This window comes from Cheilinus undulatus, linkage group 2, assembly GCF_018320785.1.
Source record: "Cheilinus undulatus linkage group 2, ASM1832078v1, whole genome shotgun sequence".
Lineage (NCBI taxonomy): Eukaryota > Metazoa > Chordata > Actinopteri > Labriformes > Labridae > Cheilinus > Cheilinus undulatus.
In genome coordinates, this window is record NC_054866.1 from 1,762,283 (window position 1) to 1,823,230 (window position 60,948).

Below are 60,948 nucleotides of genomic sequence, written 5' to 3' on the forward strand. Positions count from 1 at the left end.
TAAGCACTGTATAAAGTTAAGCAGGCAACAAGAAATCAAGTAAAATCAAATGAAAGTGAAATTTTGTGTCGTGGTGATAACAGGTAACCTGACACACCAGATGGATGTGTTTCACACATCCATCTGGGAAAGCTTCAATAGCAAACGTTTGAGAAAAGGCAGAGACTTTGAAAAAACACTGAGTGTGATTGGATGAACATTCTGTCTATCACATCTCTGTTGGCCAATCAGAGCAACAAAACACGTGACGTAGCCGCTGTTGAGCTGTGCGTGTGCAGCTACTGAGGAATAATGCTAAACATGGCGACTATAGACATGTAAGTACTCAACTTTTGTCGTGTTTGAAAGGAAAACAACTCACTGCTGTTCTTTGTTCTTTAAACGAAGAAATGTTGTCAAGTTCTGATAAAACTGGCAGCATCCACGCTAATCTCTTCCTCCATAACTGCACTGGCCTCTTGCTACTGCTTGTTTACGTCACGTCTCCGCTGCACCTGAAAGTACTGCCCCTTGATGCTGATTGGTCCTGTCACTTTCTAACTGGGCCCAAACAGTTCAGATGGGAGCTTTGCAAGATGGATTCACCAGTGAAAAAACAAGAAAACCGGCGTATCCATTTGCTATGCAAGGTTAGATAACAGTAGCAACAATAATTAAAGCTGCAAGCAGCATTGACGGGCCCTCGCAACCCGTTGCATGTCGAGATGTGTCACATCACAGATGTGTGGCAACCGTTGAGTGCCAGCAACACAGCACGCTGCACCCATGGGGTATATTGGGATTGCAACACTCACAATTGAACAAAGTGAACAAAAAATCGCCATGGCCACGTCTTTTAACGTAGACATTTGACCATTGTATATGTGTAAGACCAACTCCTTGGGAACTGCCTGAGCAAATTTCAGCATGATTTGACCAACCATGTTGGTATCATAAAGCAACATTCAGGCGTAGTGACTTTCTGTTGCCAGAGGGTGGCGCTAGACAATTTTTCAAAATTTCAAATATGAATATGTTCTGGGTGTGACTGTTATCAAGCACATGAAATGTGTCTCAGATACAAGAATGTATGCCAGAGTTATAGCTGTTTAATAATTGATGGCGAGACAAAAAAGCAACTTTTTTGTGTATCGCCCCATAGAGGCCACGCCCTCTGACGAAAAGTCACTGATTTTTGTACAGACATAAATCCACTTCTCTAGGCTGTTCTGACACAAATTTTAGTAAATATCTTCAAAGGACTTTAAACAGTGGCTTCTGCTATTAGCCTTGATACTCCCTATCAACAGTAGGTGGCGCTATGACAGAAAAAAATATAACCATATGAATGTGTGCAGAAAGGGACCGTCCATAAATCCAGGATGTCTGAGTCAGATTGGACAATGCACGGCTGAGTTATAAACAACTTCCTGTTTTTCAAAAAATATGCAAATTTGAGGGTTTGCCACGGCCACGCCTTTCAACTAATGAAAAAACCCCAAATAACTTTTCATCATCCATGTCTCATCTACCACTGTGCCAAAGTACAAGTCGATCAGATGAAATCCCTCAGAGGAGTTCATCCAGATATGACCCCTGGAAAAGGGCAAAAATACTCTAATTTTCGCTAATTCATTCAAAATGGCAGATTTCCTGTTGGAGATAGAGTGTAGGCCCAAGAGGCTTTTTTGTAGATCTGCCCAAGCTGAACCTGCACACAAAATTTGATGAATCTACGACAAAGTTTAAAGAGGGAGTTTCAACTTTGAAAACTGGTAGGGGGCGCTATTTTTGCAATTCTGAATTTTCTTGTTGGGGACCCAAAAAATATCAAAATTTTTGCAAGACCGGATGCACCTGCCAAGTTTCTTGCGTTTTTGAATATGTTAAGGGCCTCAGAGTCCATGTAATGACAGAAAATTACATGTCTTGAGCAAAAACAATTAGGTCCTCGCACCACTCGGTGTTCAGGACCTAAATTAAAAGTTGAGATCAGAATTTGGAATTTTGTTACTGATCAACTGATTTCCTCAGTTAAGTTTATTGAGTGTGGGGGTGGGGCGATGTGTGTGTGGGTGTGTGTGTGTGTGTGTAGGTGTGTAGGTAGGTGGGGGTGTGTCTGTGTGTGTGTGTGTAGGTAGGTGGGGGTGTGTCTGTGTCTGTGTGTGTAGGTGTGTGTGGGTGTGTGTCTGTGTGTGGGGGGGGGGGGTGTAGGAGCTTTAGCGTTATGCTTACCAACGCCCCTGTTCTTCTGTATTATAATAAAGATAATAAATAAATACTTAATAACTAAAAAAAATGTCTGTTATATTAGCAATTCAACTTTAGCAAAAACAGCTCTCACAAACTTACAAACACTAACTAACCACAAATATCTATATCTTTAGTTTAGCAAGTTCTGGAGGTTAGTTTAGAGGGTCCTTAGGTTCCGCCGATATCAGCCAACTCAAACCTTTGATCCGGTCGATGAAGGGCTGACAGGATCTGCAGAGTTGCCCGGTGGATCTCTCCAGGTGACAGGTGTCAGACACAGCAAGATTGATTTATGAAGTCTCATCATCTGTATTAAACATTCCTTAAAAGTTTGTTCATGCATCAGGTTGATCCTATCGACTTTTTATATCCTGTTGTCTTTATATAAAATAAATGAGGTTAAAGTGAGCTGAACGACCTGATCCCTGGTAAAAAGGAGTGGTCTACCATCTGAGTCATTTTCTATCAGGATTAAACCTCCTGAATAACCCGGCCCTGTGACGCTGAAGAGCCTGATAGGCAGTTTTCACCTGGATAAATTTGCATGTGTGGCAGTGACAAGGTTCCTATTTAACCCCAGTGTTATTCCAGCAGCTGCAGATCTTCATTCGGAGCTGAGGGAGGAGGAGAGAAACGGCGAGGATGGAGAAGGTTCTCCTGAGCATCATCTCTGCAGCAGGCAAGTCACCCTAACTCAGAGTGTTTTAAAGTTGGGCTCCTGACCCCTGGGGGGTCACCAGGGTGCCACTAGGGCGGTTGTTTAAAGTTGGAGGGAAGAGAGGGAAAATCAGAGAGAAATACACATTTCCAATGTTATTTGTGACAATAATAGTTGAATATATACGTCAGTTTTAGATGTTATTCATGGCTACATTTTTAAATGTAAATGTTATTTTTCCATGGCAGGCTTCAGTTTAAAAGAAAATATTGAATGTAATAATCATGAACAAAGGAAAGTTCTACCATATTTCCTCAAAAAGTTGGGACATCATTCTCTATAACCAGTGAACCTACTGACCTCTAGAATGCATAAGATACTGTAGGTGTTTGAGAATTGATCAAATGTCACTCTGTCCCAACGTTTTAGGAATAAGAATCAAGTCCAGAATGTGTGTATGTTTCCATAATGTCAAGTTTACTGGTTTGAACATAAATTATCTTGTCTTTGAGTTTTATTGAGTTGAAAGATTTAATACTCGTGTATCCTGTTCACATTTCTCACAGCGTCCCAACTTTTTTGGAGTCTGGGGGTTCTATGACGTTTGATTGCAGGAGTTTTCCTCACAGAGACGATGGCAGCCATACTTGAATTTCTCAGTGATGTCTGTGTCTGAATCTGATGATGGTGCTTCTCTCCTCTGCAGGACTGTGTGCCGTTCTCTGTCATGCTGAGCGTCGGTATCATTTTGTTTATGAGGAGAAGAACATGGCCGAGGCTCAGAGCTACTGCAGAGAGAAATACACAGACCTGGCCACCATAGACCACATGAACGACGTGAAGATCCTGAATGACATGGCAGATTTGAGCAGAATGGTCGACAAAGTGAGTCGTCTGTTCTCTGGTTCATAATTTCAACACCTTTTATATCAGAGTGTTTGAGCTTTCAGCCACTAAAACTAGTCTAAAACTATAAAGATTAAAAATGACTAAAATGTGACTAAAGCCTGAGAATATTTTCATCTTAAAGCAATCACTAAATTTAAAATAGTTTCCAAAATTAACACTGAGGAGTATGGCAGTTTGAAAAGTGTAGCCTGGCATTCCTACCGCTCAGTCTCAGCTTTATTTAAGATCAGATCAACTTTCATTGATCCTCTATTGAGGGAAATTTGGTTATACAACAGCTCAGCAGGAGAGGGAACAGTGAGACACGCCCCATTCAAATGAAGGATTTCTCTGGTTTGAAAACTGTTGGGAATATTAGAGGTTAGTTAGAATTTAACTAGAGTGATGTACAACTACTCAGAACATTTTCATGGTTTGGTAGATGACTCCAGTAAAGATTCTGAGGACTTTTTCTACCACTGAAACTTAAGAAACCATCAAATTTTGCTTTCAGCATGCCTGGATCGGTCTGTACGATGATGTGAACAGTTGGAGGTGGTCACTGACAAACACAAGTTTCTACAAACCTGGAGAGACTGAGTTTAGAAACTGGTACCCTGGAGAACCTAATAACTTAGAAAGCAAAGAGCACTGTGTGTACATGGAACAAACTGGACTGTGGAATGATATTTCATGTGAGGCCCCCTATCAGCCAGTCTGCAGTGACGTTACAGGTAAAAACACGAAACATCTGAGCTTTAACCAGTGAAGTTTCTCTACCTCTCAGCTTCTCGTTGGTTCAGTGATCATCATTTAAAGTCGTTTATTCCAGGCTGTGTTGCTGTGTTTCTGTTGTGTGCTAAACTAAAACTTTTTATTGAAATGTCTTTAATTATTTGATGTCAAACACCAAATTCAAGATTTAGGGGTGTGGTCACCATTACTTACCAGGGGATCCACTGGGGCACTGAAGGAGAGTCCACCACTGAGGACAGATGTCCTTGTTATGTTGATCTCTCTCTCTTTGGTCTATCTTCAGGGCCCAATGTGACATTTGTCCTCGCCCCCACCAGCATGTCATGGTCTGATGCTGTGATCTACTGCAGAGAACACCACACTGACCTGGCCAGTGTGAGGAACATGGAGGAGAACAAGAAGATAAAAGAGCAGATATCAGGACTAAATGTCTGGATTGGCCTCTCCAGGGAGACCTGGAAGTGGTTGGATGGAAGTAGATCCACATTTAGGTACTGGATTGTTGGTGAACCCAACAACCAGTCTGGGAATGAGACGTGCGTGGCAGCTGACTTTGGACAGTCTGGCAAATGGGGGGACTGGCCGTGCCACTACAAGAGAGCATTCATCTGCTACAGCGGTAAGATCAAATTCAGTTCAGGTGTAGCTAGCTGTTAGCTAGCTGCTACATCCATTGTTTCTGTTGGACTGTAGTTTGTTGCCATGGCTGTGTTTGTTCTGCCTCCTCCTTCAGTCAGCTTGCTTCCTGATTGGCTGTCATTCCATTTCTTGCAACAATCCACAGAGAGCATTCCCGACTGTCCTCGGTGTTCCCGCCACACAGCAGGATTTCTGATCATTAATACTGAACATGTAAAATGTTTTAGATCAGAGCGACTCTGATCATCTTCAGAGCAGATCAGGGAGGGTAAAACCACTCTACACACACCTCCCATCACAGGAAAGTCTAGATCCATCAGATGAGCGGTCCTTTGCTGATGCTGGTCAGAAAGAGGGAATCAGAACCAAAATTGGCACGATTATCTTGTAATGTGTTCCCCTGTTGACTCAGATCTGGGCATGTTTCACTAGGACGTCTGTAGAGATCCAGATGAATATCCATCACCAATGTTGATTTTGGGGTGTCAACGACTAAGGTTTTTCATAGTCGAATCTGATTCGTCAGATTTTGTCTTTAGTCGACTAATAGTCAAACAGCGTTTCCGCTTGACTTTTTTGTCCCAAGTCAAAATGACTGGCAGTCCTCAAGAATTCCGGCCATTTAGAACAACTACCGGACATTTGGCTTGACATTATTTTGTTACATTAACAGCAGCAAAACGCATAAATTTCTCTCTTATTTTTTTGTGTAAGTGGTTTAAAGTATCAAAATGAAAGCTGTGTGCTTTTCCTTACACACCCAGTCAGTTATACAATAGACGCCCACTTAAACTCATCAACAACAGTTAGCTTCACATCATCACCGTTAGCCTGTTAGCACTTTGGCTGCTGTCATAACTTTGCAGCTTACAACAGCCAAATACCATCCTCCAGCAACAACAACGAAATATCCAAACACATAACAAAAGTGCTCTCTTAACTGGAAACTGCGTTAGAACTCTACATTTCAAATGAAAAATGAGTCTTACCATCAGTTGCAAATATCAGTCCTCATGATGATATCACTGTAACCTCTCTGACGAGAGACAGAGCCTTCATTATCAGCTCCAAGCCGTCCATGCCGTTCTGCACGATGTGATTCTGTGTTGACTACAATCCAACTTTATCTGAGGATTGGTCATATGTAGTTTATTGAAGTCCACTACAACTCTGCCCGGCGTAGGCCTCTCTCTCTCTCTGCTGCTGCATTAGTGTTTACGAAGCTCAGCTGTACAGTTCCCTTTGTTTCAGCCTCTTCATTACTCGCAGTGATGACACAAAATCCCTCCATACCGCTGATGATATTAAACCTTTGGTTAACCAGGAAAACCTCACTTAGATTAAAATTCTGCTTTATGAGAAAGCTCTGGTCAAACTTTCCCACTTTCCCTGCATAGTCTCCAGCAATAGACCAATCCTACGGCTGATTTGTGGGCGCCGCCATTACTGCGGTGGAGCTGCGGTGTCCGCTACCACCTGCTGGGTGTGACAGCAGCAGATATGTTCGGAATAGAAACGTTACAGAAGCACAAGGGAACTGTAATCGGAGGGCTATGACTTCAATTATATTTTACATATTCAATATATTTTACCAATGTCTATTATCCATTTCAGAAAATACAGTAAAAAGGTGAATTTAGACCCAGAGTTCGCGCCAGACTCTCATAGCTGAGTGACCTCCATAATTCCACTCATATGCAATTAAAGGACTTAACCAGCATTTAAAGCAATAACCGACACAAACACAAACTCTGTGATCCAGTATGTGTGAAGACAAGAGCCACATATTTCTGTACAAAACCCGACCTGAGTCCAAACGAGTAAAAACTGAACCGAACCTTATCCCGAGCTGTACATCCTGTTATTACAGCCTGTCTAACACAGATTACACATGATCAGAACTTGAAAATGACTGAGAAAAGTCATCATTTCATTTAATTGCGTGTACGTCAAATAGAAAACATAATAAAGTGTGACCAGCTGCTCCTCACATATGCCGTGTTACGTTTGACACATTAAACAACACGTAGCTTAACGTTAGCTCTCAACCCTTAGCTCATTTGCCACAATTATTGGCTTACAACAGCCAAATATCCTCCACAGAAAACACCAACAAATCATTGTACCAAACCGCTAACCAGCAACAGAATAATGTTAGACACTGTGCTAAAACTGCATTTTAAATGAACTTTGTTGCTTACCTAATTGATGATATTGGTCCTCATAAGCTGATGAATTCAGCTGCAACTGCTCTCAGCTTAACACTTTAAAATCCAGCTATCCTTGTTCTTGGAATAGTTGAAGAAAAAACGTCCATCATTGATTGTTTAGTGCTGTCCTTGTCTTGTTTATCCTTTCAGCAGCTGAAGTTAAGTGTTCACTGGTGTTAGCCCAGAGTGGTTAGCCTATTAGCTCTGATCATGCTAACCAGCTTCATGTAAACAAGTCAGTGCTGTCCTCCACAGCCAAAAACATCTGTTCCTTCCTGCGTGACTCGAATCCATTTTACATACAGTCCCATATTTTTGAGAATTGGCCACAGGTAGATTTGCCTACTCTTGGGAGTTCAGCACAACGTTATCCCGGGTCTAACCCAGTCTCCTCACTCAGCTACTACTTCTCCATGTTTGTGTCGCTAGCTGTCTCCAATCCTCCTTATTTCTGCTTCATTATTCGCTGCATCCCTGGCTGATTCAAAATCCTTCCATACTGCCGATTATCCTGCATAGTTTTGTTAAAGTCATGGCAAAAGAAGAAACGTTCACTTTACAAGTCAACTTTTATTAGAATGCACGGCTTAACTGGCGAGAGTCCACCGCAGTAATGGCGGCTACTCAACTTCCGGTGTTTCTCTGGATTGGTCTATACTGAGTGTAGAGAGATAGATTTGCTTTGACGTCATCGTGCATACATAATTAGCCATGTGCTTGCCGTCTGAGGTGATAAACAACCCCAGCACCGCAAGACAGTGGGTGGAGTCTGATTCAGCTATGAGGTTCATAGTCGAATCAAACTCCTCCAAATCAAATCATCGAATCGCCGACTATTCCAGGTCACCCCTAGTTGATTTGTTAATGAACTTTCTTTTTAAAGTCCCACAAGTCTCCAAACAAGTGATCAAGGTGAGGATGGTGAAGCAGAGCTCCTCTCTGGATCTGAACCACCCTGCCGTGCTGGAGGACATCCTGAAGGAGGTAAACCTTTATTATTTTCATCATTAACCCTTTGACATCTTACAATTAAAAAAAGCATAAAATTTGAAGTGGTTTTGCATCAGACAAATCCATTTTTTTTGTTTGTTTTTGTTTTTTCACTTAAACTGGAATCAAAATGGTTAAATTCTATTCTGTTTACAATCAAGTTTGACCTGAATTGAAAAAATCTTGCAAAAAAGTTGAATATTTTTAAATGTATAATATTTTATTGCTATTTATTTATGCCCTCCATTTTTGGTCACGAACATCATGAGTGTAACAATTTATTAAATCTTAAAATCTAAGAAAATATTAATGTATAAAAAATAAAAGTTGTTGCTCATTATTAACATAATACAAGGTTGTGATGGTGCCTTAAAGACAATTCAGTTTATGAAAAATATTTCCTTTTTAAAACAAAAAACATCAGAGTTTTCCAGTTAAACTGACATTTTTGAAGATTATTATTAAATTAATGAACATTTGTCTTTAAAAATTGGTTTGATCCTGTTTAAATAATTAATGTAAAAAGGGGACTTTTTAAAAAATATCTAATATTTTTATTGCTATTTATGTGTGGTGTCCATTTTTGGTCCTGAACATCCCGAGTGTGAGAATTTCTTTTATACCATCTGAGAGTTGATTATCCTCTGCTGTAATTATTTATTTTACTTTTCATATTTGTTTTTTGTCTTATCATATTTTTCTTAATATCTTCTTTAATATTTTCTCTGATTATCTGTAGAGTACTAATGTATTCCATTTTCTCCTGCACATTTCTTTACTGACTTCCAAATTATCATTTACTGTTTGGATTATGTTTCTTGTTCTATTTTATTTTCTTTTTCTCTGTTCCTATGTGCAATAAAACAAGGCACAGACACGTCATCCTTCTTTATACCAGTCCATGCTCCTGATAAGGACCACGTTAGCGGTAGCTGGATGTAACTGACCACATGTTTGTGTCTCTCAGCTCAGACAGAATCTGAGGGATCAAGGGGTGACACAGGACGTCAGACTGAGCTGGAGGAAGCAGGCGGACGGAAAGGTGTTTCACAAAGAGAAGAAGAAGGAGAAGAAGAAGAGGAACAAAATAAGAATGACCAGAAAAACTGAGTTCTAGTCTCCTATGAGAGTTTTATGCTGACCACAGAACAGTTTTCCATTCTGCCTCGGTCCATTTTAAATGAGCTTTGGCATTGTTTCTGGATTCTGTGAGACTCTGCCTCTCTAAAATGCTCCTTTTATACCCAGTCATGTTCCTGATCTGTCACCAGTTAACCTAATTAGTTGTAAAATGCTCCTCCAGCTGTTTTTCATTAGTACCACTTACTTTTCCAGCCTTGTGTTGCCCTGTCCCAACTTTTTTGAGATGTGTTACATAGATTCTGTTTTTATTTACATTTTACACAGCGCCCCAGCCTTTTGGAATTGGGTCTGTTGTTTAAAGAGCTTCTTTCTTTGTATTTGAGTCAAATAGCATCAGGCTAATAAAGTCCCAATACAGTTTTTTTCAATTGCTAACACATTAAAATGACATGCATAGCAGTTATTTAAACTGACACAGAGAGCAAAACCTCTTCTCAAGTCTCCAAAACTCTAAATGGCACTTTTTAAATGCACTGAACATGGTTCTCTGCATAAGACACAACAATCTGACATAAAGTCACATGTTTGCCGTTTTGAAACACTGCCATTCAAAATGACACAACATGAGCTAACTGGCCAATATATGTGCCACCTGGCCAAACACCTCAATGGTTAATTGTTATCACTTCAATCAGGAAGTAAGCGCTATTAAAAGACCACAGGTGAGCACGTTTTTATTTACAACAACAATGGAAGACGTTGCAGAGAGAGGAAGAGGGCGAGTGAGAATGAGAAGGGGAGGAAGAGTGAGCGGTAGGGGTAGAGCTGGTGGAGCAGTTCATGGCCAAGAAGACAACAACTTTCAAATGAAATCAGAGCAGCCTTAGTTAATCATGTCATCAACCAATCAACTAATTATTTTTCTTGCCTCTTTTTTTTCTACAGATTTTTTCTGCACATTTTTACTGCAATTTATTTTTCAGTTTACTGTTTTTTTTTTGTGAGCATATTTTCCTCACTCCAACATATATATATATCTGTGGTGCATATGTTGCACTGACTTGTTCAGTGAAAAATAGAAAAATAAATGTTTCAACAGTGTGTGTATCTGCAAATACTTCTGTGCAAGTGAACAATCTGAAAAATTGTCTACAGTTTGAACTATTTTACTATTATGGCAAGCATACTAAAGATGAGAGTGCTTTTCATTATGCCCAACAGTGTAGTTGGTTAGACAAAAATCTGGTAATATGAATGAAGTGTGCCTTTGGTGCAAAAGTTTGATTTTGATAATGCTATATGTAGTTTTGGTTGCAGTGCTTCATTTTGCAGAATATATGAGGTATTTTGCAGTTTGGTTGTGTGGTTTTGTGAATTGTGTGAAGTATTTTGATAAAACCAGCCTAGTTTGCAAATTTGTTCAGAGATCCACAAATGTGTGCACTAATCTGCAAATATGTAGACCAATTTGTAATTGTTGACTTAGTTCATTTTGGTTCAGAATCTGCCTCTCAACTGGCTGTCATACACACGTGACATTTGCAACACTTGTACCGCGCATGATTTGTACTCAGATCCGTAAGCGTGGACTTTGATATGCATAAAGGCTGGGTATGTTGCCCTCAGCACAGGCTCACAGGCAAGGCTGCCTTTCTCATCACACAGGAGGCAGCAGTTAAGACTTAGTAATGACCCTATACAACGTCAGTGTGGAAGGAGAAATGTTATCGTATTATACTGTTATTGTAATTATTCATATTTCCATTGAAAGAGTGAAGAAAATAATGACTTCCTCATCTCCAAAATCGTATCACAGCAGTGGTTGCCATCTCTACAAGACAGGGGTTCATCGTGTTGTATTTAACAGAAATCCCCGTTATGATGCTGTATGAGCCGGGTGATGTTAGCAATAAGATCGCCCATCTCTAGTCCAAACCTTGCAATGTCCTGAAAATGTATTTCTTATTACCGGTTTGTTTTTTTGCTGGTAACTCTTATGCACTGCTCATGAATTTAATCACTCAGGCCAGGAAACATACAGGATTTGAAAATTTGCTTCAATGTGTGATCAAAACAACCAGCCTAATGAAATATTCATTTCAGTCCATTACAGTTCCCACTAAACAGTCGTTTTAATATTCTGATTATTTGCTCTGACATCATGCCGGTAGATCTGTCACCTGCCATTAAAACAGAAAATCTCTCCGCAGTCTCGTGAGCAAAGGAATCCCAACATAAAAATGTGATCGATGGCTAAAGTTCTGCTGTGGCCACCAGAAAAACTCTGAAATCAGAGACCTCAGAGTCACCTGGTTCTGCCCAGTGTGGTGCTGATCCTGCACCTGCAGCACAAACGGTGCCAGCAGTATGACTCTTTGTCCACTGGTGAAGACTCCCTCTACCGGTCACCTACTTCCGCCTGCGCGGATTCTGGCCTGATGCTGATTCACTGAAAGCATCACGCATAACAAACACTGTATTCAGCAGGAAAAATATTTAACTTGGAAATTTGCTTTGGTGTGTGATTACTCTTGATTTGAACAGAATTCCCTTATACAGGCCATTCACTTTCAACGGGAACCTCAGTCAGACAGCTCTAAAGCCATCACGGTCCAATGTGAGGGGGAACATAAGCCAATCGGACAGGGGTTGACCATGGGTGGAGGGAGCGAATCAAAGCGCTCCTCCTACTGCAAAGTGGTTCAGGCCCGCCAGAATCCAGACTTAAGAGTCGAGGAGAGCAACAGCTCTGTCGAGGATGTGACTCTAGTCACAGCTTACTTTCAAAATCTTACTGAACAAGTTTTTTTAAAATGTTTTTTGTTATGTAAGGTGGTGTAGTAGGACCCAAAATGCGGAAACGGAGGAGCAGTTTTTAACAGTTTTATTGTGCAGGTAAGTGAGCAAGGGAGGGGGGATTCCAAGAGTCCAGTTGAATGAGAGAGTGTGCTGGTGCTGGCTGCAGTGATCTGGGCTGGAGGCACTGGAAGAACAGGAGAGGCACGTTAGAGGTAAGTCCACAAAAAATCAAGCTCTGGAAATCACTAATATCAATCATCAATACAACACTGGAAACTTCTCTGGAGAATCTCGTGAGAGAAGAAGCCTGGAGCTGGAGTTTACCATGAGGTAAGGTAGGCAAGACTCAGGTGCTGTAGAGAGCTGCAGCTGATCTTAAATAGTGTCTTCAATGAGTGATTCGCTGCAGGTGTGATCTCTCCACAGCACCGGGGGGGAGGGGTGAATGCCTCAGGGAGAGCAGAGGAAAGTTAGCAGCCAGCACGAGACTCCGGAGACCAGAAGTTTACCAAAATAAGACAATGAATACAAATAAAACACCACAGTTTTTCTTCATACTGTTTAAATTCATGAGCAGTGCATAAGAGTTAACAGCAACAAACAAACAGGTAATAAGAAATACATTTTAAAGACACTGCAAGGTTTGGACTAGAGATGGGCGATACCAATGTTTTTTAATTTGATATGATACCAGTACTTTTTGATGTAATTTTATTGACACTGATACCGATCCTTTTGAAGAAAGAATAAAATATTTGACTCGCAAACTTTCAAAAGTTACATTTCAGGCAGTTAAAAAGGCATATGCAGGTCATTCAGAAATTCATTTAGGGAGAAATTTCAATTAAATTAAAATGTTTAAGCAGGTAAAAAAAAAAGTTAAACAAACTATAATCATAGCACAAACTTGTATATAGAATTAAAATATCCACAACATAACTAATTTCTTTTCTTTTTAAATTTAGATAGAAGGGCTATATTAGCCATCTATACCCACTAGTTTGAAACAAAAAATTTAAGAAATACAAGTCATCAAAGATTTTCATAGAAATATTATTTTATGTTATTTATTTATTATTTAATTATTTAATGTTTCTAAAATTTGGTCTTTATACATTTTATGGTATTGTCATGTGGTGTCAGTATTTTTTTATGTTTTCTTACAATTTTGAAATTTACTGGAGACCACATTTAATGAGAAAGACAGCCAGGTTCACATCACAGACTATAAAATGACTTCACATGCAAGCGTGTGGAGTTGCTGTAATCTGTTACTCATTAATGATTGGTCCTCAAAGTCACAGGTATGGCAGAATCGACATGTCTGATTGGCCCTTAACCCTCGGTCCCTTGTAATTTTTATCTACATCTGTCCTTGTTTGTCCTGAAAACGGACATGGAGAAAGGCGCATATAAAATAATAATTTTTCAACTTTTTTTTTTTTTTTTTTACTTTCACTGCTTCAAATCTCTTCAACAACTTCAACCCTGACCACTTAAAAAAAAAATTTAAAATTAAATGTTACATGCTTTTTATGCCAGTTATTGTACACCATGTCACTGCTATTTTTTTATGGTAAAAAAAACACAAAAAAACACCATAATTCCTATATAAAATGATCTAAAAAAAAAAAAAAAAATCTTTTTTTCAATAAATAGGGTCTGGGCCATGCCAATGATGAGTATTAAAATTAATTTTGATACATTGAAATTTTTTTTTGTAGTGCCGAATGCCACATTTTAGCTACATCCACCCTTGTTTGTCTGAAAACAGACATGCAGAAAGGTGTTAACAAAATACTAATTTTTCAACTTTTTTAAAAACTTTCACTGCTTCAGATCTCTTCAACAACTTCAACCCTGACTACTAAAAAAAATAAAAAAATAAAAAAATTTTTCAATGTTACACCCTTTTTATGCCACTTATTGTATACTATGCCTATGACTTGGATTCGTCCATGCTAAACAGATGAGTCCATCCTTGCGTAAAGTACGCTAGTTTTACCCTCTTTTTCTCACGCTTCCTCCTCTACCAAATCTAATACGAGTGAATGCATTTGTTCATATTAGGTCTATTCTATGTACACGCATAAAGAATCAGAGGATATATGTAGGATATGAACCACAAATGCGCATTTCCACCTCTAACCAAAATGTGACCACAAATATGCCAATTACGTGCAGATATAAATGTACCGCATCTTTGAGATATGATATATTCTTACCTATTGATCGAAAGGACCCGTGCATCCTCATGTTTGTAAATCCACTTGCTATGAAGTGAGGGCAAAGTTGAAATTGTCCAAATGTCCCTCTTTCTTTGTACCAGGCTGCAGAATCCACGGGTAACATATCCTGATGTAAACACTTCACACATGTCCGCTTGTAAACATACACGCAGATTTGCACCCGATCACACACGTAGGAGCACACAAACTTTTCCTTACACATCTAGCCCACTCTCAGACATCCATGTCTAGTGGCATGAATCGGTTCATTTAATTCTGATGATGTTTAGCGGGTGAAATAGCGCTCCGAACACTCTGAGCGCATGGAAGGAAAACCATGTCTGCACTGCTGAAAGGGTTAAAATGGTGCACTGCACTGTTTAATGGTGACTGCAAAAAAAATGGGTGCTATGAGTTGCTTTGGTGCCCTAGACACACAGTCAAAAAACGTGTTTTAAATGGAAGTCTATGTGTCCGATTTTGGACAAACAAGGCTGGATGTAGCTATTTCACGTCATCGGCATTCTATGGGTGACATGGTTTTCTTTTTTTTTTATATGAAGAAAAATAATAACTTTGGCCAAATTTGATGCCTCAATCTATAAAAATGTGACTATTAACTAAAAAAAAAAAACGATGCTAAAAATGATGAATGTCCTAAAACGGACATAGTAGGGACCGAGGGTGAAAGCCATGTGACACGGACGAGCAGGTAAGACATGTTTGATTGGTCCCCAAATTAACGTGGCACGTACTGGGAGTAAAACCAAAACAGTCTCAATATATTGATATTTTTGTATCGATACTCCCACCACTAGCTTGGACATGGACTTTCTGATTGGAAGACTGCAACACTGCCATCTGGCCACTTGATCAACACATCTGTCAACAGCATCGTAATGTAATTAAATGACAACACTGGTCAGTGCCATTTAGTGTATCCATGTAAAACTGACGGTCTTTCCCTTCCCCCCCGTTTATAAACATAGAAATGTTACAGACCAATCTATCAATCTTATTGCTAACATCACCTGGCTCATACAGCATCATAATGGGGATTTCTGTTAAATACAACACAATGAATCCCTGTCTTGTAGAGATGGCAATTCAACCACCGCTGTGATACGGAAGTCATTATTTTCTTCACTCTTTCAATGAAAATATGAATAACAACAACAGTATAATACGATAACTTTCCCCTTTCACACTGATGTTATACAGAGCCGTTACTACACACTGCCTCTCTTTTCCGTGTTTGTTACGCCTTCAATCCACAACGCCGTTCTGTATGAAAGCGACCGTTCCGCAATGGGGGGTCGATCTTGCCCCACCTCTGATCCGGATCGAGAGGTAGTATCAGAGCTGTAACAGACTTTTTCGCAACGAGTGTGAAAGGACGTCAAGGCATCCCATAACGTCGAGTGTGTGCTGCTGTCTCCATAAACGGAAGATTTGAAAACCAGCACGGTTTAATCTAGTGGCATTTCATTGTAGAAAACAACAGCAGGATAAAACAAAGAATAATGTGGATTAACTGGAGAGACTGCGAGGTTAGAGAGCTGATCACACTCTGTACAGGAGAGGAGAGAGCAGACACATCTCTACTCACAGCAGCGTCTGAAAAGTGCCATGATGTGTTCAAGTGAGCTCGGTACTCTGAAGTTTCCGACCTCTGACGTAAATACGTGCGCTGTGACATTGCTTAGAGTCGAACCTCCAATTCAGAAACATGGAGGAAAAAAAGTCTATTGGATCCAGAGATAGGGACTCGAATCCGCGACTTGGACTTGAGTCGCACTTAAGTTGCACACATCAGTGACTTGAGACTTGACTTGGACTTGTGCATAAAAGACTCACGACTCAACTCGTGATTTGGGACTCGTGCACAATCTTCAGTTTTTAATATCCATCATGATCTCCTGTCCCCCGTCACTCATTTTCCCTCCCCCCCTTCTCTTTGATGGTTCGTGCATCTTTTAAGCAGCACCAACCTCTCTCCCTCATCCTGTTCATGCTGCATATGACACACAAACGTGATGCTCACGCACACACCTACGTTAAAATGCACGCTAACATGTTGGTTGTGCAGATTGCAGACTTATGTCTGTTGAGGGCAAAGGTTTCAGAATACCTAAACTTTTTTCTCCTGCATTAACCCTTTAAGCGCCAAAGTCGCAAGATTGCGACAGGCAATATTGCTGGATAAAACGGGCTGTAGCTGCAAATATGGTGCCTAATGTTGTCACTACTTTACACCAGCAGATGGCGGACATGAGTAACTTTAATCCCAGCCCCAGGATGCCGGGGTGTGTGTGTAAGCCCGGCGTGCACGGCTCTGTTACACCTTTGTGTGGACTGCTCGTTGCGGAACAGAGACGGGCATTCCTTCTCGCTTTTATTGCAGAATCTCTGTGTAAAAATGACTTAAGTCTTAACTGCTGCCTTCTGTGTGATGCCTTTGTGATGAGAAAGGCAACCTTGCCTGTGAGCCTGTGCTGAGGGCAACAGACCCAGCCTTTATGCTTACAGATCTAAGTACACATTTACGGATCTGAGTAGAAATCGTGCACGGTACAAGTGTTGCAAAAGTCACGTGTGTATGACAATCTGCCAATTGAGAGACAGATTCTGAACCAAAATGAACCAAGTCCACAATTACAAATTGGTCTACATGTTTGCAGATTAGTACACATGTTTGTGGATTTTTGTACAAATTTTCAAAACTTTGAACACATTTGCAGATCTTTACATGGATTTGTGGATTTGTGCACAGATCCATGCAGATATTTTTGCAACAATAATAGCTCCATACAGTTCCCCCCTGAAAAGGACATCTTTGAGCTCAATGGTACTAGCCTGGTTAAATAAAGGTTGAATAAAATACATTTTAAAAAATGTTTTTCTGGTTTGATTCCTCATGTTTGAGTCTAAATGTATGAAACCTCAGCTCTGACTGTCCAACAACAATATGATTACAGACAAGTCCTTGGAAATTATTAACCTATTATGCAAATCTTTTTACCTCTGACTAACTACCGTGAGGTCAAGTGATGCTGAGTTTCAGTGTATGGAATAGAGGTGAAGATTCACATGAGAATAAATGCATGAAACAAACATGGATGCTCTTCTTCTCATTATAAGTCAGGTGAGTCTTTATTTGATTATTTTATTGAGATATTTTACAAAGATTATCTTTTGCTACAGAATATTTAGTAAATCTTCAAAAAGGAGAATTTAGTGAACATGAGTTGTAAATCATTTAATTAATGCAGATGAAATATCACCTTTATTTGTATTTAACAGCTTGATAATTTTTCAAGTTTTCAGGAGACAAATGAATCAAATAGAATAAGATATTTTTAATCATTATACATTAAAAGGTTATGACAATAGTTTTACTATTGACGTACAGATAATGCTGTCAGTCAGTTATTTAACATTAGAGGTTAGATGATTTAGGCCAGATTACTTCTGAAATAAGTGACTCAGGCTAAACAGCATATTCCTTTACTACTGCTGTGACAGACCATGAGGAAAAGTAAGACACAATCATATGAAAATATTAGTGGGACACCCAGAGACTCAGGATTACCCAGAGGATATTCGTTTTTAATAATTTTAGAATTGTTGTCTCAGTTACAAGCCAAGGGGCCAAGCCCTGCTCCAAAAATACAAGCCCACACCATAATCCCCCCTCCACCAAACTTTACACTTGGCACAATGCAGTCAGACAAGTACCATCCTCCTGGCAACCGCCAAACCCAGACTGGTCCATCAGATTGCCAGATGAAGAAGCACAATTCGTCCCTCCAGAGAAGGCGTCTCCACTGCTCTAGAGTCCATTCCGTGAAGCTCTCTACTGTTCTTAAGCTAATCTGAAGGTCACATGAAGTTTGGAGGTCTGTAGCCATTGACTCTGCAGAAAGTTGGCGACCTCTGCTCACTACGTGCCTCAGCCTCTGACCCTGCTCCGTCGTTTTACGTGGCCTACCACAACAGAAGGTCAAGAGGCAGGCTAACGTCATGTGCTCTTTCCTCGATTCAGATTGTAGCATTTTTTTTTTTTAAATCTGAGAGGATCGTATTTCTCCTGAGTGGGCGTGGCTTCAGCTCATTCAACAGACATGCCCACACCATCCTGGAGCAGATTTTACTGCTTCATTATTCATGTTTTTGAAGCTTAATTTTATATACTTGGAGATGTTTTATCTGACTGAAATTTGACCTGGAGGGTTATAATGCAGTGACCTGTCATACAACAGACCTAAATATGGATTTATTTTCACATTTCAGGGTCTTTAAGCTTTTTTATGGGCCAAGATTGAGGCTGAAGGAAGTCGTAAATGTAACAAGTAGCCACCTGAAGGCACCATCAGGCAGGAAGAGAATTGACCAAACCCTGGTCATGTTCTGGATGTCCTTGCATATTACCAGGGGTTTGAGAGAAAAAGGTAACAATATAACAACAGTCCACACCTTTAGGGTGGAGTTAGCATGTAATAGGGCTGCCACAAGCCCCTGGATGTCCTAAGGGCTGAAACCCTCTGGTGGTCTCTGGGTGTATTACTAGGGGTGAAAAGGCCCAGAGAAAGGGTGCCGCCTAGCTTGACCTTGGCCACAGATTTGTTTTAGGGGTAGAAGGAGGGTTTCCCAGCTCTACACATGTGTGAGATACTATGAAGATTAATACATCAGCTGCTGCTGCTGCATATGCCAACATTTCATTACAGATGTTATAACAGAAACAGAAGAAACAGTGGTATTAGGAATTATTTTAATTATTTTCAAAAGTTGAACAGTCCTTTTGGTTTTAAGCTCGTAGCCATATCTATGTGCATCTTCTCTCTCTTTAAATCATTGTGAAGTGAACATTTATGTGATTTGTCTGTTGAAATAAACATTTTCAGACCTAATTACTGGAACAAAAATGACAACAGATACAACAGGATAGGGAAGATGTGTTGCTGCTGCAGCCTTTCTTCCAGCTTTATCTTAATCCATCATTTGGATGTTTGTCACTGGACCAACTGAGAGTGTGAGTATCTCCTGTAGCATTCCTTTGACCTTATTTTGTTCATGCAAACACAAACATTCAAATGAGTGAGACACGGTGGAGACGACTCACGGCTGTAAATGTCTTTGTACAGAGCTGTGATGATTCATTCAGATCAGTGGAAGACACGTTTGACTCCCCAATCAAAAGGTTGAGAGGAACTATCACCACTGTTGCTTGGAAGTGATCTGATTTGTGTGCTGCAGTTGTTCTTACTTTTCTCCAAGGCCTACAGATGGCCATACATTTAAACTTGAGGGTAAGGTTGATAGATGAAGGGATGATCAAAAGGGTTGAGTGATCATGCCCACAACACTGTCTGGCTGGCTCCATTTAACACGACTACCAGCCAATCAACTCTGAGGTCTGGGCAGCACATATTTAACATGCAGTTTTATATTTGCCACATTAAGTACATTTTGTTTGTCATAAAAAATCCATCATGATTCTGTAACCAAAGGCTCTGTGTGTCTGCTATATGTGGGGCGTCGCTCCATAAGCCCTGCGTAGCTCTGTGTTGTGTTTCTTGGTGTTTAGGGTGCAGGATGTCATGCAGAGAGAAGAGGATCAGACAGCAGGGGTCGTAGTTGTGATGGAGACTCTGGTTGTAATTGTTGCTATCTGTTCATGCATGTACAACCTTCAACAACAGTGAAAAAAGAAAATACTTTTGTTTGTGTGTGTTAACGTACACTGTAAATAGTTTCTCTACACTGTAAATAAACTGGCTGAGATGATAAAAATACCAGTCACTTAGACTTTAAAACAGCAAATAAAAGCATTACCCTTTCATTCAGTCTGCAAAAATACCCGATAAGTTAGACATGCAGCTACCAACAAATAGAAAATACTAACATGTCCTACTGCACTCACACAAAGATACCCGCCCATAGTGTTTTGTTTTCAAAAAAATAGTGTTAGTGGCATTTGTGCGTGTCTGTCATGTGCAATAATGATATGTTACTTGAGAATGTTGAGAATGCATTTTTCCACCTTTATTTGCACTAATTGTCTCCTATGTATATAGTTATCTTTTGCACTGTGTTTTCCACACCCAGAGTCCTAGACTCAAAAAATGACTGCTGATTGTTCTAAACATGTATAGGTTCACATTTCAAATGTCAAATCAAAGCTTCATGAGCAATAACAACATTTCTTCTCATAAAAGCCATGAAAAACAAATCCGGTTGGGTTTGTTCTTCTTCTTTTAAACTGCTGACAATTCCATATAATGTGCAATAATCATTAACCAGATGTTGAAAAGTCAAGTTCAAGTACTCCTGGGAAAAGGGACCAAAGCTCTCAGACTTGGGGCATTTCCTCACTGTTTTACAGCCATAATGACAAAATGTGTCTAAATCACCATTTTAGGCTCAGTAGGTAAAGGGTTAAAAAAACGTTTTTCTATTCAATGAGAAAGTCATACAAACCTCAGTGTTATCCTGTGACCTCTGACATCAACAGCTGTCCCATCCCCTGGTGCAGATAGGATGTGTTGTCACAGGAACTGCTTTACCTAGGCTACTCCTGACTGGTCAAAATCTCATGCTACTTTGAACAAATGTAATTTACAGAAGTAGCTGCACTGCTTAAATACAACATTTTAAATTTTTTAAAGGAAAAGATAAGTAAAGTCACTTTGATGACACATTTTTTTATGTGAAATGTGAATATTTATCCCCCAACTGTCATGGTAAGGGGAATACTGTTGTTTTTTTAAACTTGAAACCTATTTTATTGGATTCCTTGATCCCAAAAATGTACACTTTGACACCACATTTGTCATTATAGCTATAACAGAAGCAGATATGGGCCTCTCAAGTATGATCAGTGGCCATTTTTTAAAAAATATGTGTATTTTAGATACAAAGTGTGATCTCACTAGTGTCTTAGGATACATTTTATTTCTATGGCGCTAAGGAACTTCCATGCCAAAGGGGACCTTTGATCATGACTTGAAGTCAAAAGCTACTAAACCTCCCTACTACCAGTGAAGGCTGACTGAGCTGTGAAACTGGTTCAGAGCTTTTTTTGCTTTATCTGTCTTTAGAAAACTAATCCACTAGAGTTCTCCATCTTTCACAGAGCGACTCTGATGCTGCTCCATCCGTCCCATAGACTGAAGAAAGAACGGCCCTTCCTCTGCTCAGCTGTGCTCTTGTGGCTGTTTGCCTTTGTGCCCAGGTGAGCTAACATCATTGTGGTTTGTATTTTTGTAAACTTGTTTCTGGTCAGAGTTAGATTCTCAATGACTTCACCGTTCAGAGAAATAGAGGAGAGAAAATGTGAATGCACGTTTAGAGGATATCAGTGAGGAGCATTTCAAATGGTGTTTTAGCAGTGACTTTTATGACGGTGCTTATCCATTTACCTGTTACCTACAGATAATAATAAATTCATCATTGTAAATACACTCACTGACTGCTTCATTAGACACATCTGTGTGATTGGTGTGAAAGGCACACCAATAACAACATCTCTACCATGAATTATACTAAAATAAATGTATGATGTTCTGAACAGATGTTAATAAAAACATGACATGTAAAAGTTTAATCGTCCAATATATTGTTAATGGAATGTTTTATTCCCTGGAGCTGGTATCTGCCCCTAAAATCCGTATCGGTCGGCCCTACAGTTGACTGTTTGAGTTTTTGCCGTCTAAGTTGATGGGGCGTCTAAAGACAATGCATTATGTTTTATAGTTGTACAGAGTCTGATTAACACAGCTTTAAATGCAGTGACATCCACTCATATTTATCCCAGATTAAATGAAGTAGTCGTTGTAAATTAAGCTGATTTCTATTTGGTTGAATACTGAATTTATTTCCATGAAATGAACATATCCGACGCTTTAACAGTTTATACCACATACAAACTGAGAGCTGTAGCCTGTGAATTTGTCACACTAATGATAAAATAAAGGTTTAACAGGGGTTCAAATCATCTGTAAAGGTTACAGGTTATTGTGAAGAGGCCTTTTTTGTTTGGACTAATTGGGTGATTATTTTCCAGGTAGACTTGATGTTATTTTCAGATTTTAACTGCTCAGGTTAAAATCTATTCTGGCTGCTGTGAATATATTCATTATCAGATTTGTATGTAGCTAAGTTTAAAGGAGTTAGAGACTAAATCTATTTTTGTTTGGTTTATTTTTAATTCTGTTGGACTTTCTCAAACCTGCAGATAACCGTAGAGAATTGTGTCTTTCTTTTTGTTTAGCAGAACGAGTAATTGGAGGAAAACATTTTAGAAAGTGAAGTTTCCATAAATGTGAAATCAGCTGAGTTTGTGTTTTTCTTTAAGTTTTATCAAAAGAAACTTTGGTTGGGGTTTTAATGCTAGGTTTCAGTTATTGTAAAATATTAATAATTACTATAAATATTAATTTAAGTAGGTAAAATTATTATTTCAGAATAATAAATAACAAGGCACCACCCTGGAAACAGGAAACAACCAAAAAGGAGCAAAAATCAGTCTCAGAATTAAGGTTTAAATATTATTGAACAAATATTTGTTTTTAAATAAGTAAGTTTGAGATTTGAGCTCTGACCTTCTCATCAGCAGAATATTATGTTTATGCACAATAACCACAGACAACTTCTCTTTAAATCTATGAAAGAATTTGTTAAACCAAGCAGCATAAATCATAATAAATGACACTTAAACAAATAACATATAAAACTAAACTACAACAAAAAACTATTTACAAAGCAAAGTGTGATGAATAGATAGTTGCCGAATGTCAACAAAAACATGGGGCTGTCCCATTCCTGCTTCTATCTCTTCGAGCCCTTGCAGCCTCTTGCACTCAGTCACTTTCCAGGTGCAGTCAGTTAAATCAATAAGGGCTCAGGGTTTAGGGAGGAGATTGAGTTTCAGCCAATATGGCCAAAACACATCTGGCTCCACATGTGGTTTCACATGTGACTTTAAAGATGGTGGACTGAGAACAAAGAAAAACTCAGACTCAGGAGTCTACAAACTTAGAGAACCAGCGGCTGGACTTTAACAGTTTTTGTTTAAGTGAAGGCACTGCACTGGGCATTAATGGACACAGCAAAGTAAATCAACAACACGTAAGCAGAGACAAAGACAACAAATGTAGCCTCCAATGAATGGATGTGAAATGCTTCCTATGGCTAGTTCTGCCCAGATACATCCTCTACCTTGTGGTCACTGTGTGTGATTAAAGTCTGGTGTCCAGCTGAGACCAGGAGTGAGCAGAGATCAGTCCATTAATGCTTGATCAGAGATGATGAATTATCTAGTGTGTAGTCTGACTAAGCTTTGAATTTAGACAGCAGAGTTTGAGCTACAGAGAACACAGAGACACTGATGATTCTAGAAATGAGAAGCCAAACCCAGGATAGAGTGGTTCAGTGAATGTGGTATTGAAGGTGTGGAGGTGGATCAGTCTGTCAGAGAAGACTCTGTAGAAGGACAGAGAGCCAGCAGGATGGTCTAGATACACCCCTACTCTACCAGAGGATGAAGAGGAGGAGGAGGAGATGTCTGTTCGTCTGTTATTGTGACAGACAAAGTAACAACGATGAGAGCAGAACAGACTCCAGGACTGATCGTTCCATCCAAACATACATTCCTCTCTGTTTCCTCTCCGTCTGATTCCTCTGTAACTCACTGATACATAAACCCACCCTCTCCACTCAACCTCCCAGTAACAGCGACCAGTCAGAACAGTCCGACACAGTAGCTGAGGCCAGCCAAATCTGTCTGGATGATTAGGATATGACTGATCCTCCTCCACAAATGTCATCACGGTGTTGCTGTAATACTGTTTGAGTCTTCTGTTCACCGTGTTTGTGTCCACTTCCAGCTCACAGGCATCTGATGGAGAGAATGAGACACAAAACAGCTGATGGTTATCATCTGATCATTCCTGAACAAGGTTACTGACAGAGTCAAACTAACATTTCATATTCAACCCTGAATCCTGTTTATCAGCCCTGAAATTCTACTTCCTGTTTCTATTTGAATGTGAACAGACCACGGTGAGCTGCAGCTCCACAATCACAGACAGACACCAAACAGTTTAGAGTTCAGACATTTCTATGGCTTTGACTTTAGATTCATGTGTTTAACTTCACCTCCTGTGTCCACTGTGTGGCGCTATATTACATCCACCATTACTCAGCAGCACACATGATGGTGCTGTATGTGGATAATGATCAACAGGATGAGATAGAAGCATCTGAGATAGGTCTCTGCCTTAGAGAGGGGAGGAGGTCAGAGTAGAACTGCTGATCTTCACATCTAAAGGAGTCAGCTGATCAGGATCCTCCTGGTCCCCTCCCTGTGGAGGTCTCCAAGACCTGTCCAACTGGAAGATTGGATCAGATCAACTTTACTGTCCCACAGAGTGAGAAATGAGTCTGGGACTCTTCACCCATGCTGCAGACAGAAGACGACATTCAACAACACAGACATGAGACAGAAAAACCTCAGGGCAGACCCAGAACTCTCTGGAGGAAATACGGCAGCTTGTGAAAGTATTCAAACCCCTTGAAGTTTTCTACATTTCTTCATGTTACAACCACAAACGTAAATATAATTCACAGGGATTTTGTGTGATAGACTAACACAAAGTGGCACATAATTGTGAAGTGAAAGGAAAATTATACAGAATAGTTGTTAGTTGCATCCCTACCCTGAACAAACCATCTCCACCATGAAACATGGGGGTGGCAGCATCATACTGTGGGTATGCTTTTCTCAGCCGGGACAGGGGAGCTGGCCAGAGTTGATGGAGATTAATGGAGCCAAATACAGGGCAATCTTGGAGGTTTTGCCATGTGGGTTTATCGTGTTTTTCCTTCGTTTCCTAGAGGATTATAAACTGTTTTGTGTTTGCGTGCATCACGGACTTTAAAAGACTTAGAAGACACTTAAAAGTGCTTGAAGTGGGACAAGATTGTGTTTTTTTGTTAGTTTGGGACTCTTAGTTTATTTAGAAATTATAAAGACTGACTTATTTTTGTTGTGACTTTTGATTTAACTTTACGCTTGAGGTGTGCATTCGTTTGGGTGGTGGTGATTAATTAAATGTGAAACTTTTTGAGTTCATTACATTCTCTTAAGCTTTATTGATCATATTTGTTCAGAACTGTTGTCCATTGCATTTTGATATTTTCTTTACTTTAAAAGGTCTTCTATTTTCCTTAAAAGTTCCCCCTATTGTTTGTTTAACGCTAGCTTGAGAAAAGTTAAGTGTTACAGCTTCCAGTGATTTGAAGTGATCCTGTGGTTACTACGAGCTCAGAGAGATCCGCAGCCACAAGTGGATAGTAACGCGTTACACTTACTCCGTTACATGTACTTGAGTAGTTTTTTTTTTTTTTTTTTAATCCTACTTCTGAGAGTAGTTATTGAGCAGAGTACTTTTTACTTCTACTCTATTACATTGGGTATTACACTGGTCGCTACTTCTACTTATCTATTATTTATTTTCATGAAGTGTTTTTTACACTCAGCTGAGCTCTCACAGCAGCGTGAGGTAAAATCCTCATCGCCACAGAGTAAACGGACGAGTGGCCCCTCCCCCTTAACTATCAACAGTTGGAGATGATGGCTGAAGATATCATACCTGCGTCTCCTTCAGAGGAGCGTGTTCATCTCTGGACCAAAATCAAGACTCTTTGTCTTTCAAACAACGAGGAACAACAGCCTCATAATGCGCTGTCTATTGTGTCTACCTAAAATGTGGGAAATGTCAAGCTCCAAAAATAGCACATCAAATCTTAGAAAGCACGTTATGGTAAGAAAGCTAAACAAGCTAACGACTGCACTGCTAGTTATCTGAACGTATAACAGACTGTGAAGACACAGCTGTGTCAGTAATAAATGACGTCACATGTCCAACCACCTCTGCAACTCTGCCACAAATGTGGTTTTACACGCCATTCTTTAACGTTACGTCATAGGTGATACTGTTATCGTGTGTGTGTGGCATGTCTCTGATATCAGTGATTATACCTAACATGGTTATAAAGTGGGGCTAGTGAGACAAAGTTGTCTTTGGTTTAATACGTTTAAGTTTGGCTTGCCAAATTTGTTGAGTGATGATCAGGATAAAAATTCCTAAATCTGAACTAAAAAGTAAAAATGAAATTAAAAAAGGGCAAAAAGTCAGAAATGAGGCCAAGATTGAGTTCATAAATATGATCCAAAAATCATTCACACATGATAAAATAAATATAATGGGATTAAAAAGTAAGATTTGCAAGGTACAAATTCATGTATGTGAGATTAAAATCATCATGTAGAAATAAGATAACTATTATGAGAGAAAGTCTGTTTTACCTCATTATATTGAATTTTTCATCCCATAATTGTGATTAACAAACATAATTTGACTGCTGTTTTATGTATTAAGTTAAGTGTTTTATTTCTTTTACTTTTGGCAAGTGATGCTACTTTATTTATGACAATGTACAGTTTACTTTACTATCCCTAAATAATGTGTTATAATGCATTCACTTTAATAAACTGCACAAAATAAAGGTACTCACTACTTGAGTAGATTTTTAATGGGGTACTTCTTTACTCTCACTCAAGTACTTTTTTATGGGTACTTTTATTTCTACTTGAGTAATTATAATTGTTAAGTAACAGTACTTTTACTTGAGTAACTGTAACTGTGTACTCTACCCACTACTGTCTGCAGCATGGTGGCTATAGATGAGAAAGTTTTTTCTGCGTAGTTCAACAAGTTTTACATAAAAATGGACCAAGAAAATTTGTTGGCTCGCCTGTACGTTGTGTCAAAAATGTACAAAGCAGTTCACTTCTCCCAAAAAAGCCCCCCTCTGTGTCAGGCAATAATTTACGATGCAACTTTCCCAATTTTGTCTCCTTCCGCCACGCAATGATCCTCTGATCAGCTGTGTGGGTCTGCGGGCTACTACAGGAATAATAACACCACACCAAGTTAAAACAAAAGTGACATGAGTGATTTCAACCCGAGTGATGATGATGCGCTGTTTACTGTGAATACAAGAGGATATTTTGGATGAACTGGAGTACACTGAAGAAGAAGAGCTTCAACAGATGGAGAGTCAGTGGTCTGAGAGAGAGCAGAGAAACTTCATTTGGAAGTTTTGAGCAGGTGAGATCCCGAGCATGGGTTTGCATTTTCCACACCTACACCACCTGGTAAGTCGAATCCGCTGTCACTGTGTAAAGAATGACATGAGGAGCTGTGCTGCTGTGTTCATCTTTTCCCTCCGTTCCATCAGAAATGCAGAACCTCAAAGACTGTTCTTTGGATAAATTACTAGTAGTGAAAAGGTGCTTTAGAAATTGAATACTATGAATTAGAAAGTCTTGCATAATTTTATATTAACAATATTAAAGAGAGGAAACTAAAATGACAGCTTGTCAAACAGTATGTTGGATTTTCAAAGACCCTGTCCGGTAAAATGACAGTAAAAAGTCTAATCCAACCTGTGAGGGACTGAGCCGTAGTGTTTCCTCTCCTCAGAACTCTAAACTGTTTCTGTTTGATGAATGTCAGTGATTGTGAACGTGGACGTTCATACTCTCAGATCCAAAGACTGAGATGGATTCAGACACAGCCTCAGTCATTGTTGGTCCAGATCCTTACCTGATTCATGAGTCAAATTCATCATTGTGTTCTCACAGATCAAAAATTCAGACACTCACACTTCTTTAGACCTGGTCTCAGTCTGTGCTGTCCACCATGGTCCAACCTGGAGGAAGAAACAGAGCCAGTTTATACATCAGGGATTGGTCAGGACAGATTCAAATGTATGGAGGAGGATTAGGGACACTGACAAAAACATTCTGAGACGCAAATTTATTCTGACTTTTTCTCACAAGTAAAAAAACTTGCATCTAATCTTTTGTTTCAGTGGCCCTAATCCTCATCTGTACAAAAATTTGTATTCTTCATGTGACACACTAACACCAGGCCATCTGACCGTGCCAAAGCCCATTTGACCCCCTCCTCTGTCCCCCCTTTGGCCCACACTCACACTGCTCAACACATCCAGACCTAAGCGCAAATACGTTACGCACTGATGTCATCACACAAAGTATCCACTGTTGATGAATTTATACGTGTTGATGACTCAGTATACATAATAATTGTTTTTAGTAAAACAGCAACAGATTAATACGATATCTGATCAGACAACAGGGTTATTTCACCTGACCTGGGATCAGTAGCTACGTTAACTATACAGAGCCCAGTGAGGAGAGAGAGAGATAGGTTCATAGCAGAGAGTTATCCCCCACAGTTTATAATGTGGAGCCTTATCAGAATTCAAAGAACTCCTCCTGCTGAATGAAACCCCGACATTTGAACTCATATGAGCCCCTACAGTCGTTCTTCTGTGCGTCCGTGTATCTGAATCTCCCTGGCACTCCCTCTCTGCGTAATTTTGGATGCCTTTCAGTGCTGCACCAAACAAGCTCTCCTGTCACAGGACAGTGTGTGTCCAGAGCAGGATTAAATATTCAGCTAAAAGAGTTTTTTACTGCAACGAGAGCGATTTTAACCATCTGATGAGAGCTGGAAGTGAAAACACCACAGGATTAATAAACAATGTTCTGTTCAAACATCAGCAATCAAGATCACAATTCCACTTCTTTAAGACATGAAATGGAATCATAACTGAATTAATTCAGTGGATAATAGTTTGGCATTACAATTTTATAATAAGAGAGCTTAAATCAGCTGTATGATAACCCCGGCACACACTTGTCCTCATATTTTGCACTCTCCTTTACGCACAGAGGATTAAAAGCTTTTTGTTATCCTGTGAGCTGCTGTTTGGGCCTCAATCAAAGGAAGAAGCTTTAAACCAAAAAATTCTATCACAGCCATAAAAGCCTGACTTTGCTAGAAACTGGTCAGAAATGTGGACTGGATTGGGATCCATTGGAATGAGGTCATAGTGGAGCTTGAAAGACAGTAAGACAAAATATATAGCTCTCTCTAACTCTCTGGAAAAAAGACTGGGTTAAAACCTTGTATATGGCTGACCACATCTATGTGGGATGTCTGTAGAAATGTCTGACTGAAGTGTGTGTTCTGGCAGAGTGACTTTTTGTAGAGTTGTGTAATTGTGCTGTTCCTAATGTCTGTGGGTTGAGAATTGAAGCATCCTAATTCCTGCTCTTTTCAGAGATCCAGATCATACGGTTCAGTTCAGCAAGAAGAGCTGGCTCCCAGATGGCTCTTCCTTCAGTACCACTTTGGCTTTCAGAAAAATTAAGCATTGTTAGACCCATGATTGGTTTAACTTCATGTCATTATTTTTGCAAAACGGTTGGACTAAATCATTTTGTTCAAATAAAAGCAAAAAGTTAACATAATTCTTAATATATTTGTTTAGACAATCCATCAGCAGTTCTATGGCTTCTAATATGTTCAATGCTGTATTTTTTTTTTTTTTTTTTTACATAAAAACATATAATGCAGTTTGAGTAGTCTCCTGTGATTTCCATTAAAGTAAAAATAATAAAATACATGACCCTTCTGTTTTTTAAAATAAAAGTTGTTCAGGCCTTCCTAGAGCAACATCTGAGCTAGCAGCTAACACGCCAGCAGGCGCCGTGTATATTGGACAAGCCCATCAAAATGATTGTAAACTCATACTGACACAGACCGGGAGTAGAGGGAGAACATCTGTTTTGTCTTTGAAAGCTTTCAGTGTTGCTATCTGTGTGTTTTTTTTTTTTTTTTGGTTTGTTTTGTTTTATTTTGTTTTCTCAAGAAATGTCCATGTCTGACAAAAGTGTGGCTGTGGCTAATTTGAGCTAATCGCTTCTCTAGCAGCCATTGTATACAGGCTCTCACACCACAAGGAACCCTTTCCCCCCTTAACTATCACACACTCATGCTGAAGCAGGTCGGCAGAAGAGCGAAAACATCTTTCCCAACATGAAAAGCTTTTTGGGTTGTTTTTATTCCTTATGTCAAACGGAAACGTGGCCCAGTTCTAGTGAAACGAACACAATGCTAAAGCATTGGCTAACTCTGTATGTCTGGCTCTATTTATCGCAGTGGAGGCAGCCATTAGAGGGTATTCAGTCCAAGCAAACCCAGCTCTGTATGGTATGACTCTGAAAGGAGGATCACTCAGTCAGACACAGACAGAGCCACCTATAGGGCTGACCTCAGCAGTCAGCCAAAAATCCTGCTGTCTCTATCAACCTCTTTAGGAAAGTGTGTCTGCTGAGCATGCAGCTGCTGCCTGGTGTGCTCTCTGCACTCTGAACGTACTGGAAATTAGGCTCAAATGGCAAAAAGCCTCTTTAGAGCTGAAGTGCTGAGAGCCAACTTTAGTAGCTAGTACCAGTCCGTCTCTCTGTGTGTTTCTGTCTGTACCTCAGTGTCTCCAGTCTGCAGTGTGGATCCTCCTTTAGATCAGACAGTAGTTTCTCTCCTTGTTCTCCTGGATGATTGTAGCTCAGGTCCAGCTCTGTCAGACAGGACGAGCTCAGAGCTGAGGCCAGAGAAGAACAGCCTTTCTCTGAGACCAAACAGCCAGACAGACTACAAACACAGAGAGAAATAGAGATGATAAGTTTTACATCTGAAACTGAGGCGTTACATTTCCAAAATCCAGGCTAGCTCATGGTACCGAGAGTCTTCAACACCCTGTCCTAAGATAAGATCAACTTTATCGTTCCACAGACTGAGACATTTGTCTTTGGCTCTTCACCCATGCTGCAGACAGAAGACGAGAGTCAACAACATACAGATTACACATGAAAACACACCTCAACAAAGACAGTGAGTATCCTTAACCCCTCCCCCCACCCCCCAAAAATACTAGAATACATAAACCATTAGATGTCAGAGCACCGGTGCAATATCCAAGAGAAATCCCAGTCCAGTCTATTGTAGTGTTCTTGCTGACTTGGTGCTATTTTAAAGTTTTCTAGACACAGGAACAAATACAATTTTAAACCTGTTCAGTCTACAGAGGGAAGTCATTCAATCAATCAATCAACTTTATTTATATAGCACATTTCATTTTAGGAAAGCTCAATGTGCTTTACAAGAAGGGTTTAAAAACATCAACAACTATTTCACAATCATAAAAACCCTTTGAGAAGGCTTTAGAATAATCATATCAGAGAAAAGACATAAATAAACATTGGGAGACAAAAGTGGGCATGTGGCCACACATGGACTACATAAACACAGAAATTATTCATATGCTTTCAAGAATAGATGTGTTTTAAGTTTACTTTTGATTAAGGATATAGTTGGGATAGACCTCAGGTCTGCAGGGAGGTTGTTCCAAAGAAAAGGACCACAGCAGCTGAAGCCCCCCTCGGCAGCCTTCGTTTTGATTTTAGGTATTGCTAAGAGATCTTCACCTGAGGACCTGAGGGGTCGGGTTGGGTTGTAGGCTGTCATGGAGAGCTTTATGGATTATTAGGACTAGTAGGATTTTAAAAATGATTCTGAATTGTACGGGGAGCCAGTGGAGTGTTCTGAGGACTGGAGTGATATGATCATATTTCCTGGTGTGTGTTAGGACTCTGGCTGCTGCGTTTTGAATTAACTGTAGTTTAGTTTAGGAAATTGTTTACCATCCAATTGTTAATATCCTGTATGCAATGTAAAAGTTTATTTACTGAACTAAAATCACCAGAAGAAATAGAAATGTACAGTTGTGTGTCATCAGCATATGAGTGGTATGATATATTGTGTTTATTAATGACGTCTTGGAGTGGGAGCATATATAAGTTAAAGAGTAATGGCCCAAGGATTGAGCCCTGTGGAACACCAGAGAAGACGTGTTACAGCAGATTTAAAATTACCAACTGAGACGAAGAACTTTCTGTTTTGTAGGTAGGATGAGAACCACTTAAGGACAGGACCAGATAAACCAACAGAATTGTGGAGTCTGTGAATGAGAATTTCATGGTCTACAGTATCGAAGGCGGAGGTAAGATCAAGCAGGACAAGGATTGAATTTTTTTGAGTGTCACTGTTGATCCTGAGGTCATTGATGACCTTTACCAGTGCGGTTTCTGTGCTATGGTTAGTTCTAAAACCAGACTGGTATTTGTCATGTATGATGTTGGTTAAGAGGTAATGGTTGACTTGGTTGAAAACAACTTTTTCCATAATTTTGCTGATGAAAGGGAGGTTAGAAATAGGTCTGTAGTTATTGATGATTAATGGTTCCAAGTTGTTTTTCTTTAATACAGGAGTTATGACAATGCATTTAAGAGCAGCGGGGAAAATGCCAGTCTGCAGAGAGCTATTAATAATGTTAACCATATGATTCATTAGACAGTGGGAGACCGCTTTACACAATATGGTTGGAAGTGGATCAAGAGAGCAGGTGCTGGACTTAAGACTCAGAACAGCTTCCTCAAGATTTTGTGAGTTTACCAGAGAGAGAGTGTGCATAGAGCCAATGGTAGTAAAACTATTTAGTGATGAGACAGGATAAGGTGAGATCCACTGAGAATTTAGGATATCACCTCTAAGACGGGAAACTTTCTCATGAAAGAAGATAGCAAACTCATCAAGAATGGGTAATGAATGATTAGAAAATTCCTGAATAAAGTTATTGGCTGTATTTGAGTGGATGTGACGTTTCTTAAATATTCTGTCTACATTTGTTTTCTTGGAAGTGCACACTAAATCATAGAATAAGCAATAATGATCAGAAATTGCAAAGTCAATTATTTTGGTTATAGTGATATCAAGACCTTTAGAGAAGACAAGGTCAAGTGAATGACCTTTAATATGTGTGGGCCCAGTGACATGCTGCTTATAATCAAATGAATCAGGTAAACTGAGAACCTGTTTAGATTCTGTGTTGTTTTGGACATCAACATGAATGTTGAAATCTCCAGAGATAATTATATGGTCGAAGTCTGTTAAAATTTTGGATAAAAACTCACTAAATTCATCAAGAAAACCCTGTCTACTTTTGGGAGGATGATAGACTGTAACAATAAGTACAACAGGTGACACAGGAAACAGACATAGAGCTAGATATTCAAAGCTCCGGTAATTACCTACATTCACAGTTTTACAGTTGAAAATGTCTTTGTACAAGGCTGCAACCCCGCCCCTCCTGTCTATTTGAGGGCAATGAGAAAAAATATATTTATCAGGCGATGCTTCAATAAGTTTCTTATTTCCAGATTCATCAAACCACGTTTCAGTTAGCAGCAAATAATCAAGTTTATGGTTAGAAATAACATCACCAACAATAAAAGTCTTATTAGATAGTGACCTCACATTTAGCAGGGCAAATTTTAGAGTGCAGGGGAGAGAGCTGACTGTGTGAGAATCAGGTTTGATAGGAGCCAGATAGCGTGCAGTTTTCTGAGTATGTTGTTTGTTGTGGGACTTAGACCTGTTGTTTGTCATTACTCTAATGGGACATGTCACTTTGGGACGTACCCCACGTCAGAGGGTGAAAGCTTTGCAGGAGTGAAGTGCGAGTTCATGCATGGTTTGGATGGAGGCGCTCGTGTTTGAAGAGGTCAGGTCAGGGGCGCAAGCAGAAAATTTAGGGGCGCACACTGAAAATCAACGTACAAAGTAAATATTCACATTTAATGCAACTGGGAGTGGAGTTGCACTTTCATTACACAGGTCACCGCACATTTTATTAGGGCCCTATGACATCTATTTAATTTTATCCAAATTCTGTTTAATTTTTTTCCAAATTCCGTTTTATTTTTTTGGAATTCCGTTTTTTAACCTTTCCACTAATTGAACCATAAAAAAGTGTTTTTGTTTGTTTATGTAAATGAATCAAATGTTCACTAAGTAAATAGAAATAACCTTAATTTTATTGAAAAAGGTCCACAGTTGGCCCAGGAGCTGTTGTTTGGATAACCCTAATATAAAATAATCATAACCAGTGTAACAGTCAGATATTTTCCAACATTTAAGACACATTCACGAGTATAATCACATCCTAACTGATGTTTATAATGTAAATGAAGAAATCCTTCTGTTCTCTCAAATGCAGTGATAGTAACATCACATTAAAGTTAAACTGTTAAAAGTAAACCTGTTACCTAAACTTTTCTTTACTCTCTCAGTCTGTAACAGTCCATGCAGTTTGATTATGCATTGTTTTTTCCTCCTGACTGTAACGGTTCTCTCCTCATCTCTCTCCATCCTCACTGTCTGCCCGTCTGCCTCATATCAGAGCGCTACGTTAATCCAGACACGTGTTGGCTCGTTAAGCAACCAAAGGGAACTACAGTATCTACAGGATGAATTATCAAGATAACTGTTACTGGAATTTAAAATTATTTAGACTCCAGGACTTCATAAAATCTCAAGTCTGTCCGACTTGATTTTGAGCCTCCGAAGGTTAAGCGGTGTGCCTCGTGTGAGCTGAGGCACACCGCTCAGGTGGTGTGGTGACGTAAAATAACTCGAAGCATGGATGAGTTTTCTTGAAGGTGCAACATCATGTCCCACGGTGCAGCCCCGTATGGGACTACATGATGTTTGCCGGTGTTTCATGCAGCTGCTTTGACATGCTGTTATTGTTTAGGAGGGGGCGGGGTGTGTTGTGAGTGAGGGACAAGTTGTCCCCCGCTTTAGTGTTCCCCCGGTAACATATTCCTCAGATATACGTTCCTCTCTAAAAAAACACAGCATTTCAGTCAAATTCATTCAATTTCCGCGATTTCTGCATTAAATTGTAAATTATTTTTTCTTGTTCAATTCCGCGATTCTGTTAATGTGGAAATCATAGGGACCTATCTAATGTTTCAGACTGGCATTGTGTTTGCTCAAAGTGTCATGTTTTCATTGTGTAGTGCCAGTTTTATCAGCAAATTTCATGTTCCCCTCATGTTGTGGGTATCAACAGCAGAATTTGCAGTTCATTGAATTCGTCTTCCCTGAAATACCTCAGCCAGGTGAACTCTTGCAGCCACTCATCCCAAAAACAGAATTTCCTGCCTTTTCTGGCCATGACTGTTTCCTCACAAAACGAGTCGGACTCATTATCAGGATTCATCTCCTCTGGCACACTAGTTTTAGTGGAGAGAAAGTAAGCACCGATAGTCCTCCTCGCCACTGTCCATTGTTTACAGCAGTTATGTGAAACCTGTAGATTCGCGCAATAACCCCAAGACTCGCCTCGCCCCCCTGCTCTCACACACATTGGCCTGCCTTCTTCTTCTTTTCAAATTAATGTCGGATGGCAAACCAGCTCATTTGTGCATTATCGCCAACAACTGGGCTTAAGTGTGGAGCAGAAGATTGTCAGCAACAAAAAATATTCAATAAAAATTTTAAAAAATGCAAATTTACTGGTTGCACATGCACGAGTAGATGAAGAATTTACTTGCACTGTCTCAAATTTTAGGGGAAAAAAGCGACCATTTAGGGGCAGTCTGGAGCCTGAGAGAGTTTGGTGCAGGTAAAATGTCCAGAGCTTCTTTTTGTTCCTGTGAGAAGTCTCTTGTTTCAAACCAGCAGTAACAATCCTTTAACTCATTTGCCCTTTCTCCCTCATTGAACACATTTAGACTGCTCTTAGCAGGGGACATGGTCCTCATCTTTTTCATTGAGTCCCACAGGTTTCTGGAGTTCCTGCACATATCTGACTGGGAGATTTGATGCAGTTGTCATTATAGTTGCACTTACCTGAGAGAGCCCAGTCTGCAGTGTGGACTCTCCAGTCCAGAAGACAACAACGTCACTCCTGAATCCTGCAGGTCGTTGTTACTCAGGTCCAGTTCTCTGAGACTGGAGGACTGGGAGCTGAGGACTGAGGATAAAGCTCCACAGCTTTTCTCTGAGAGGTTACAGTCACTCAGTCTGTTGAAGACGTTAGGTTGGTCAATAAGAACTCACAGTAGACAACATATTAGTTGGCAAACTAAATGAACGTTGTGACATCTTTACCTGAGAGTTTCCGGTGTAGAGCGTGGATCCATAAGTCCATCACAGAGTTGCTCAACTCCTAAATCCTGCAGGTTGTTGTTACTCAGGTCCAGATCTCTAAGAATAGAGGAGCTGAGGACTGAGGACAGAGCTCCACAGCTTCTCTCTGAGAGGTTACAGCCACTCAGCCTGTAAAAGACATTAGGTTAGCCAATAAAATAATCAAACTCACACAACAAAGAGCAGGTTGGATAGAAAACTTTTTAAAGCAGTGGAATCCTTACCTGAGAGTTTCCAGTGTAGAACGTGGATCCATAAGTCCACCATAAAGTTGCTTAAATCCTGAATCCTGCAGGTTGTTGTTACTCAGGTCCAGGTCTCTGAGATTGGAGGACTGGGAGCTGAGAACTGAGGACAGAGCTCCACAGCTTCTCTCTGAGAGGTTACAGCCACTCAGTCTGTTAAAGACGTTAGGTTAGTCAATAAACAAGACTAGATAAAAACCTCTATGGCTGACCGCAGCTATCTGGGATGTCTGTTGAAATGCTTGACTGGCAGAGTGATTTTTAATTATTGTTATTTTTTGAGCCATATTTATTGTGGCTACTTAAATGTACATAGCTGCATGCTGTCCTCTCTCTCTGTCTCTCCTCTTAATAAAGCTCTTCTCTGTGTACATATGAGACTCTACAGAGGCATGAGTCAGACTTCAATGATAGAGACAGACACTGTCAATGGAGATTAATTTTGTTTTTGGTCACATATGTCTTTAATGGTAGTAATTTTATACTAACAATAAAACACTAACTGTTATTGAATGATTTATTCTAAATAAAGTTTCATGAACATTTCTAATTCTCCTCAGACAGGTGTGTAAGGGTCTTTATTTGTGAAAAATTAAGCTGAATGTCTACGTTAGTGTTCCTATCCTTTATATCCGTTAACTATCAATAGACAGCACATTTATCATATTCCCTGCTAATGAAGGTGCTAAACATTTAAGTATAGAATTCTCTTAACAATGCAAATGCAGAGGTTTTAACATTTATTTGTTCCCCCCATATTATAGTATTAAGGGAATATTTACCAAATATTTTTTTAACATAGCGCACACCCCTGGCTCATGCGGGTGAAACAGAGACACACAGCTGGAGCACACACACAGTGCTGACACGCTGGTCCTCCGTGGTCAGAGAGGAGGGTTAAGAGGAGAAAGTTCTGCTGTTTATCCTCTAGTATTCTGAAACTTTTACCCTCAACAGATAGAAGCCTAAAGTCTACCCCACCAACATGTTAACGTGCGTTTTAGTGTAGGTGTGTGCGTGAGCGTCGCATTTGTGTGTCACTCTTATGCAGCATGACAGCAGACGAGGGAAGCAGCGGACACTGCTGCATACAAGATGCACAAACGGTCAAAGAGAAAGGGACAAGAGGAGAAAGAGTGACAGTGGGAGCTCATGATGGAAAAATTAAAAACTGAAGATTGTGTACGAATTTCAAATCAAGAAATATATTTTCTGGACAAGACTGTCGTTGTGGCTCTGTGCTCTGGTTTTAAGAAGAACGGCGGCCCAGGTTGGAGTAAACTGCAGCGGTCTTACTGCGACGTCCAAGCTAACAGTTGACAATACAGGACAAGCCCATCGCCATGATTGGAAACCCATACTGAAACAGACCTGGAGTAGCGCGAGAACATTTTTTTCTGTCACAGAAAGCTTTTAATGTTGCTCTGTGCGCTTGTTTGGATTTAGACATGTTGTGCGGTTCAGACAAAAGCGCCGCTGCAGCTCAGTCCCAGCTAATGACTCCACTAGCAGGCCTGCTAGAGTCATTAGCTGGGAGACAACAACTTATTAGCTGTTTACAACAACTACCCCTTTCCCAGTTACTATCACATAATCATGCAAAAGTAGGGGGCAGATCGACAACATCAATTTCTGTGGCAAGAGCTTTCCATGTTGCTCTCAGCACTGTCTGTGATGAAGAAATATGTTGGTCTGGCTAAGGCCGAGCTAACGTTTGGCTAGCAGCCGTAAATACAAGCACAACAAGTAACCCTTCCCCCCGTAACTATCAAACACTCACGCTGTAGCGGGTTGGCAGAAGAGCAAAAACACCATTTCTGTTACAGAAAGCTTTTAGTGTTGCTGTCTTCACTTGTTTAAATAAAGAAATGTCCAGTTCTGACTAAGTGCTGCTGTGATTAATTCAGAGCTAATTGCTACACAAGCAGCCAGCATACACAAGCATTTGCACAAGTTACCTTTTCCCCCTCAACTGTCATATAGTCATGCCAAAGCAGGTCAGCAGAGGAGTAAAAACATCTTTGAAAACATGAAAAGCTTATATGATTGTTTTATTCTTTGTCATAGAGAAATGTGGCCCAGTTCTGGTGAAACAGAGGCTAAAGTTATATCTGAGTTATTTAGAGCAGTGGAGGCAGCCAGTAGAGGTCTTTCAGCACAAGTAAACCCCACCCATAGCGCAACTCTGTATGTATGGCTCTAGTTAACAAAGTGGAGGCAGCCATTAGCGACGGCATTCAGTCCAAGCAAAGGCAACTCCGTTATGCTAGGGCGTTGGAAGTAGGGTCAGTCACTCAGTCAGTCAGTCAGTCAGTCAGACACTGACAGAGTTTTATGTAGTGCTGACCTCAGCGGTCAGCCAAAAACTCACAAAAAACACAAGATTTGAGTTTAGCAAACTAAATAAATGTTGTGACATCCTTACCTGAGAGTTTCCAGTGTAGAACGTGGATCCATAAGTCCACCACAAAGTTGGTCAACTCCTGAATCCTGCAGGTTGTTGTTACTCAGGTCCAGATCTCTGAGATTGGAGGAGCTGAGAACTGAGTTCAGAGCTCCACAGCTTCTCTCTGAGAGTTTACAGTCACTCAGTCTGCAAAAGATGTTTGGTTAGGCCGGCCACACACTCCAGGATTTTAAGCCAGATTTTAGGCCTGATTGTGGGGGCGTATACCAACTGAAGCCTCGTCGCAAATGATTATTATTATTGTCTGAGTAGTCTGCATGTGTGTGGTGTCAACATGTTTAATTGACTGCTCCAAATCACGTCATAGCCTCCCAAACCCTGAATGGTAAATATCAAACATGTTTGATATTTACCATTCTAGGTCGTAGTGCCGCTGACGGAGTACCCACAACAACCAATGAGAGCAAGCACACCAGGTAGGGTCACCAGACAAATCACACGTACTTTCACCGCTCACAACCATAAACACAACTTTAACTTAATTCCAGCCAGGATTTCATCCTGAGTCTTTCCCTTGTTTTATGATTTTTGCTACACCTGTAACACACACCAGGGCAGCCTGTTGTGGAGAGACAGCAAGATGGCATTAACAGACATCCTTGTTTTTTTTTTTGTTTTTTTTCTGAAGTCACTTGATCACACGAGGTCATAGGCAGGTGGGCAGGTGTGTGGTCTCCAGTGATCTGAGAGTCTGGCTGAATCTAGTGTGTGCGTTCAAGAGGATTAAAGATGAAAACTGTCGGTTTTAAAAAATGCTGTGACATCCTTACCTTAGAGTTTCCAGTGTAGAACGTGGATCCATTAGTCCATCACAAAGTTGGTCAACTCCTAAGTCCAGCAGGTTGTTGTTACTTAGGTCCAGATCTCTGAGACTGGAGGAGCTGAGGACAGAGGACAGAGCTCCACAGCTTCTCTCTGAGAGGTTACAGCCACTCAGCCTGTTAAAGATGTTAGCTTAGTCAATAAAAAAACTCACAAAAGACAATGCATTGGTTAGCAAACTAAATAAAAGTAATGACATCCTTACCAGAGAGTTTCCAGTGTAGAATGTGGATCCATAAGTCCACCAAATCCACCACAAAGGTGCTCAACTCCTAAGTCCTGCAGGTTGTTGTTACTCAGGTCCAGATCTCTTAGACTGGAGGAGCCGAGGACTGAGGACAGAGCTCCACAGCTTCTCTCTGAGAGGTTACAGACACTCAGTCTGAACCAGAAACAGAGGTAGAAATAAGTTTATGTTTCTAAATACAGACTACTTTATCAGTGCAGTTGTGAGTTCACCTACAGAGCTTTGTTGGAGGCTTTGATCACTGGCATCAGCCTCAGGAGAGCCTCCTCTGAAGCAGAGTACTTCTTCAGGTCAAACACGTCCAGATCTTCTTCTGATGACAGTAACATGAAGACCAGAGCTGACCACTGAGCAGGAGACAGTTTCTCTGTGGAGAGACGTCCTGATCTCAGGGACTGTTGGATCTGCTCCACTAGAGAACGATCCTTCAGTTCATTCAGACAGTGGAACAGGTTGATGCTCTTCTCTGCAGACAGATCCTCATCGATCTTTGTCTTGATGTACTGGACTGTTTCCTGTCTGGTCTCTGAGCCACTTCCTGTTTGTGTCAGCAGACCTCGTAGGAAATTCTGATTGGTGGTCAGGGACAGACCCAGGAGGAAGCGGAGGAACAAGTCCAGGTGTCCATTTGGACTCAGTAAGGCCTGGTCCACAGCACTCTGATGGAGATATTGAAGTTTAGGCCTGGTTCGAAAGATTTTAAAGATCCTGTATGTTGTTTGTTCCTCTGCCAACAGATTGACTCCAGAGTTGCTGAAGGTCTGATGGACATGAAGAGCAGACAGAAACTCCTGAACACTCAGATGGATGAAGCAGAACACCTTATCCTGGTACAGTCCTCTTTCCTCTCTGAAGATCTGTGTGAACACTCCTGAGTACACCGAGGCTGCTCTGATATCGATGCCACACTCTGTCAGGTCTGCTTCATAGAAGATCAGGTTTCCTTTCTGCAGCTGCTCAAATGCCAGTTTTCCCAGAGACTCCATCATCTTCCTGCTCTCTGGACTCCAGTGTGGATCAGTCTCAGTTCCTCCATCATACTTGATGCTCTTCAGTTTGGTCTGAACCACCAGGAAGTAGATGAACATCTCAGTCAGGGTCTTGGGCAGCTCTCCACCCTCTCTGGTCTTCAGCAGATCCTCCAGAACTGTAGCAGAGATCCAGCAGAAGACCGGGATGTGGCACATGATGTGGAGGCTTCTGGAGGTCTTGATGTGGGAGATGATTCTGCTGGCCTGCTCCTCCTCTCTGAATCTCTTCCTGAAGTACTCCTCCTTCTGAGGGTCAGTGAACCCTCTGACCTCTGTCAACATGTCAACACACCCAGGAGGGATCTGATTGGCTGCTGCAGGTCGTGTGGTTATCCAGAGGCGAGCAGATGGAAGCAGGTTCCCCTTGATGAGGTTTGTCAGCAGCACATCTACTGAGGTGGACTCTCTGACATCAGTTAGGATTTTAGTTTTGCTGAAGTCCAGAGGAAGCCGACACTCATCCAGACCGTCAAAGATGAACACGACCCTGAACCCTTCAAACCTGCAGAGTCCTGCTTCTTTGGTTTCAGTAAAGAAGTGATGAAGGAGCTCCACCAAGCTGAACTCTTCCTCTTTCAGCACATTCAGCTCTCTGAAAGTGAATGGAAATATGAACTGGATGTCCTGGTTGGCTTTGCCTTCAGCCCAGTCCAGACTGAACTTCTGGGTTAAGACTGTTTTCCCAATGCCAGCCACGCCCTTCGTCATCACTGTTCTGATTGGTTCATCTCTTCCAGGTGGAGTTTTAAAGATGTCTTCTTGTCTGATGGTAGTTTCTGCCCTGTGTGCTTTCCTGGATGTTGTTTCGATCTGTCTGACCTCATGTTCCTCGTTGACCTCTCCAGTCCCTCCCTCTGTGATGTAGAGCTCTGTGTAGATCTGATTCAGAAGGGTTGGGTTTCCTGTTTTAGCGATCCCCTCAAACACACACTGGAACTTCTCCTTCAGGTTAGACTTCAGTTTATGTTGGCAAACTGAAGCACAAGTTCCTGAAACAACAAGCAACAACTGATGTGAATGAGCTGATCCTGCAAAGAGCTGTGCAGTTCTTCTTCCTCCATCAGTTTCATCCAAAAATCTCCTCAGATGTTCAGTGGCTATGTGCAGAATATTAAAGAAAGAATTAAAAGAACTGTGTTTTCTTTGCTAAAAGAACTCAGTATTGTATATCTTGATAAAAGAAATGTGAAATGCTGTTGCTTGTTAAGTTTTGTTTTGTGAATTTAATGTTTACAAGCACATACAGGTTTATTTTCTGTGCAAAAATACTGTGATTAATGTGAGAAAACTAGTGCAAGGTTTTACAACTCATTTGCATACTTTAAGAAGAAAATCAATTTTAGTTTTGTTTGCACAGTATTCAGGTTTTTTTTTTTATGGTCCTGAGACACTAAAGAAGTAGTCCAGTGCGAGCGGTACTCCAACCACCTTGGCTGCAGGGAAGGAGGTCGAGGATCCTTACTCAGAGTCTTCATTTGCTTCTCCGCTTTGGATCACAGATAAGAGATCTCACAAACAGATATATGGGCCCCAAACACACAAACTCACTCACTAACTAAACTGAGGAAGACTTGAACTTTTTTTTTTATTATTACTTACTTACTATTTAAAGGAACTTTACTTCTACAACTAAAAATAGTACCCGGGTACATAAGGGAAAAAAAAGATTTGGACAATTAATTTTGTGTTTACTTGGCTGTAAAAAAGGTTAAGAGCTCTGAAAAGTTTTACTGTATTTCATTTCATGTGTATTACCCTTTAGGAAGAAAAACCCACTGTAAAGTGCACACGGGGTAAATTTTGTGTTAATAAATGTTTACTTGTTTCTTCATATAAAGGCGTCGTTGTGGTTTTACTTACCTCCTCCTGTCGGCCTAATAGATGTTGGTGTGTTACTATTTCAATTGGCACCGAATCTACTAAGGTATAAATACTGGTTACACTTTGATAAACGTACTGTTCCTCAGACAGTCAGCCAGCTCGTACTGCTTCATTCTCCTCAGGAAGTTCTCTGTGATCTTCAGAAAAGCCTCTCTGCTGCTCCTCTGCTCTTCATCTTCACCAACCAACACCTCCTCATCCTCACTGAGACGTTCTGGGTTCTCCTGACTCAGAGCCTTCTGAAGTCTCTTCAGTTCCTTCTTCACAAAGGTGATAATGTTCTCCTCTAGCAGCTGGAACACAAAGAGAAAATGAATGTTTAGAGGACAGCCTGGGTTTGATCAGACAGACTGAGAAACAGTTTACCATGATATCTAGATAGATGTGCTCCACTGTTAATGATGATGTACACACCATAAATAAGGAGTCCAGCTCTGTTTGATGCTGCTTGGACTGATCATTGAAGAACTCTGATGTTTCCAGCTGACCTCTGTAGAAAAAAATATCAGGTTTAAGGACATTTAATGACAGAGTCTGAGAGGTCAACAACATGGCACAGTGTAAATGTGGGAGGATTAAATGATAATCTCATTTACTGTGGTATGTATGTTGGCTCACTGAAAGAGATCACTTCCTTAAAAAGTAACCCCCTAACACCTCTTCATTCAGCTCTACCATTACTTTATAACAGCGCCCCCTTCTGCCAGTTGAGCATTTCCTCCTCTAATTTTTCATTTTTCCCTTTAAACAGTCAGTCCTTACACAGCATTCAACCTAGGTTTATGATTTTGGGTCTGCATATAGGTCATCATCATCAGACCTACAAAAGCCTCTTCTATCCATCCCTAAATCCCAACAGGAAGTCCCTAACTTCATCTCAATTTCAAAATAATGGTGCAAAATGACTATAAACCTTTGTAACTTTAGTGTACATTGTTTTGTGATCTACTCTTTTTGGCAAGGACAGTATCACACTGAACACGCCCACACGTAAACATCTCCTCACAACACCCCCTACTGGCAACAGGAAGTCACAAAATTAGGCAGTTTCTTTACTTGTCTGGCTCTGTTGAACCTACCAAGCTCGGATTTTCAAATAAAGGCAGCATAAAACTGACATGTTTCATAAAAGGATGGCTTAGTGATGATGGTGACCATTTCAATAGCACGCCGCTTGACAGGAAGTTGCTGTAACTGCTATATTAGACCAGTGATATTGTAGTTATTAATCCACTTTTACCACTTTTTATTGCTTTAGTTTCACTCTATTTCTTCCGTGTGTCCTTTCAGCCTTTTAACGTTGTCTTCTTTATGTAAACTGTAGATCACTTTGGACCATTTTAAATGATAAAAATCAGTCCTGTCTAAATCACATCTACATGTTATCTTCCTGCTTTGTCATACTGCCTCCTAGCATTGACAGCCAGTACTACCTCATATAAACTACAGGCCATTATTTGGAAGCAACTTCAAGTTTCTGTTCACCATGACTTTCTTAAAAACCAGTATGAACTCTATGGATTTTTGGATATATTTACTACATGATCAGACTTTTCTTTCATTGATATGCACCATTTTCCCCACTCATCCTTTAGGTATACATGGATGTTACCAGACCATTGCTGAATGATGTTAACAAAAGAAGAGAAGGGCTTTGTTTTAGGGTTGAGAGGATTTGCAAGAGTCACCACTTCAGTGCAAAAGCAAAAAACAATCAAAGTTTACAATATTCACTTTAGATCTTTGGCTTTGGAGTTTGCATACAAAAAACCCAATTAATCTCAACTCTGTCCAGATCGCTGACAGACTACCACAGAAATGTCTAAAAAAACAGCGGAGTAAAGAAACAAGAGTTCAGATGAGTGCATACAGTAAAGAAGGATACACTGACAGAGAAATCACAAAACACCTAAAGGTGTCCAATAAAGGGATTCACTACACCCTGAAGAGACTAGAAGAAACTGGAAATTATGATGACAGAAAAGCCTCCAAATGTTTTTTTTATTGTTATTATGGTACCTACTGTATGATGTCAGCTGATGTCTGAGTTTGTAAGGTCTCTAATGATGACTGCGCTCTAATGATGTGTGTGATATCATGGTTTTGCTCGGTATCAGTGACATCTAAGTTCTGGTTCTAGTTTATCATCTCGATCATGTCTTCTGTTCAGGTTCTTGAACTGTTTGGGTTCTGTTGATATTTCTGGGTGTCATTGTTCTGTTGTCTTTGTCTTTTGTTTGGGTTTAGTTGCTTGTTCTTGCTGCTTCAAATGTCAAACCACTTTGTAAACCCTTGTTTTTAAAAGTGCTATACGGATAAAATAATAATGAAAATAATGATAAGAAGAAAAAGAAGAACTTAATAATTAAATATTATTATAACTATAATTATAATTATTATTATTATCATTATTATGGAAACAAGCCCTCATTGGCTCATACAGCTGACTTATATAAGACCATATTAACATAAATAATTTCTCAAGGAATAAAAGATTTATTTAGGATCCACTGGTTTTCATAAAGCCTTCTAAGTTTACAGCCTGTGGGCCCCTGCGACTCACCACACTGATAACATGTCAACATAGCTGTAAATCTGTTTTATAATTTCTTACCTTCCACCTGCAGGTTGTCTGAAGTAAATAAATTCATCTTTAGACTGATCACTCTTCATGGACAAACAGCTGGGTTCAGGAGAGTCTGGGCTCTGCTTCTCCATCCTGTTACTGAAAACAACAAGATATGTTTATATAGAGAAGATGTGGTTACATAAGATATGTTTATAGATGCATATATTTTAAATATATTTATTATTTGTTTATATAAAGAGGAGATGTTGATGTTTGGTGTTTCATAGTCAAACTGCAATGAAACACTGAATGATGATGATGATGGAGGAGGAATACCGTGATTGATCAGCAGTGGATCATAAGTGACCTTTTGCTAAGCCCCTCCCTAGAATAGCCACTGTCCAATCCTAGGCAGCATTACTTGGAGTCTATTTTCAGACGCATGCTCAGCTCTGATGAAATATCCATGTCCACTGTTCTTACTATGAAGGTACATCAATCTTTTATTTAGATAAATTGTGGTTGAACACATTCAATATTACCATGTTCCACCTCATCAAAGCTCATAATTATAAACATCAAATGTCCATTTCACTGAGGTCACTCAGGGTCACATGGTTGAAAAACTCCCATGTTTTCACTCGTGCCTGAATGCAGTTTCCTGTATTCATACTCTCTGTAAGCTAGAGCTCCATCTACTGGTCAAAGTCAGGATTACACTCAAATTATTTCAACATATTGTGGCTCCAACACTTCTCTGACAATGCCAGCCCTCGTAAGCTGATGAACTCAACTGTAACCACTGGTTATTAGAAACTATGAAATCCAACCATCCTGGTTTATTTATATGATGATGGAGAGATGATGATGAATGAGGGACAACAGTGACCTGGTCATCACAACTATAGTTTTTATTTCATAATTTCTTACCTTCCACCAGCAGGTTGTCTGAAGGTAATGAAGAAATCTTTAGACTGATCACTCTTCATGGACAAACAGCTGGGTTCAGGAGAGTCTGGGCTCTGCCTCTCCATCCTGATACCAAAAAACAAGATATGTTTAATTATAGATATGTTTATAAAGAGATAACAAGTAATTATAGGAATGATAATGATAATTATACAGAGATATGATAACATATAGCAGAGGTGGTGCTGAATTTTTTTGTTGTCCATCATTTTGACAGGATGGTTCGTAAAAAATCTGTCATACCATTTTATAATATTACTCTTTAATATCTATAATGCAACATAATTCAGAATGACTTTATTAGTAGTGTTCAATTAATGTAGCACTCTTTCCCAACTTTTATTTGAAGAACAGTCATTGAGGTTCTGCATTTTAATGGCATTGAGAGAAGGATGAACACAGCAGCAGTGTTTACTCCTCTTCATTTTTACACACTGTGGAACAACAACCCCTGTCTTTAAGCAAGCAACTATGAACTGCCCCACTTAAAATATCACATACAGTTTTGAGGATATTTTTAATGCCAAGATGTGTCCCTGCCACTTCTTTAAAATCCCGCTGGATCCATTCCTGACAGAGAGCTTCATACAGCACACATTCATGTGTCATAGCGCTGAGACAAGTTGGAGAAATGGAGAACAACTTTTTAATTCTGTCTCTGTTATAACCTGTGAGTAGGGCACAAATGTATGCTTTTATCCCTTATACAGGTACATCTCAAAAAATTAGGATATCATAAAGTTCAATATTTTTTGTCACTCATTTCAGAAAGGTAAACCCATTTATTATATAGTCATTACACACAGAGGGAAATATTTCAAGCCTTTATTTCTTGAAATTTTGATGATTATGGCTTACAGATAATGAAAACCCAAAATTCAGTGTCTCAAAAAATTAGAATATTAAATAAGATCAATAAAAAAGGATGTTTTAAACAGAAATGTCAGGCTTCTGAAAAGTATGTACATTTCTATGCATCAATACTTGGTTGGGCCTCCTTTTGCATGAATTACTGCATCAATGCGGCGTGGCATGGAGGCGATCAGCCTGTGGCACTGCTCAGGTGTAATGGAAGCCCAGGTTGCTTCGATAGCGGCCTTCAGGTCATCTGCATTGCTGGCTCTGGTGTCTCTCATCTTCCATAGATTCTCTATGGGGTTCAGGTCAGAATCAAGCACAGTAACACCATGGTCATTGAACCAGCGTTTGGTACCTTTGCAGGGCTGTACAGTGCGGCATAAATGTCGCAAATGCTACAAGAAAATTGGTCTGTGCTAAGCAAGGTTAAAATAGTTTGGGATTTTTCATTAGTTTTTATTTTTATTTCATTCTCACTTTCTGTGTTTGATTTTAGTTTAGTGTTTATTAGTTTTGATTGCTGTTTTGTTAGTTTAGTTTAGTTTCTATTTTGCAAAAATGCTTCTTTTTAGTTTAGTTTTAATTAGTTTTAGTGTTAGTTTTAGTTTTTTACAGATAGACATCGGGGCTGAGTCTGAGAGTCATACATTTTAAAAAACATTAAAACAGGTTACTCTTCACTTAACATTTATTTATTTAAATGTTTCAATACAACTCCAGACTTAAAACTACCACTTCATGAAGTCTTAACCAATCAGATCAGGCAACTTTACACTCCCCAGACTCCGGTGTAGGTGCCAGTCAGTATGGTTGTGTCAAAAGCCGAATCCCAAGTCTCTTATTGATCGGTCTTTGGTCCTACGGCTTCGCTCAAACCGGAAGTAGTTTCTGATCAGCCATCTTAAAGACCATCCCAAAGACCCTTACGTGGTTTTAAGACCCAAACCATAAGACCGAGGACTGAGATTTGAAGACAGATGATCAAAGACACATGAGAGCAGACTTCCCAGAACTCTTTTACTCACGACACGCCCCCTTATTGGATATCTCTCTCTGATTGGACGCTGCTATACAGTGGATGTCAGTGAAACTTTACAGCACCAGCAGAAATAAACAATGGAGGAGAAACAGAGTTTACAACAGATGATAAACGGACTCAACGGACTCTCAAGAGAACATTAACATCAGAAGTTTTATAAGGCTCAATAACTGATGGGCTGGGATTTAAGAAAGTGTTTGAAATAAGCATTTACAGTGAAATATTGAGAATATATTTAATAAAATCATTATTAAAGAGTGAATCAGTATGGAGTTTAATATTTGATTAGTTTTCTGATTTACCGTCAAACATAAAACATGTTAAAAGCTCATAAGATCAACAGAATCAGATATAAATCTTCCCTTTCCCACCAAACACCGACATCACTTAGAGGATTTTTTCTACATTTGGTCCATCATAACCTTAATTTAGTCAAAAGATAGTTGTAGAAAGTTGAGCCATGTTTTGTCCATCTGACTTAGTCCAAGTTTAGCCCAATAATAGTTGTTTAAAATATGACAACGTTTCAGCGACGTCTTTATAGAGACGTCTTTTCAATGAGCTGAAAATGACTGCTTTTCACCTTTTACTGCAGGTTTCTCTTCATGCAGGTGTTTTCTGATCCCACACTGGGACCAAACTCTGTGAATGTGGAGATTTTATTAGAATAAATGAGAAGAAATGTATGGAGACCCAATCAGCTGTTTGTGCCTCCTGACAGCTGATTGATGATCAGGGCAGCGTCATCATAAACTGATGTTTACGGGACGCTGCAGAGGGAAGGACGTCCCATTGACCGTTAATCGTCGGTCTGATGGCTTCAGTCTTCCGCATCAATTACTCCAGTCTTTCCATGAGTCTCTGGTGGGCAGGACTAAGACTCATGGAAAAGACTCACGTCAAAGACCCAAGCCATAAAACAGAAGAAGTGAGACGCAGCCAAAGACTAAAACTAAGTAACCTTGCATAGGGTTAGGGTTAGGATACGCCCATTTCCTTGTTTCTCACTGGCGAATCCATTTTGTTAAGCTCCCATCTGAACCGTCTGAGCCCGGTTAGAAAGTGACCAAGGACCAATCAGCTTCCAGGGGCAGTACTGTCGGACCGGCGGAGTCCAGAGAAGTTGAGAGAGAGAAAGAGTTATGTCAACTCCATAGACACCAATGGGCCAATAATTTTACAGCAATGGCGGATCATGGGAGCCCCCGATAGTTCCAAACATTGCGACCATGGCAGTAGGATTCCTATGGAGGTATGTTTCTCACATTTATTGAAGGTCAATTTACAGGAAGGAAGCTACAGTTGACATTTTAATGATCACATTTGAATCAAATTAACGATGTAATTTAAAGCGTGATAGCTCGTCAATTTCAAACAAAATATTAGTTTTAATGTTAGGTTAGCAAAGACTCGTGACTAATGCCAACAGTTAACTATCCTACCTTTACTATCGGGGAACTTTGATTGAAATTATCCTCAATAACTTAGCTATTGCAGGACTTTTTGTAGCCTACTGAAAGTCTTTTTTAATTAAGGATATTAGCTAATGTAATGTTATTCTAACAATGGGTGCTAATATGCTAATACTAACATTAGTGTTTGTTTTGTCTGAAGCTAAGTGTTAGCTTCTTAGTTTGATGGGTGTTCGTGGTTATTCAGCAATTTTAATCAAATATGACTGCCACACTACACCGCGTTCCACATTATTATGCAAATGACATTTTTCTCTGATTTTCTAAATATCAATGCAAATGACAGTCATAATATTTTTTTCAAGTCATCAGCAGTTAGAGTATAATTCAAATGTTTTTGAATGAACTTCATAATGATAACTATTATTTTTAAAAAAAATAAAAACCTCAAAATGCACTTTTCCACATGTTCCACATTATTAATCAGGCCACAGGTTTCAGCAATATGGGAAAGTAAAAGGATCTCTGCTGCTACAAAGTGTCAAATAGTGTAATGCCTTGGACAAGGAATGAAAACATTCGATATTTCAGGAAAAATTAAGCATGATCATCAAACTGTGAAGAAATTAGTGTCTGATTCAGAGCACAGACGGGTTTGTGCAGATAAAGACATAATGAGGAAGGTTTCTGACAGACAAATACATCAGATTAAGAGAGCAGATGCTAAAATGCCATTACAAAGCAGCAAACAGGTATTTGAAGCTGCTGGTGTCTCTGGAGTCCCACCAACCTCAAGGTGTAGGATCCTCCAGAGGCTTGCAGTCGTGTATAAACCTACTATTCAGCCCCCCCTAACCAATGCTCACAAGCAGAAATGGTTGCAGTGGGCCCAGAAATACATGCAGACTCATTTTCAAACAGTCTTGTTGACTGATGAGTGCCATGCAATCCTGGATGGTCCAGATGGAGGAGTAGTGGATGGTTGGTGGATGGCCACCATGTCCTAATGAGGCCGGGACGTCAACAAGGAGGGGGCGGAGTCATGTTTGGGCCGGAATCATGAGGAGAGAGCTGATAGGCCCCTTTAGGGTCCCTGAAGGTGTGAAAATGACCTCGGCAAGGTATATAGAGTTTCTGAATGACCACTTTCTTCCATGGTACAAAAAGAAGAACAGTGCCTTCTGTAGCAAAATTTTCTTCAAGCATGACAATGCTCCATCTCATGCTGCAAAGAATCCCTCTGTGTCATTGGCTGCTATGGGCATAAAAGGAGAGAAACTCATGGTGTGGCCCCCATCCTCCCCTGACCTCAACCCTACTGAGAACCTTTGCAGCATCCTCTAGCTAAAGATCTATGAGGGTGGGAGGCAGCTCTGGGAGGATATTCTGACATCCTGCAAAGAAAAATTCTAGCAGAAACTCTCCAAAAACTCACAAGTTCAATGGATGCAAGAATAGTGAAGGTGATATCAAAGAAGGGCTCCTATGTTAACATGGAACTTGTCCTGTTAAGATGTTATTGATTGAAATAGCTTTGATTTCAGTAATATGACCTCCTAATGCTGCAATTTCAACAAATGACCATTTTTAGTTCTTTACAACCTATAAAATGTTTTAAAAAGCTGTTGTGCTTAATAATGTGGAACAGTGCATTTTGAGGTTTTTTTTTTTTTTTTTAAATAATTGTTGTCATTATGAAGTTTGTTCAAAAACATCTGAATTATGCTCTAACGGCTGATGACTTGAAAAATATTCTGACTGTCATTTGCATTAATATTTAGGAAAATCAGAGAAAAATATAATTTGCATAATAATGTGGAACGCGGTGTATGCCTCAGAAGAGGTAAGTGGATGATGTTGATAATTGCCTTTTGAAGTTTGCTTTGGCTAAATCTCCACATTTTTATGTAAGCTAACCATTTTGATAATAATAGTCAAAGTTTGTTGCAATTCAAGTTTATTTAAATGTTAGGTATGAGGTTATGTAAGATGATGTGATACCTTGTTTAGCTATTATTTGGCATAAGATGTAGTAGTAGTCTAACGTTAGCTTAAATATGTTGTCTTTTGCAGCTTCTCAGTGTGCATCTGGAGGCTTCAGCCTGCACACAGGAGATATTGCCCTGGAGGACCTACACAGTATTCAAAATACTGCTTTTTCCAGTCACTATTAAACTGCCAAAGCTTGATTTCTGTTAAGATTTTATTGACTAGACTTCTTCTGACCTTGCAAGATCCAAAGAGGACAGCCAGCCTTTACTTCTCTCTTGCTCTTGGAAGACTGGTTGCAACAAGAGGCTTCACAGCAGCGATGAAGATAGTCTCCCAATATGTAAACTGAGTGGAACACATTGCTTTGTTACTGTTAATTCCAGAGTTTCATGGTTTTTGTTTTTCCTTTTTAAATCAGAGGGTGTCATGTAAATTCCCACTGTGACGTACTGGGTGCCTACACAGGTGTTGAACACTGGTCTGCTTCCTGTTACATCTCACATCTTTGATGAATACTCTTTTGCATTAGGCCTGTATTGTTAATCTGGAAACAACAGGATTGAATAAAATGTTTTTAAGAAATCGTGTAAGCCATTGTTTTATTGCTAGAACACTTTTTGTTGAATATTAGAAAGTATGGATAACTAGTATAAAGTAACACGATGCCATGGGTTGGTTTTCCTCCTGTCCAGTCACCAGCTGTCACTTTCATATTTTTATATACATACATACAGTAGGATACGATTCTGATTTTTCCCCCTCCACAACAGCATATCGCAACATGGAGTATCTTGCAACAGCTATCGTGTATGGACTACAGATAAATCACTTAGATATTTTATACTTCACAAGACAGAGTTTCCTACATGCTTTAAGTTAATAAAGCTGAGTTACAGCATAGACATTGTCCTTGAAACATCTGAGCATGTTTTCCTACACAGGAGTATCACACAGGCTTCTTCTTTCTTTGTCTGAAATGTTAAAACAAAACAAGTCAGTAATTTTCAAAATCACCAACCCTGATGTTATAAAGGAAATTTAGTAACACTGCTGTGCCAAGCAATGTTTGCTAGTCAAGAACGTAAGTAAAGCCAGCTAGTTTACTGTCCACATTCTTCCTTTTCATAGAAATTTTCAGCAATTTTAAAAGCAGTATCGCAATAATAATGTTCCTACACACACGCATAGAATATGTGTCACACTGAAATATATCTATATATCTATATATCTATATATATATACATATATATATATATATGTATATATATGTAAAAAACGAAAATATTGGTAAGTAGTTACCAGAAATCGCGGCTAAGCAGTTCATTTAAATGGCCCGCCAAGCTTTGTTTGGAACTATTCCGCTGCTACATGAACCACGTGACCCTCTAGCTTCCAGACCCCTCAAAGGCTCTGGCGGAGTCGTATCAGCAACAAGAGCTGGTGCAGTCATGGAGGAAGAGATTAGCGTGGATGCTGCAGTAGCACCAGTTTTATCAGAACTTGACCACATTTCTTTGTTAAAAGAAGAACAAAGAACAGCAGTGAGTTGTTTTCTTTTCAAAAACGACAAAAGTCGAGTACTTACATGTCTATAGTCGCCATGTTTCGCGTTATTCCTCGGAAGCTGCGCATGCGCTGCTTGATAGCGGCTACGTCACGTGCTTTGTTGCTCTGATTGGCCCGTAGAGATGTGAAAGACAGAATGTTCATCCAATCACCCTCCAAGTTTTTTTCAAAGCCTCTGCCTTTTCCCAAACGTCTCCTATTGAAGCTTTCCCAGACGGATGTGTGAAACAAATCTATCTGGCATGTCAGGTTAATAACTAAGGATATTTTGTCTCCATTTTTATTTATTTATTTAGTCAGTGCACTGTCAGTTTTAGTTAGTTTTCGTTTTTTTTGGTAAAGCTTAGTTTTTAGTTTCTGTTAACTAAAATGTTTTTTGAATTTTCATTTCAGTTATTTAGTTAGTTTTAGTTAACTGTAACAACCTTGGTGCTAAGAGGTTTTCTTTCCTCGTTGCACAGGTCCTATGAGACAGCGAGAGAGGTGTGTGCATGCCAGACATGCAGGTAAGACTTCAGGTTTTACTTGTTGCTCCTAAATATGGAGGACTGAGAGTGCCAAAATGAAATATATAATTCATTAATTAATTAAATGTGCCATGAATTAATTAAATATTAATTAAATAAATTACACATTTAATTAATTCATGGCACATTTAATTAATTAATTGCATATTTAATTAATTAATGGCACATTTATATAATTAATGAATTATATATTTCATTTTGGCACTCTCAGTCCTCCATACCTAAAACTTCACTTTGATTTGAGATTTGAATTTCATGGCCAGTCCATCTATTTCTTATTTCTGGTACATTTTAGATTCAAGTGGAATGTTATTTCCTCTAATAATGTGTAATTCTGCACATCTGGAGAGCGAGCGGCCACACTCTGCGATGGTGAGAGAGTGACCTGCTGCAGCTCTTACAGACGGGGCAGGCTCAGGGCAGACGCCGTACAGGTGTCATTATGTTGAAGAGGAGCGCTGCTATAATCCCAATTTTTAAGACACGCAGGCTAGACGATGTTAAAAACCTGTATCTGCTAGTTTACTTCTCTGTTAGCCTTGTCCTCTCCAATTATTCACTGACGGTCGCAGTGAGTTGGCTGTCAGTGAGAGGACAGAGCGCTCAGTCTGTGCTGACTTCTGATCAAAGATTAATGTATAAAAAAAGGCATTTTTTTCTCCACTAATATCGTAGCTAGCAAGCCATACAGGTCTGATATGACACGGACAGACAGACAGCAGTGTGTGAGGGAGAGATGAGGGAGAGAGAGACAGGAGCACAGAGGAGAAGATCAATACAGTTTTTTTTTAAATCACCACTGAACTCCTATAGTACTGATGTTATGATTAAATTGTGTTAGAGAGAAAAAAGAGCATCTGTTCATTTACCGCTGGCTCTATAAATATCACACCCCAGTGTGATACTACAATATGGACCAAACTCTAACAGTGCCTAATGAGTGTTAAACAATGTTAGGAATATTTTCCTATTACTCTTGAGTATCAGTAAATATATAAGGGGTGTCTAAACTATGGCCTGTGAGCCAACTGTGACCCTTGTCCTTTTGAACTGACCTGCAAGAAATCCATTTAAAAGGCCCACATAACAATATAGAACTTTACTATATTTTTTAGTTTGACTAGGAATACACAATATATTTGGTTTATACACGTGGGGATATTAACAAATTAAATTTAGCTGATATCAATACCAATATATCAAAAATTGTATATGTTATATATAACACTTCAGTCCTTGAAACACAGTTTAAGGATGAACACAGAAACATACTTCAGTCTCTAGAACACACTAAAGTTTAAGTAATGAGGATGAACACAGAAAAAGACTTCAGCTGTCTGCTGGTCCTGCCTAAAGTTAAAAAAAAATGATGAATACAAACAAAAGGATTCCAGCAACAAACAGCAGCACAAACTGAGCTCATTTGCTCCTCTGTCTGATCTCAAAGTCTAGTTTCCAAATCATACTGCTCTACTCATCTTCAAGCACCAACACTTATGTAAAGATAGTCAGCTTCCAGCTGTTTGCTCTTGTTTTGTGTCTGAATGTGGAGAAGAAACATCAGTGTCTCTCTTCTCTGTGATTGGCTGTTTGCTTTGGTAGACATTAATGAGAGCTGTAATTTAGGCTGTTTTGGTTTCGTTTTTCAAGTACACTCACTTACTAAGCATATATTTTGGTTTCATGTTGGTTTTAGAGATGTAACAAACATTTTATATATTGTGCTACAGGTTTTTGTTCTGTGCTACAAGACTGTCAACCTCTGTAGCACCAGTGCTATGGGCAATAAAAGATAATGTGCAGCCCTGCTTTGGCAGTGTGGGCAGGTGTCAAGTCCTGCTGGAAAATGAAATCAGCATCTCCATAAAGCTTGTCAGCAGAAGGAAGCATGAAGGTCTCTAAAATGTCCTGGTAGATGGCTGCGTTGAGTGTGGACTTCAGAAAACACAGTGGACCAACACCAGCAGATGCCATGGCAGCCCAAATCATCACTGACTGTGGAGACTTCACACTGGACTTCAAGTTACGAGGATTCTGTACCTCTCCTCTCTTCCTCCAGACTCTGGGACCTGGATTTCCAATTGATATGCAAAATGTACTTTCACCTGAAAAGAGGACTTTGGACCACTGAGACCACAACAGTCCAGTTTTTCTCCACAGCCCAGGTAAGATGCTTCTGACGTTGTCTCTGGTTCAGGAGTGGATTGACATGAGGAATGCCAAATTTGTAGTCCATGTCTAGGACTGGTCTGTAGTCCATGTCTAGGATTGGTCTGTAGTCCATGTCTAGGATTGGTCTGTAGTCCATGTCTAGGATTGGTCTGTAGTCCATGTCTAGGATTGGTCTGTAGTCCATGTCTAGGATTGGTCTGTAGTCCATGTCTAGGATTGGTCTGTAGTCCATGTCTAGGATTGGTCTGTAGTCCATGTCTAGGATTGGTCTGTAGTCCATGTCTAGGTTTGGTCTGTAGTCCATGTCTAGGATTGGTCTGTAGTCCATGTCTAGGATTGGTCTGTAGTCCATGTCTAGGATTGGTCTGTAGTCCATGTCTAGGACTGGTCTGTAGTCCATGTCTAGGACTGGTCTGTAGTCCATGTCTAGGACTGGTCTGTAGTCCATGTCTAGGACTGGTCTGTGTGTAGTGGATCTTGATGAGCTGACTCCAGCCTCAGTCCACTCCTTGTGAAGCTCTCCCAAATTCTTGAATGGATTTTTCTTGACAGTCCTCTCCAGGCTGCGGTTCTCCCTCATGCTGGTCCACCTTTTCCTGCCACACTTTTTCCTTCCACTCAACTTTCTATGAATATGCTTGGATACAGCTCTCTGTGAACAAGCAGCTTCTTTAGCAGTGACCTTTGACCTTACCCTCCTTGTGGAGGGTGTCAGTGACTGTCTTCTGAACATCTTTCCAGTCTGCAGTCTTTCCCATGATTGTGTAGCTACTGACCCAGACTGAGAGACCATTTAAAGGCTCAGGAAACCTTTGCAGGTGTTTGGAGTTCATCAGCTGATTAGGGTGTGACACCATGACTTTACAATATTCAACTTTTTCACAATATTCTCATTTTCTGAGACACTGAATTTTGGGTTTTCATTTCTGTAAGCCATAATCATCAACATTTCAAGAAATAAAAGCTTGAAATATTTCACTCTGAGTGACAAAATATTGAACTTTTTCATGATATTCTAATTTTTTGAGATGTACCTGTGCATACATTAGTAACTTCAGACAATTATTTCTAATTTAGAAAAGAGCAGTAAGAACGTGCAATGAAGCAGAATAGAATAACAATAATAGTTTTTCTTTAACAATATTCATCCAGTTCTTACCTTCCATCAGCAGGATGTTCATCTTCAAAGGTAATAACAAAATCTTTAGACTGATCAGTCCTCATGGACACACAGCTGGGTCCATGAGAGTCTGGTCTCTGCTCCTTCATCCTGATACAAACAAACACAGTAATGAGAAAAGCAGAGATATATTTGAATCAGAGTCTACCTGTTAAAACTAGTCAACTAATGGCTACTTTCTTAACTGATGATCAGCATTTCATTCCCATTATTTCAATGCTAAATAAAGTACAGTGAGTCCTGTTTAAGTGGTTCTTGACAAGTAAGACGGGAATCTTCAATCATGACCAATATGATTTTATGGTCAACAGATTTTTTATAACAATATTCAGAGAATTCTCACCTTATATCAACATGATCTCTATCTTTAAAGGCAATGGGAAGACCTTTAGACTGATCACTCCTCATGGACACACAGCTGGGTCCAGGAGAGTCTGGTCTCTGCTCCTTCATCCTGACACAAACAAACAACATGATTAGTTACTGAGAGATGTTGGTCAGTGGAAGAGAGGGAGATGATGATGATGATGATGTGAGTGCTGAGCGGTGGCATGGAGAAGAGTCATGGACAGTCAGAGATCTTTATCTCACCTCAGAGCTTCCTGTTCTCCACACAGAGAGCTTGTAGAGGGAGGGTCTGCCTCCTCTGGGTCCTCACACTGATCCATAAAAGAGCGCCCCCTGCTGGGAGAGCTGCACTCTGTCACTACAACAACAACACTGATGGAGTTCAGCTGCTGAAGTCATATCCAGTCACAGAGACTTTGGAGCTTCAGCTGTGGAGGAAACAGAGAGAGAAGATGCTGCTGATTCACCTTCATCATCATCATCATCATCATCACTGTCAGTCTCATCTACCTGCACACACCTACAAGGAGGAGCTCACCTTCATCATGGACCGTTTTACAACCAGTAAGGGGACTTTAAGTTCAGACTGCAGCTCAACATCAGCAGAACCAACCAGCTGATTCTAAATAGAATATTGATTGATTTTTATGTATTGAACCAATCAGCAGTGAGGACCAGAGTAGCAGACCTATTCACAGAGCTGGGCACACGTCCATTCATCTGGTCATTACTGCTCTTACTTTTCTTCATTCATTTTCAGAGCATGTTCCTGCTTTTACTGCTGCTTTTGTGCTTAGACAGTAGAACACCATGAGTGAAGTTACCCACTCAGTTAGTGATGTTCCACCTGTGGGGCACTAATGCAGACTCACATGAATGCTGATCAGGACTCAGTGGAAGAGGATTTGTTTGACCAGAGTCAACCTTTCTGTCTCTCTGATGTTTACACACCCAAGTATGTCACAATATGAGCCACATTTGGGTGGATTAAATGTTCAATTTTAACATTTGAAGAACTTTAACACGCTGGAATTACATGCATTTAAGCTGCGTTTGAATTTAAGTTTTTTCCAGTTTTGTTGAGCTTAAAAGACATGATAACATAACCTCAACAATAGCTCACTGAGAACATCAATAGTTTTATGACATCTTAAAGTATTTTTGTATCCAGTTCTTAATAATGTCCGTGCCCTGGATTAGTAAAATGGAGTTAAGATGACTGAGAATGTCTAAGTACCTTTACTTAGAGAGAACTCTGGATTCAACACATTTATCTGTTTTTTTATCATGACTTGTAAATTAAGATTGTACTCTAAGCTTTAATTCAAAATGTAGAGAATATGCAGGAATAGTTCATATCATTCACAGTTATTCCCATAGAAAAACACTAAACTTGATTTGACTGTAATCTATTTGAGCTAGGACTGAATCTCATCAGTGCTGATATTTAGGACAACTTCACACCCCCAGGTGCTCACAGCAGACAGGTATATGGTTACCATAGCAACAAAGAAGAGGAGAGCAGAGGAGTGTCTGTGTTGGTGGCAATAGTCCAGGTTCAGTTAAGGTGTGGTGCTAGTCTGATGGAGCTGAAAAAATCTGTTGTTGATTTTATTGATCATTATCGATCCATTTGGATCAAACTGCACCAATTCATAACAAATGTTATCTGAAGACACTTTACAAACAGAGCACGTCTAGCCTGCTGTCCACAGCTGCTCTGTTAGCATGGTTAGCTTAGCCTGTGTGCTAACTGATAGCACTGCTACTGCAGTCAGAGCAGCTAATGAATCAGTGGCTAACTGTTAGCTTACAGCTCTTTTAACTCTTAAATTCAACTGTCAGTCTTTAAAGCAGTGAAAGAGTCTCTTACCTTCGACACGGAGAACAGATCTGAGTCACAGCAGGACGGAGTCCAAGTAAAAACAACAGAGACCAAGAAATACCAGAAACCTGTTCACCAACATACCAACAGAAAAATGTCCCAGCCTCCTTTTCTGAGTTCTGATTGCTATCATGTATTTCTCCTCTACATTGTTTACTATAGTCAAATGTGTTTTGGACATGGTCCTGAACCAGTGGAACAGGGGCTTGAGGGGGCGCCGGTGAGCAGGAGATGTTTTGTGGTGAACCACTGCCAGTATGTTTTACCTCGAGGATGAATAAAGCTGCCGAAAGCTGAGCTGCATAAACGTTGTGTTTAATATAGTTAACACTGGTAGCAGAGGACAGTTACAGACTATAAAATCCCACCAAAGTTTGATGACGCCAGGCCTTACGAATGCTTGAAGAATGAAGTCAATCTCTGGACACGAGTTACGGAGCCAGACAAAAAGAAGCAAACCCTTGCAGTCGCTCTGGGGCTTGAAGGACAAGCCTGGGAAAACGCCATGGAGATACTGGAGGAGAAACCAGACAGCGATAACGGTACGGCTACGTTGCTAGCAGGGTTGGGAAGGTTACTTTAAAAATGTAATCCAGTACAATTACAAGTTACCTGTTTAAAAATGTAATCAGTAACTTACTCTAAGTACCATCATATAAAAGTAATGTACCTGATTACTTGTAGTTACTTTTGGATTACTTCAATCCCAAACATGTAAATAAAGACAACTGTCTAAAATTGTCTAATCTAAAAGTTAGAATTGTGTGTACAACATTGAAAAGTTTCTCTATCACTGTTAGTAGAGTTAGACTGTAGAACAGATTGAGTGCAGAACTAAAGCAAATTTTGAGCATAATTCTGTTTTTAAAAAGCATAAAGAAATGATTTTCCAGAAGTACATAGGTGCTTACTGATTATTTGGAGGAAAATTGTACAGGGTATGGTATTTTTTTTTTAGAAATTTAAGACAGTGTTATGATTTCAATTAAAATTTAAATGGGTAGAATTACATAAGTTTTTACTTCTTCCTACTCCTTTTCGCTCATGTAAGATGAGAGGCTTAAAAACAAGAAAAAGCTGATTCAGCTACAGCCTTGTTTTATTTTCTTTTTTTGTGTGTTTATCACTTATTTGTATTTTAAACTGATTTTAAGATTTCATGTACATGACTGAAATAATATCGTTGTGCCAATAGCCCTCTTTTGGCTGAAATTTTGCAAACATCACTGAAGACATGTTTGGTTTCCCCATCTAAAC

The 60,948-nt window shown here is 39.8% G+C and overlaps 1 protein-coding gene across 1 annotated transcript; it reads right to left on the minus strand.

The window, feature by feature from the left end:
- Positions 1 to 23,320: 23,320 nt before the first annotated feature.
- LOC121522615 (NACHT, LRR and PYD domains-containing protein 12-like) lies at positions 23,321 to 58,126 on the minus strand. The gene is made up of 15 exons (XM_041807163.1): positions 58,050 to 58,126; positions 57,802 to 57,912; positions 57,438 to 57,548; positions 46,674 to 46,778; positions 43,589 to 43,664; positions 43,251 to 43,467; positions 40,479 to 42,282; positions 40,221 to 40,397; positions 39,964 to 40,131; positions 39,152 to 39,319; positions 36,706 to 36,879; positions 36,182 to 36,355; positions 30,911 to 31,078; positions 28,219 to 28,265; positions 23,321 to 24,384 (listed from the first exon to the last, which is right to left on the minus strand). Exons 1-15 carry the CDS (start codon positions 58,124 to 58,126, stop codon positions 23,852 to 23,854), a joined length of 4,110 nt encoding a protein of 1,369 aa, XP_041663097.1. The 3' UTR covers positions 23,321 to 23,851.
- Positions 58,127 to 60,948: the final 2,822 nt, after the last annotated feature.

Coding starts and splice junctions, on each gene's coding strand:
- LOC121522615 (XM_041807163.1), bottom strand. CDS start 58,126: ATGGATCAGTGTGAGGACCCAGAGGAGGCAGACCCTCCCTCTACAAGC. Junction 57,913..58,049: donor GGAGAACAGGAAGCTCTGAG/GTGAGATAAAGA, acceptor TGTTTGTGTCAG/GATGAAGGAGCAGAGACCAG. Junction 36,880..39,151: donor TCTACACTGGAAACTCTCAG/GTAAGGATGTCA, acceptor CGTCTTTAACAG/ACTGAGTGGCTGTAACCTCT.